General features: G+C 57.2%; 4 protein-coding genes and 1 long non-coding RNA gene across 57 annotated transcripts; 2 read left to right on the forward strand and 3 right to left on the reverse strand.

The window, feature by feature from the left end:
* Window positions 1-59: 59 nt before the first annotated feature.
* On the forward strand, window positions 60-16,987 carry TBCB (tubulin folding cofactor B). The gene is made up of 7 exons (XM_048932700.1): window positions 60-288; window positions 5,150-5,293; window positions 9,597-9,693; window positions 11,624-11,815; window positions 12,359-12,431; window positions 15,680-16,538; window positions 16,622-16,987. The coding sequence occupies exons 1-6, from the start codon at window positions 142-144 to the stop codon at window positions 15,792-15,794; spliced, it is 768 nt and encodes a 255-aa protein (XP_048788657.1). The 5' UTR covers window positions 60-141; the 3' UTR covers window positions 15,795-16,538; window positions 16,622-16,987.
* Window positions 16,988-26,537: 9,550 nt separating this feature from the next.
* Window positions 26,538-48,415, reverse strand: ARHGAP35 (Rho GTPase activating protein 35). The gene is given in 8 exon segments (XM_048932697.1): window positions 26,538-26,906; window positions 28,404-28,509; window positions 32,832-32,963; window positions 33,040-33,117; window positions 38,461-38,605; window positions 44,601-48,008; window positions 48,010-48,075; window positions 48,077-48,415. Coding segments are annotated over 8 exon segments (4,485 nt in total). The 5' UTR covers window positions 48,266-48,415; the 3' UTR covers window positions 26,538-26,545.
* LOC125687532 (uncharacterized) lies at window positions 29,004-32,803 on the forward strand. Of its 3 annotated transcripts, none has more exons than XR_007374128.1 (3): window positions 29,004-29,048; window positions 30,060-31,034; window positions 31,697-32,803. It is a non-coding gene; the product is annotated as an uncharacterized LOC125687532 (long non-coding RNA). The 3 variants fall into 3 exon arrangements; XR_007374127.1 differs by lacking the exon at window positions 29,004-29,048 and adding an exon at window positions 29,307-29,708; XR_007374129.1 differs by lacking the exon at window positions 29,004-29,048 and adding an exon at window positions 29,307-29,708 and having other exon boundaries at window positions 31,796-32,803.
* Window positions 48,315-55,163, reverse strand: LOC125687531 (uncharacterized transmembrane protein DDB_G0289901-like). 2 transcript variants are annotated; one of them, XM_048932698.1, is made up of 3 exons: window positions 54,930-55,163; window positions 53,441-54,793; window positions 48,315-48,422 (listed from the first exon to the last, which is right to left on the reverse strand). In XM_048932698.1, the coding sequence occupies exons 1-2, from the start codon at window positions 55,110-55,112 to the stop codon at window positions 53,663-53,665; spliced, it is 1,314 nt and encodes a 437-aa protein (XP_048788655.1). In that variant the 5' UTR covers window positions 55,113-55,163; the 3' UTR covers window positions 48,315-48,422; window positions 53,441-53,662. The 2 variants fall into 2 exon arrangements, with proteins under 2 accessions (XP_048788655.1, XP_048788656.1); XM_048932699.1 differs by having other exon boundaries at window positions 53,441-55,163.
* Window positions 55,164-56,073: 910 nt separating this feature from the next.
* LOC125687534 (proline-rich proteoglycan 2-like) lies at window positions 56,074-58,375 on the reverse strand. Of its 50 annotated transcripts, none has more exons than XM_048932702.1 (8): window positions 57,946-58,375; window positions 57,739-57,816; window positions 57,660-57,698; window positions 57,259-57,580; window positions 57,035-57,112; window positions 56,761-56,838; window positions 56,427-56,475; window positions 56,074-56,387 (listed from the first exon to the last, which is right to left on the reverse strand). In XM_048932702.1, the coding sequence occupies exons 1-8, from the start codon at window positions 58,177-58,179 to the stop codon at window positions 56,384-56,386; spliced, it is 882 nt and encodes a 293-aa protein (XP_048788659.1). In that variant the 5' UTR covers window positions 58,180-58,375; the 3' UTR covers window positions 56,074-56,383. The 50 variants fall into 50 exon arrangements, 6 of the variants coding, with proteins under 6 accessions (XP_048788659.1, XP_048788661.1, XP_048788660.1 ...); XM_048932704.1 differs by lacking the exon at window positions 56,427-56,475 and adding an exon at window positions 56,564-56,612 and having other exon boundaries at window positions 56,074-56,250; XM_048932703.1 differs by lacking the exon at window positions 56,427-56,475 and adding an exon at window positions 56,564-56,612 and having other exon boundaries at window positions 56,074-56,338.
* Between the last annotated feature and the right edge of the window lie 130 nt (window positions 58,376-58,505).

The raw sequence follows: 58,505 nt of genomic DNA on the forward strand, positions 1-58,505 counted from the left end.
GGGCGGACCAAAAGCACTAACTGCCGCACCCTATTGGCTTTCACGCCTTCGTTTGGGCTCGTCGCCGCCTCCCATTGGCTGCGGGCTCAGAGGGGCGGGCCGAAGCTTCCAGAAGAGCCGAGGCGGCGGAGGGGCCGCAAGATGAAGGCGATGGCGGAACTGGGGCCGGGCCTGGGCGGCACCGGGTCCGGACCTCCGGGCTCGGTATCGCTGGTGGTGAGCAGCAGCCTCAGCGCCTTCTCCTCGCTGAGGCGTTACGGCACCGAGCTGAGCATCGGCGAGCTGAAGGTGGGCCTTTAAAGGGGCGGGGGGGCCTTGAAGGGGGGCTGAGAGGTGATGGGCCTTCCTGGGGGGGGGGGGGGGCGATGGGGGGCGATGGGGCCTTGAGAGGCCTGGGGTCCTTAATGGGGCCTTGAGGGGTCTGGGGTCCTTTAATGGGGGATAACGGGTCCTTAAGGGGGTCTGGGGTCCTTTAAGAGGGAATAATGGGGCCTTAAAGGGGCCTGGGGTCCTTTAATGAGGGATAATCGGGTCTGGGGTCGTTTAATGGGATCTTAATGGGGTCTGGGGTCCTTTAATGGGGGGATAATGGGGATAATGGGGTCTGGGGTCGCTTAATGGGATCTTAATGGGGTCTGGGGTCGTTTAATGGACCTTAAAGGGGTCTGGGGTCCTTTAGTGGGGGGATAATGGGGGATAATGGGGTCTGGGGTCGTTTAATGGGATCTTAATGGGGTCTGGGGTCCTTTAGTGGGGAATAATGGGGGATAATGGGGTCTGGGGTCGCTTAATGGGATCTTAATGGGGTCTGGGGTCGTTTAATGGGACCTTAAAGGGGTCTGGGGTCCTTTAGTGGGGGGATAATGGGGGATAATGGGGTCTGGGGTCGTTTAATGGGGACTTAAAGGGGTCTGGGGTCCTTTAGTGGGGGGATAATGGGGGATAATGGGGTCTGGGGTCGTTTAATGGGGACTTAAAGGGGTCTGGGGTCCTTTAGTGGGGGGATAATGGAGGATAATGGGGTCTGGGGTCGTTTAATGGGGGGACATTGGAGGATAATGGGGTCTGGGGTCGTTTAATGGGATCTTAATGGGGTCTGGGGTCGTTTAATGGGGGGACATTGGAGGATAATGGGGTCTGGGGTCGTTTAATGGGATCTTAATGGGGTCTGGGGTCCTTTAATGGGGGGATAATGGGGGATAATGGGGTCTGGGGTCGTTTAATGGGATCTTAATGGGGTCTGGGGTCGTTTAATGGGATCTTAATGGGGTCTGGGGTCCTTTAATGGGGGGATAATGGGGGATAATGGGGTCTGGGGTCGTTTAATGGGATCTTAATGGGGTCTGGGGTCGTTTAATGGGGGGACAGTGGAGGATAATGGGGTCTGGGGTCGTTTAATGGGACCTTAAAGGGGTCTGGGGTCCTTTAGTGGGGGGATAATGGGGGATAATGGGGTCTGGGGTCGTTTAATGGGATCTTAATGGGGTCTGGGGTCCTTTAATGGGGGGACAGTGGAGGATAATGGGGTCTGGGGTCGTTTAATGGGATCTTAATGGGGTCTGGGGTCATTTAATGGGACCTTAAAGGGGTCTGGGGTCCTTTAGTGGGGGGATAATGGGGGATAATGGGGTCTGGGGTCGTTTAATGGGACCTTAAAGGGGTCTGGGGTCCTTTAATGGGGGGACAATGGAGGATAATGGGGTCTGGGGTCGTTTAATGGGATCTTAATGGGGTCTGGGGTCCTTTAGTGGGGGATAATGGGGGATAATGGGGTCTGGGGTCGTTTAATGGGATCTTAATGGGGTCTGGGGTCGTTTAATGGGACCTTAAAGGGGTCTGTTGTCCTTTAGTGGGGGGATAATGGGGGATAATGGGTTCTGGGGTCGCTGAATGGGGACTTAAAGGGGTCTGGGGTCCCTTAGTGGGGGGAAAATAGGGGATAATGGGGTCTGGGGTCCATTAATGAGACCTTAAAGGGGTCTGGGGTCCTTTAGTGGCAGATAAAGGGGCCTTAAAGGGGCCTGGGGTCGTTTAATGGGGGTTAAGGAATGGAGCTGGAGCTACTTTGTAGGATCCCATAACGCCTTATAGGACCCCATGGGGCTCTGTGGGACCCCATAGGCCCCATATCTGACCCCATAGGCCCCATATCTGACCCCATAGGCCCCATATCTGACCCCATAGGACCCATATCTGACCCCATAGGACCCCATTTGTCCCCACAGCGCAAGCTGGAGCTGGTGGTGGGGGTCGCAGCCCCCTGGATGGAGCTGGAGCTGCTCTGTAGGACCCTATAGGACCTCACAGGGCTCTGGGGGACCCCATAACACCTTATAGGACCTTGTAGGACCCCTCTGTGACCCCATAGGCCCCATATCTGACCCTATAGAACCCCGTGTGTCCCCACAGCGCAAGCTGGAGCTGGTGGTGGGGGTCGCAACCCCCTGGATGGAGCTGGAGCTGCTCGGTAGGACCCTATAGGACCCCATGGGGCTCTGGGGGATCTTATAGGCCCCATATCTGACCCCATAGGCCCCATATCTGACCCTATAGGACCCCATTTGTCCCCACAGCGCAAGCTGGAGCTGGTGGTGGGGGTCACAACCCCCTGGATGGAGCTGGAGCTGCTCTGTAGGATCCTATAGGACCTCACAGGGCTCTGGGGGACCCCATAACATCTTTTAGGACCCCATGGGGCTCTGGGGACCCCATAGGCCCCATATCTGACCCCATAGGACCCCGTGTGTCCCCACAGCGCAAGCTGGAGCTGGTGGTGGGGGTCGCAGCACCGTGGATGGAGCTGGAGCTGCTCTGTAGGACCCCATAACACCTTTTAGGACCCCATGGGGCTCTGTGGGACCCTATAGGACCCATATCTGACCCTATAGGACCCTGTGTGTCCCCACAGCGCAAGTTGGAGCTGGTGGTGGCGGTTGCAGCACCGTGGATGGAGCTGGAGCTGCTCTGTAGGACCCTATAGGACCCCATGGGGCTCTGGGGGACCTTATAGGCCCCATATCTGACCCCATAGGCCCCATATCTGACCCTATAGGACCCTGTGTGTCCCCACAGCGCAAGCTGGAGCTGGTGGTGGGGGTCGCAGCCTCATGGATTGAGCTGGAGCTGCTCTGTAGGAACCTATAGGACCCCATGGGGCTCTGTGGGACCCTATAGGACCCCCTCCGTGACCCCATAGGCCCCATATCTGACCCTATAGGACCCCGTGTGTCCCCACAGCGCAAGCTGGAGCTGGTGGTGGGGGTCCCAACCCCCTGGATGGAGCTGGAGCTGCTCTGTAGGACCCTATAGGACCCCATGGGGCTCTGGGGGACCCCCATAACACCTTTTAGGACCCTATGGGGCTCTGTGGGACCCCATAGGCCCCATATCTGACCCCATAGGCCCCATATCTGACCCTATAGGACCCCATTTGTCCCCACAGCGCAAGCTGGAGCTGGTGTTGGGGGTCGCAACCCCCTGGATGGAGCTGGAGCTGCTCTGTAGGACCCCATAACACTTTATAGGACCCCATGGGGCTCTGTGGGACCCCATAGGCCCCATATCTGACCCCATAGGCCCCATATCTGACCCCATAGGACCCATATCTGACCCTATAGAACCCTGTGTGTCCCCACAGCTCAAGCTGGAGCTGGTGGTGGGGGGTCGCAGCCCCCTGGATGGAGCTGGAGCTGCTCTGTAGGATCCTATAGGACCCCATGGGGCTCTGGGGGACCCCATAACACCTTTTAGGACCCTATGGGGCTCTGGGGACCCCATAGGCCCCATATCTGACCCCATAGGACCCATATCTGACCCCATAGGCCCCATATCTGACCCTATAGGACCCCCGTGTGTCCCCACAGCGCAAGCTGGAGCTGGTGGTGGGGGTCGCAGCCCCCTGGATGGAGCTGGAGCTGCTCTGTAGGATCCTATAGGACCCCATGGGGCTCTGGGGACCCCATAACACCTTTTAGGACCCTATGGGGCTCTGGGGACCCCATAGGCCCCCATATTTGACCCTATAGGACCCCCATTTGTCCCCACAGCGCAAGCTGGAGCTGGTGTTGGGGTCGCAGCCCCATGGATGGAGCTGGAGCTGCTCTGTAGGACCCCATAACACCTTATAGGACCCCATGGGGCTCTGTGGGACCCCATAGGCCCCATATCTGACCCCATAGGACCCATATCTGACCCCATAGGCCCCATATCTGACCCTATAGAACCCCGTGTGTCCCCACAGCGCAAGCTGGAGCTGGTGGTGGCGGTTGCAGCACCGTGGATGGAGCTGGAGCTGCTCTGTAGGATCCTATAGGACCCCATGGGGCTCTGGGGGACCCCATAACACCTTTTAGGACCCTATGGGGCTCTGGGGACCCCATAGGCCCCATATCTGACCCCATAGGACCCCATTTGTCCCCACAGCGCAAGCTGGAGCTGCTGGTGGGGGTCGCAGCACCGTGGATGGAGCTGGAGCTGCTCTGTAGGACCCCATAACACCTTATAGGACCCCATGGGGCTCTGTGGGACCCTATAGGACCCCTCCGTGACCCCATAGGCCCCATATCTGACCCTATAGAACCCCGTGTGTCCCCCACAGCGCAAGCTGGAGCTGGTGGTGGGGGTCGCAGCCCCCTGGATGGAGCTGGAGCTGCTCTGTAGGATCCTATAGGACCCCATGGGGCTCTGGGGGACCCCATAACACCTTTTAGGACTTGATGGGGCTCTGGGGACCCCATAGGCCCCATATCTGACCCCATAGGCCCCATATCTGACCCTATAGAACCCTGTGTGTCCCCACAGCGCAAGCTGGAGCTGGTGGTGGCGGTTGCAGCACCGTGGATGGAGCTGGAGCTGCTCTGTAGGACCCTATAGGACCCCATGGGGCTCTGTGGGACCCCATAGGCCCCATATCTGACCCCATAGGCCCCATATCTGACCCCATTTGACCCATATCTGACCCCATAGGCCCCATATCTGACCCTATAGGACCCCGTGTGTCCCCACAGCGCAAGCTGGAGCTGGTGGTGGGGGTCGCAACCCCCTGGATGGAGCTGGAGCTGCTCTGTAGGACCCTATAGGACCCCATGGGGCTCTGTGGGACCCTATAGGCCCCATATCTGACCCTATAGGACCCCATTTGTCCCCACAGCGCAAGCTGGAGCTGGTGGTGGGGGTCGCAGCCTCATGGATGGAGCTGGAGCTGCGCAGTGCCAGCGGGGAGCTGCTGGCCCGCCTGGAGCCGGACGATGCCCTGCTGGGCGCCTTCCCTGTCAGCGACGGCTGCGGGCTGCACGTGGGTCCCCAATTGTCCCCAATTGTCCCCAACTGTCCCCAGCTGTCCCCAACTGTCCCCATCGTGTCCCCCCATCCCATCCCTGCTGTCCCCTTACGGCTCCTCACCCCACACTGCGCCCCCTGTTGTCCCTCACCCCCGTTTCCCCACCCCCAGCACAGACCTGGTGTCCCCTATGTGTCCCTGGTGTCCCCGACGTCCCCTTGTTGTCCCCACACGTCCCCACTGGGGGTCCTCACACCCCATTTCCCTTCCCACGTCCCAAGCACAGCTCTGATGTCCCCAATGAGTCCCCAATGTCCCAACGTGTCCCCACTGTGTCCCCACACCCCATTGTGTCCCCAGCACAGCTCTGATGTCCCCAACATGTCCCCAAAGTCCCCAACGTCCCCTTGCTGTCCCCACTGGGGGTCCTCACACCCCATTTCCCTTCCTCGCGTCCCCAACACAGCTCTGATGTCCCCAATGTCCCCATTGTGTCCCCACACCCCATCCCCACGTCCCCAACACAGCTCTGATGTCCCCAACGTGTCCCCAGTGTCCCCTTGGTGTCCCCACGTGTCCCCACTGGGGGTCCTCACGCCCCATTTCCCTTCCCTGTGTCCCCAACACAGCTCTGATGTCCCCAATGTGTCCCCAAAGCCCCAACGTCCCCTTGGTGTCCCCACGTGTCCCCACTGGGGGTCCTCACACCCCATTTCCCTTCCTCATGTCCCCAACACAGCTCTGATGTCCCCAATGTGTCCCCAATGTCCCACAGTGTCCCCATTGTGTCCCCACACCCCATCCCCCACGTCCCCAACACAGCTCTGATGTCCCCAACGTGTCCCCAGTGTCCCCTTGGTGTCCCCACGTGTCCCCACACCCCATCCCCACGTCCCCAGCACAGCTCTGATGTCCCCAACGTGTCCCCAAAGTCCCCAACGTCCCCTTGCTGTCCCCACTGGGGGTCCTCACACCCCATTTCCCTTCCCCACGTCCCCAACACAGCTCTGATGTCCCCAATGTCCCCATTGTGTCCCCACACCCCATCCCCACGTCCCCAACACAGCTCTGATGTCCCCAACGTGTCCCCAGTGTCCCCTTGGTGTCCCCACGTGTCCCCACTGGGGGTCCTCACACCCCATTTCCCTTCCCCACGTCCCCAGCACAGCTCTGATGTCCCCAATGTGTCCCCAATGTCCCAAAGTGTCCCATTGTGTCCCCACACCCCATCCCCACATCCCCAGCACAGCCATGGTGACCCCAACGTGTCCCCAAAGTCCCCAACGTCCCCTTGCTGTCCCCACTGGGGGTCCTCACACCCCATTTCCCTTCCTCGCGTCCCCAACACAGCTCTGATGTCCCCAATGTCCCCATTGTGTCCCCACACCCCATCCCCGTGTCCCCAGCACGGCCTATGTCCCCAACGTGTCCCCAAAGCCCCCAACATCCCCTTGGTGTCCCCACGTGTCCCCACTGGGGGTCCTCACACCCCATTTCCCTTCCCTGCGTCCCCAGCACAGCTCTGATGTCCCCAATGTGTCCCCAATGTCCCAACGTGTCCCCATTGTGTCCCCACACCCCATCCCCACGTCCCCAGCACAGCCATGGTGACCCCAACGTGTCCCCAAAGTCCCCATTGTCCCCTTGCTGTCCCCACTGGGGGTCCTCACACCCCATTCCCCATCCCTCGCACAGCCCCAATGTCCCCATTGTGTCCCCACACCCCATCCCTGCGTCCCCAACACAGCTCTGATGTCCCCAATGTCCCACAGTGTCCCCATTGTGTCCCCTCACCCCATTCCCGTGTCCCCAGCACAGCTCTGATGTCCCCAATGTCCCACAGTGTCCCCATTGTGTCCCCACACCCCATCCCCACATCCCCAGCACGGCTCTGATGTCCCCAATGTGTCCCCAAAGCCCCCAACGTCCCCTTGGTTTCCCCACTGGGGATCCTCACACCCCATTTCCCTTCCCCACGTCCCAAGCACAGCTCTGATGTCCCCAATGTGTCCCCAATGTCCCAAAGTGTCCCCATTGTGTCCCCACACCCCATCCCCGTGTCCCCAGCACAGCCATGGTGACCCCAACGTGTCCCCAAAGTCCCCAATGTCCCCTTGGTGTCCCCACGTGTCCCCACTGGGGGTCCTCACACCCCATTTCCCTTCCTCGCGTCCCCAACACAGCTCTGATGTCCCCAATGTCCCCATTGTGTCCCCACACTCCATCCCTGCGTCCCCAGCACAGCTCTGATGTCCCCAACGTGTCCCCAATGTCCCCTTGGTGTCCCCACATGTCCCCACTGGGGGTCCTCACACCCCATTTCCCTTCCTCATGTCCCCAACACAGCTCTGATGTCCCCAATGTCCCAACGTGTCCCCATTGTGTCCCCACACCCCCATCCCCACGTCCCCAGCACAGCCATGGTGACCCCAACGTGTCCCCAAAGCCCCCAACGTCCCCTTGCTGTCCCCACTGGGGTCCTCACACCCCATTCCCCATCCCTCGCACAGCCCCGATGTCCCCAGCGTGTCCCCAAATGTCCCCAATAAGCCTTTGGTGTCCCCAAACGTCCCCACCCCCCATCTCCGTGTCCCCTGTGTGTCCCCATCGCACCCCCCCTCGGTGTCCCCAAAATCCCCAGTGTGTCCCAGCGTCCCCACGTGTCCCCAAACGTCCCCATCAGGTCCCCACGTGTCCCCAAGAACCTCCCTGTGTGTCCCCAACACCCCCACAAACCTCATCCCATGTCCCCAACCCCATTCTCATTGTCCCCAAGCTCTGTCACAGTGTCCCCACTCCATCCCCAAACCCCATCTTTGGTGTCCCAGTGTCCCCAGCCCCCCTTCCCAGTGTCCCCAACCCCATCTTTGTTGTCCCCAGTGTGTCCCAGCCCACTCCCAATGTCCCCAGCCCGTCCCTGCTGTCCCCAACCCCCATCTTCATTGTCCCCAACCCCCTTCCCAGTGTCCCCAACACACCCTGCTGTCCCCAACCCCCATCTTCAGTGTCCCCACCCCCCCTTCCCAGTGTCCCCAACCCCATCTTTGTTGTCCCCAGTGTGTCCCAGCCCACTTCCAATGTCCCCAACCCATCCTTTCTGTCCCCAAACCCCATCTGTGGTGTCCCCAACCCCCTTCCCAATGTCCCCAACCCCATCTTTGGTGTCCCCAACCCCCATCATCAGTGTCCCCAACCCCCTTCCCAATGTCCCCAACACACCCTGCTGTCCCCAAACCCCATCTTTGGTGTCCCCAGTGTCCCCAACCCCCTTCCCAGTGTCCCCAACCCATCCCTACTGTCCCCAAACCCCATCTGTGGTGTCCCCAACCCCCATCTTCGGTGTCCCCAGCCCCCCTTCCCAGTGTCCCCAACACACCCTGGTGTCCCCAACCCCCATCTTTGGTGTCCCCAGTGTCCCCAACCCCCCTTCCCAGTGTCCTCAACCCATCCCTACTGTCCCCAAACCCCATTTTTGGTGTCCCCAGTGTCCCCACCCCCCTTCCCAGTGTCCCCAACCCCATCTTTGTTGTCCCCAGTGTGTCCCAGCCCACTCCCAATGTCCCCAACCCATCCTTGCTGTCCCCAAACCCAATCTGTGGTGTCCCCAACCCCCTTCCCAGTGTCCCCAACCCATCCCTGCTGTCCCCAACCCCCATCTGTGGTGTCCCCACCCCCCTTCACAGTGTCCCCAACCCCCATCTTCAGTGTCCCCAACCCCCCTTCCCAATGTCCCCAACCCATCCCTGCTGTCCCCAACCCCCATCTTTGTTGTCCCCAGTGTCCCCACCCCCCTTCCCAGTGTCCCCAACCCCATTTTTGTTGTCCCCAGTGTGTCCCAGCCCACTCCCAATGTCCCCAACCCATCCTTGCTGTCCCCAACCCCATCTTTGGTGTCCCCAACCCCCATCATCAGTGTCCCCAACCCCCTTCCCAATGTCCCCAACCCGTCCCTGCTGTCCCCAACCCCCATCTTCAGTGTCCCCAACCTCCCTTCCCCAGTGTCCCCAACCCCCACCTTCGGTGTCCCCAACCCCCTTCCCAGTGTCCCCAACCTGTCCCTGTTGTCCCCAACCCCATCTTCAGTGTCCCCAACCCCCCTTCCCAATGTCCCCAACCCGTCCCCGCTGTCCCCAACCCCCATCTTCGGTGTCCCCAACCCCCTTCCCAGTGTCCCCAACCCGTCCCCACTGTCCCCAACCCCAGCTCCCTTCATTTCCCCCTTTGTCCCCCCAACTCCTTCCCCCCCCCATCCCCACTTGTCCCCACTTGTCCCCACTTGTCCCCAATTGTCCCCACTTGTCCCCAATTGTCCCCACAGGTGATTGACCGCAGCGGTGGCCGCATGGGGCAGTTTGAGGACGTGTCCCAGGTCCCCAAATACGAGATGGCCGACAGCGACTACGACAAACGCACAGGTGACAAACGTGTCCCCTCCCCCTCCCCTTGTCCCCCCCCCGCTGTCCCCAACCCCCCAGCAGCACAGAGCCTTTGTCCCCTATGTGCCACCGCCGCCCCGTCCCCGTTGTGTCCCCATTGTCCCCACTTGCTGTGACACTTGTCCTGTCCCCCCCTTCCCATCCCCCCCCCAGCACTGCCACCCCCTGTCCCCATTGTCCCCCCCCACCAGTGCCACCTCCTGTCCCCATTGTCCCCCCCCAGCACTGTCACCCCCCTGTCCCCATTGTGTCCCCCCCCAGCAGTGCCACCCCCTGTCCCCATTGTCCCCCCCCAGCACTGCCACCCCCTGTCCCCATTGTGTCCCCCCCCCCACCAGTGCCACCCCCCTGTCCCCATTGTGTCCCCCCCCACCAATGCCACCCCCCTGTCCCCATCGTGTCCCCCCCCCCCCCCACTGTCACTCTCTTTGTCCCCCCCCCAGCACTGCCACCCTCCTGTCCCCATTGTCCCCCCCCCCCACCAGTGCCACCCCCTGTCCCTTCATGTCACGCTGGTCCCACTCCTGTCCCTCAATGTCCCCCAGCACTGCCACCACTCCGTCCCCATTGTGTCACCAACCCCCCCCCCCCCACCCCCCCCAGCGGTGCCATTTTGTCCCCATCGTGTCCCCCTCTCCCAGCAGCCATGTCCCCCATTGTCCCCAGCTGTCCTAAGTGTCCCCAAAGCTTCTCAGCCCCACCACAGCCGTGTCCCCCATTGTCCCCCATTGTCCCAAGCTGTCCTTAGCATCCTAAGGGTCCCCATTGCCTCCCATTGTCCCCAGGGGTCCTAAATGTCCCCGAAGGTCCCCCAGGGGTCCCCCATTGTCCCCCATTGTCCCCAGCTGTCCCTAAACGTCCAAGGGTCCCCCATTGTCTCCCATTGTCCCCAGCTGTCCTAAGTGTCCCCAAAGCTTCTCAGCCCCACCACAGCCATGTCCCACTTTGTCCCCCATTGTCCCCAGCTGTCCTGAGTGTCCCAAGGGTCCCCCATTGTCTCCCATTGTCCCCAGGTGTCCTAAGTGTCCCCAAGGCTTCTCAGCCCCACCACAGCCGTGTCCCCAAGGGTCCCCCATTGTCTCCCATTGTCCCCCATTGTCCCCAGCTGTCCTTAGCATCCTAAGGGTCTCCCATTGTCCCCAGTTGTCCCCAGGGGTCCTAAACGTCCCCAAAGCTTCTCATCCCCTCCACAGCCATGTCCCCCATTGTCCCCCATTGTCCCCCATTGTCCCCCTTTGTCCCCAGGGGTCCTAAACGTCCCCAAGGCTTCTCAGCCCCACCACAGCCGTGTCCCCAGCTTTCCTTAGCATCCTAAGGGTCCCCCATTGTCCCCAGCTTTCCTTAGCATCCTAAGGGTTCCCCATTGTCCCCCATTGTCCCCAGGTGTCCTAAATGTCCCCAAAGGTCCCCCAGGGGTCCCCAATTGTCCCCAGCTGTCCTTAGCTGTTCCCAAGGCTTCTCAGGGTCCCCTCCAAGCGTCCCCAAGGCTTCTCAGCCCCACCACAGCCGTGTCCCCCATTGTCCCCCATTGTCCCCCATTGTCCCCCATTGTCCCCAGCTGTCCTTAGCATCCTAAGGGTCTCCCATTGTCCCCAATTGTCCCCAGGGGTCCTAAACGTCCCCAAGGCTTCTCATCCCCACCACAGCCATGTCCCCAAGGGTCCCCCATTGTCCCCCTTTGTCCCCAGCTGTCCTTAGCATCCCCAAGGCTTCTCAGCCCCACCACAGCCGTGTCCCCCATTGTCCCCCATTGTCCCCAGGGGTCCTAAACGTCCCCAAAGCTTCTCAGCCCCACCACAGCCACGTCCCCAAGGGTCCCCCATTGTCCCCAGGGGTCCTAAACGTCCCCAAAGCTTCTCATCCCCACCACAGCCGTGTCCCCCCGCCCCCCCCCCCGTTGTCCCCACAGAGTCGGTCCGTTCCTTCCTGCGCCGGCGCCAGTGGGGCCGTTTCGACGCAGTCGCGGAGCAGCAGCGCGTGGCGGAGGAGGAGCGGCGGAGGGCAGAGGAAGCGGAGCTGGCGGCCGCCATGAGCCCAGGCTGCCGCTGCCTCGTCAGCATCCCTGGGCAGCCGCAGCACCGAGGCACCATCGCCTACGTGGGTACGGCACCGGGGGGCGCCCAAAGCCGACCCCCCCTCTGTCCCCTGTCTGTCCTATGGGGGACACAGCGCTCGGCCGACCCCCCCTCTGTCCCCTTCTGTCCTATGGGGGGCACAGCGCTCGGCTGACTCCCCCTGTCCCCTTCTGTCCTATGGGGGACAACAGGGGGCACAGCGCTCGGCCGACCCCCCCCTCTGTCCCCTGTCTGTCCTATGGGGGGCACAGCGCTCGGCCCGACCCCCCCCTCTGTCCCCTGTCTGTCCTATGGGGGGCACAGCGCTCGGCTGACCCCCCCCTCTGTCCCCTGTCTGTCCTATGGGGGGCACAGCGCTCAGCCGACCCCCCCTCTGTCCCCTTCTGTCCTATGGGGGGCACAGCGCTCAGCCGACCCCCCCTCTGTCCCCTGTCTGTCCTATGGGGTCAACGGGGGGCACAGCGCTCAGCTGACCCCCCCTCTGTCCCCTGTCTGTCCTATGGGGGCCAACGAGGGGCACAGCGCTCAGCTGACCCCCCCCCTCTCCTTTTTCCTCCCCTTCCCTGCAGGGTTGACCGACTTCAAACCAGGACATTGGGTGGGGGTCCGCTACGATGAGCCCGTGGGGAAACACGACGGCAGGTAGGGGGCGCTGCGTGTCACCAGCTGTCCCCAAACGGCCCCCTGTGTCCTCATAGGGTCCCTGTTGGTCCCCAATGTGATGGTAGAGGTGTCCCCAGGGGTCTCCAAAGGTCCCCAAATGGCCCCTGAGGTCCCCAAATGGCCCCTGGGGCTCTCAGGGGCCCCCTGGGGTCCCCAAATGTCCCCCTGTGTCCTCATAGGGTCCTGCTGGCCCCCAAAGTGATGGCTGAGGTGTCCCCAGGGGTCCCCTGAGGTCCCCAAATGGCTCCCTGTGTCCTCGTAGGGTGTCCCCTAGGGTCCCCAAATGGCCCCTGGGGTTCTCAGGGGTCCTCTGGGGTCTCCAACTGGCCCCCTGTGTCCTCATAGGGTCCTGCTGGTCCCCAACGTGATGGTAGAGGTGTCCCCAGGGGTCTCCAAAGGTCCCCAAATGGCCCCTGGGGTCCCCAAATGTCCCCCTGTGTCCTCATAGGGTCCTGCTGGCCCCCAGTGGGATGGCATAGGTGTCCCCAGATGTCCCCAAAGGTCCCCTGAGGTCCCCAAATGGCCCCTGGGGCCCCCAAGGGTCCTCTGGGGTCTCCAAATGGCCCCCTGTGTCCTCATAGGGTCCTACTGGCCCCCAACGTGATGGCTGAGGTGTCCCCAGGGGTCTCCAAAGGTCCCCAAATGGCCCCTGGGGTCCCCAAATGGCCCCCTGTGTCCTCATAGGGTCCTGCTGGCCCCCAGTGGGATGGCAGAGGTGTCCCCAGATGTCCCCAAAGGTCCCCCAAATGGCCCCTGGGGCCCCCAAGGGTCCTCTGGGGTCTCCAAATGGCCCCCTGTGTCCTCATAGGGTCCTGCTGGTCCCCAACATGATGGTAGAGGTGTCCCCAGGGGTCTCCAAAGGTCCCCAAATGGCCCCTGGGGTCCCCAAATGGCCCCCTGTGTCCTCATAGGGTCCTGCTGGCCCCCAAAGTGATGGCTGAGGTGTCCCCAGGGGTCCCCTGAGGTCCCCAAATGGCTCCCTGTGTCCTCGTAGGGTGTCCCTTAGGGTCCCCATATGTCCCCTGGGGTTCTCAAATGGCCCCCTGTGTCCTCATAGGGTCCTGCTGGTCCCCAACGTGATGGCGGAGGTGTCCCCAGGGGTCTCCAAAGGTCCCCAAATGGCCCCTGGGGTCCCCAAATGTCCCCCTGTGTCCTCATAGGGTCCTGCTGGCCCCCAGTGGGATGGCAGAGGTGTCCCCCAGATGTCCCCAGACGTCCCCTGCGGTCCCCAAACGGCCCCTGGGGTTCTCAAGGGCCCCCTGAGGTCCCCAAATGGCCCCCTGTGTCCTCATAGGGTCCTGTTGGTCCCCAACGTGATGGCTGAGGTGTCCCCAGGGGTCTCCAAAGGTCCCCAAATGGCCCCTGGGGTCCCCAAATGGCCTCCTGTGTCCTCATAGGGTCTTACTGGCCCCCAGTGGGATGGCAGAGGTGTCCCCAGATGTCCCCAGGGGTCCCCAAATGGCCCCTGAGGTCCCCAAATGGCCCCCGGTGTCCTCATAGGGTCCTACTGGTCCCCAATGTGATGGCGGAGGTGTCCCCAGGGGTCCCCAAAGGTCCCCAAATGGCCCCCTGTGTCCTCATAGGGTCCTGCTGGCCCCCAATGTGATGGCAGTGGTGTCCCCAGATGTCCCCAAAGGTCCCCTGAGATCCCCAAATGGCCCCTGGCGCCCCCAAGGGTCCCCTGAGGTCCCCAAACGGCCCCCTGTGTCCTCATAGGGTCCTGCTGGTCCCCAACATGATGGTAGAGGTGTCCCCAGGGGTCTCCAAAGGTCCCCCAATGGCCCCTGGGGTCCCCAAATGGCCCCCTAGGCTCCTCATAGGGTCCTGCTGGCCCCCAGTGGGATGGCAGAGGTGTCCCCAAAGGTCCCCTGCTGTCCCCAAGTGCCCATAGGTGCCCCCATAGGTGACCACAAACGGCCACAGGCGTCCCCAAAATGCCCACACGTGTCCCCAAGTGCCCGTAGGGGTCCCCAAACTGCCAACAGATGACCCCAATGTGCCACAGGTGTCCCTGATGGTCCCCAAATGTCCCCAAATGTCCCCAGATGCCCCCAGATGTCCCCAAATGTCCCCAGATGTCCCCACATGTCCCCACATGTCCCCAAATGTCCCCAAATGCCCCCACATGTCCCCAGATGCCCCCAGATGTCCCCACATGCCCCCAAATGTCCCCAAATGCCCCCACATGTCCCCAAATGTCCCCACATGTCCCCAAATGTCCCCAGATGTCCCCAGATGTCCCCAAATGTCCCCAGATGTCCCCCAGATGTCCCCAGATGTCCCCAAATGTCCCCAGTGTCCCCAGATGTCCCCAAATGTCCCCAAATGTCCCCACATGTCCCCAGATGTCCCCAAATGTCCCCAGTGTCCCCAAATGTCCCCAAATGCCCCCAGATGTCCCCAAATGTCCCCACATGCCCCCAAATGTCCCCAGATGTCCCCAAATGCCCCCAAATGTCCCCACATGCCCCCAAATGTCCCCAGATGTCCCTGCATGTCCCCAAATGTCCCCAGTGTCCCCAAATGTCCCCACATGTCCCCACATGTCCCCAAATGTCCCCACATGTCCCCAGATGTCCTCAAATGCCCCAAATGTCCCCAAATGCCCCCAAATGTCCCCACATGTCCCCAAATGCCCCCAGATGCCCCCAGTGTCCCCAGATGTCCCAAATGTCCCCAAATGCCCCCAAATGTCCCCAGTGTCCCCAGATGTCCCTAAATGCCCCCAGATGTCCCCAGATGTCCCCACATGTCCCCAGATGTCCCCACATGTCCCCAAATGTCCCCACATGTCCCCAAATGTCCCCAGTGTCCCCAAATGTCCCCACATGTCCCCAAATGCCCCAGATGTCCCCAAATGTCCCCAGATGTCCCCAAATGCCCCCACATGTCCCCAGATGTCCCCAAATGTCCCCAGTGTCCCCAAATGTCCCCAAATGCCCCCAATGTCCCCAGATGTCCCCAGATGTCCCCAAATGTCCCCACATGTCCCCAAATGTCCCCACATGTCCCCAGATGTCCCCAAATGCCCCCAGATGTCCCCATATGTCCCCACATGTCCCCCAGATGTCCCCAGATGTCCCCAGATGTCCCCAAATGTCCCTAAATGTCCCCAGATGTCCCCAGATGTCCCCAGATGTCCCCAAATGTCCCCAAATGTCCCCACATGTCCCCAAATGCCCCAAATGTCCCCACATGTCCCCAAATGTCCCCAAATGTCCCCGCAGCGTCGGTGGCCGCCGTTACTTCGAGTGCCCTGAGCCCTATGGAACCTTTGTGCGGCCGCAGCGCGTCACCGTGGGGGATTTCCCTCCAGAGGACGACGGCTTGGATGAGCTGTGAGGGGCAACGTTTGGGGGGGGGGGCAAAACACCGGGATTTTGGATCAGCTTCCGCCTCCGCTCCCTTCTTGTCCTGGCGAGCGGCGATTTTGAGTTCCGTGGTTGTTTTCCATCCCCCCAATGCCCCCAAATCAGCCCTTGGCTGGGGCTGATGCTCGCTCCCCCAAAAACCCGGCCCCAAAACCTTCATTTCTCACCCCAAAATGGAGCCGTTTGCAGCCCCAAAATCCCCATTTCTGGACCCAAATTGGAGTCTGGGGGTCCAACCCCCCCCCTTCTCCCCCCCCCAACAAAAACCCATCGCGGCCGCAGCCCCACATCACCACTTTTTGCCCCATTTTCTGCAGCCCCAAATCCCCATTGCCTTCATTTCCTCCCATTTCCCCATTTTTCCCCTTTTTCTCCCCATTTCTCCCCATTTCCCCCCTTTTCCCCCCTTTCTCTCCGTTCCCTTTGCCTCCTTTCCTTCTTTTTCCCTCTTTCCCCCCCCCCCCCTTTTTTTTTAACCCGTTTTTAATCATTTTCTCCCAGTTTTATTTAATATTTTCCCCTTTTTTCCGCGCTGTTTCGCGCCGTTTACCCGCCGGTTCCCCCTCGCTGGCCCCGCCCCTCTCAGGGGCGGAGCCTCGAAGTTAGCCACGCCCCCTCTCCCTCACCCAATCAGCGGCGGCATTTTCGGCTAACTGGCGCGTAGGCCGGCGGAAGCGGAAGTGACGCAGCGCAGCAGCGGCGCCGCAGCGCAGCGGTGAGTGCGGCCCCTCCTCCCCCCCTCCCCCGCACGCCAATTACGCTTTAATCAATGTAATTAACGCCGCTCCCTGCCCGCAGCGCGCCGCCCCAATGGCCGCGGCCGATCTCCGCCGGGAGGCCTTGGCTCTGTACCGCGCTCTGCTTCGCGCCGCCGCCTCCCGCCCGGGTTTCGCTGCGCGGATCCGCTCCGAATTCCGCCGCTGCGCTGCAGTTCCGCCCCGCGATCGGCTCCGCTCGGAGCTCCTCCTGCGCCGCGGCCGCCGCCAGCTGCAGATGCTGCGGTTGCCGAGCACCGTCCGCATGGGCGCCTTCGGGCCCGGATCTGCCTCCGAGACCGCTTCCGGTTCCGCGTGTGAAGGCACTTCCGGGTGTGGCTCGCATTCCGAGCCCGGGCACACTTCCGGTTCCGGGTCATCACACTAATAAAGCTCAGTTTCCGCCACAGCCTTTCAGCAGGAGGCGCCTTGTGGGCGTGGCTTACCGAGGGGGCGGGGCTTACGGGAGAGGCTGGGTTAATTCAACAGGCGGGGCCTATCGGATGGGGCGGGGCTTGTTAAAGGGGGCGTGGCTTATTAAAGGGGGCGTGGCGTATGGGAGCAGCCCGTTTTGGCCCGATTTTCCTTTAACTGACCCTAAAACCGACCCCAAATTCCCCAATTCTCTCAATCTTCCCAACTCCCCCAATCCTCCAAAATCTTCAAATTGCCCCAAATTCCTGAAATTCACCAATTCCCCCCCCAAATCTCCCCCAATTTCTCCCAGATTCCCCCCCAATTCCGCCATTTCTCCCAATATCCCCAAACTCCCCCAGCCAGATTCCAACAAATCTCCCCCCCAAAATCCCCCCCGCTGCCCCAAATCCTCCAAACTCCCAAAATCCCTCAATTTTTCCCCAAATTTCCCCGAATTCCCCCAAATTTGCCGACAATTCGTTTTCTCCTTCCATTCCTAAACTGCCGGATCCAAATCCTCCCCAATTTCCCTTCAAATTCCCCAAACTCCCCTCATCCAAATCCCCCCATTTTCCCCCAAAATTCCCCCATTATCCCTCAATTTCCCCCTCCATCCCTGACCGCCATCATCCAAATCCCCCCATTTCCCCCCATTTCCCCCCATTTTCCCCCAAATCCCCCCACAATCCCCCAATGTCTCCCATCCCCAACCTCCCCTCATCCAAATTCCCCATCATTCCTCCCCATTTACCCCATTATCCCTCCATTTCCCTCTCTATTCCTGACCTCCATCATCCAAATCCCCCCATTTCCCCCCATTTTCCCCCCAAATCCCCCCCAAATTTCCCCCAGTCCCCCATCCTCTCCCATCCCCAAACTTCCCTCATCCGGATCCCCACATTTTCCCCCATATTCCCCCACTTCCCCCCTCAAAATGCCCCAAATCCCCCCCCAGTCCCTCAACCTCCCCCCATCCCCAACCTCCCCTCATCCAAATTCCCCATCATTCCCCCCCCATTTCCCCAAATTCCCCCATTATCCCCCAATTTCCCCCTCCATCCCTGACCTCCATCATCCAAATCCCCCCATTTTCCCCCATTTCCCCCCATTTCCCCCCAAAATCCCCCAAATCCCCTTACAATCCCTCAATCTCTCCCATCCCAAACCTTCCCTTATCCAAATTCCCCCATTTCCCCCCCATTTTCCCCCCAAATCCCCCCACAATCCCCCATCCTCCCCCCATCCCCAACCTTCCCTCATCCAAATTCCCCATCATTCCCCCCCATTTCCCCACATTCCCCCATTATCCCCCAATTTCCCCCTCCATCCCTGACCTCCATCATCCAAATTGCCCCATATCCCCCCATTTCCCCCCAAATCCCCCCACAATCCCCCAACCTCCCCCATCCCCAACCTCCCCTCATCCAAATTCCCCATCATTCCCCCCCAAATTCCCCCATTATCCCTCCATTTCCCTCTCTATCCCTGACCTCCATCATCCAAATCCCATTTTCCCCCATTTCCCCCCCATTTCCCCCCAAAATCCCCCAAATCCCCCCACAATCCCTCAATCTCTCCCATCCCAAACCTTCCCTTATCCAAATTCCCCCATTTCCCCCCAAATTCTCCCATTATCCCCCAATTTCCCCCCTCTATCCCTGACCTCCATCATCCAAATTCCTCCATATCCCCCATTTCCCCCCAAATCCCCCCAACCTCCCCCATCCCCAACCTCCCCTCATCCAAATTCCCCATCATTTTCCCCCATTTCCCCCCCATTCCCCCCAAATCCCCTCATTGCCCCACATCCCCCGACCCCCCAAAGCCCCCAATCGCCCCCCCCAGCCCCCGTTGCCCCCTTTGCTCCCCGTCGCATCACAGCACAGCCGACATGGGCCTCGTTTTTCTTCCTTTTCTCTTCTTTTTCTCTTGAAATTCAGCAGTCAAAAGGCCGGGGCCCCTGCGGCCCCAAAGCGTTCACACATCTCATGCACTACGGGCCCCCGCAAATCCCACCGCGTGGTAAAAAAACGTCCTGAAAAGAAGCCAAAAAAAAAAGAAAAAAAAAAAAAAAGGCAAAATTCTACGGAGGGACCGACGCCATTTTGACACCAAACGCCGCCATTTTGCCAAAAAACGCCGCCATTTGGCCACAAGACGCCGCCATTTTGCCACCAAACGCCGCCATTTTGCCACAAAATGGCGCCATTCTGCCAAAAAAACGCCGCCATTTTGCCACCGAATGACGCCATTTTGCCACCAAACGCCGCCATTTTGCCACAAGAGGCCGCCATTCTGCCACTAAATGCCGCCGTTTTGCCACAAAATGCCGCCATTCTGCCACCAAACGGCGCCATTTTGCCACCAAACGGCGCCATTTTGACACCAAACGGCGCCATTCTGCCACCAAACGCCGCCATTTTGCCACAAAATGCCGCCATTCTGCCACAAAATGGCGCCATTCTGCCACCAAACGCAGCCAATTTTGCCACCAAACGCCGCCATTCTGCCACAAAATGCCGCCATTTGGCCACAAGACGCCGCCATTCTGCCACAAAATGGCGCCATTCTGCCAAAAAAACGCCGCCATTTTGCCACCCGAATGACGCCATTTTGCCACCAAACGCCGCCATTTTGCCACAAGAGGGCCGCCATTCTGCCACAAAATGCCGCCGTTTTGCCACAAAATGGCGCCATTCTGCCACCAAACGCCGCCATTTTGGCACCAAATGCCGCCATTTTGGCACCAAACGCCACCATTCTGCCACAAAATGCCGCCATTCTGCCACAAAATGGCGCCATTCTGCCACCAAATGCCACCATTTTGGCACCAAACGCCACCATTTTGGGGGGCGAAAGCCCTCAAAAACAAAATAAAAAGGGGGCAAAATGGGGGCGGCCCCAAATGGGGGGCAATGGATCCCGCTGGGATTCGGGGGGAATTTTGGGGCCGTTTCTCTGGATTTCTTTTCATTATTTTGAATTTGTAGTGTGTCTTGAAGGGGAAACGGAACGGATGGGCAAGAATGGATTCCTGCCCCGACCAATGAGCAAAACAAGGGGGGATTTCCAACCTGAAATGAGGAGAACATGGCGTGGGGGGGGGGGGGGGGGGGGGGGGGGAGGGGGCAATGAAGCTTCAAAATCCCCAAAAATGGGCGTCCTGCCCCAAAAAACGGGTGAGAGGAAAGGGAGAAATGGGTGAAAGCGTCGGGGAGACGGGAAGCGCCGCCTTCTGCCCTGTTTTGGGGGCTGGGGGTTGGAGCAGCAGCAACAGGGGAGGCTGCGGGGCCTGGCTCTTTTTGAGGCCTGGCTTCCTTTTGAGGCCTGGCTCTTTTTGAGGCCTGGCTTCCTTTTGAGGCCCGGCTCTTCTTGAGGCCTGGCTCCTTTTGAGGCCCGGCTCTTTTTGGGGCCCGGCTTTTTTTGGGGCCCGGCTCTTTTTGGGGCCTGGCTCCTTTTGGGGCCCGGCTCTTTCTGAGGCCCGGCTCCTTTTGGGGCCCGGCTCCTTTTGGGGCCCAGCTCTTTTTGGGGCCTGGCTCCTTTTGGGGCGCGGCTCTTTTTGAGGCCCGGCTGTTTTTGGGGCCTGGCTCCTTTTGGGGCCCGGCTCTTTTTGAGGCCCGGCTCTTTTTGGGGCCCGGCTCTTTTTGGGGCCCGGCTCCTTTTGGGGCCTGGCTCCTTTTGGGGCCCGGCTCTTTTTGAGGCCTGGCTTCCTTTTGAGGCCCGGCTCCTTTTGAGGCCTGGCTCCTTTTGGGGCCCGGCTCCTTTTGGGGCCCGGCTCCTTTTGGGGCCCGGCTCTTTTTGAGGCCCGGCTCTTTTTGGGGCCTGGCTGTTTTTGGGGCCTGGCTCCTTTTGGGGCCCGGCTCCTTTTGGGGCCATTCCATGGGGGTTTTTTTTGGCCTATTTTTGCTTCTTGTCTCAATTTTTCCTTTCCGGCGCTGCAAAGTGACTCAAAAAAGGCAAATCTGCCCCCCACCCCCCCAAAAAATGGAGCAAAAAGGCACCAAAATGCAGCTTTTAGAACAGCGGGATGCAGCTCAGCGCCGCGGGGTCAAATTTGGGGCTGCTGGGGCAGTTTTACCAAAATCCAATGGGAAACGGGAAAAATGAGCTCAAAGAGCCCCAAAATGAGCCCAAAATGGCCCCAAAATGAGCCCAAAATGAGCCCAAATGGCCCCAAAATGGCCTCAAAATGAGCTTAAATGGCCCCAAAATGAGCTCAAAATGGCCCCAAAATGGCCCCAAAATGAGCCCAAATGACCCCAAAATGAGTCAAAATAGCCCCAAAATGGCCCCAAAATGAGCCCAAAATGGCCCCAAAATGGCCCCAAAATGAGCCCAAATGGACTCAAAATGGCCCCAAAATGAGCCCAAATGGCCCCAAAATGAGCTCAAATGGCCCCAAAATGAGCCCAAAATGAGCCCAAAATGGCCCCAAAATGAACTCAAATGGCCCCAAAATGAGCCCAAAATGGCCCCAAAATGAGCCCAAATGGCCCCAAAATGAGCCCAAATGGCCCCCAAACGGCCCCAAAATGGCCTCAAAATGAGCTTAAATGGCCCCAAAATGAGCTCAAAATGGCCTCAAAATGAGCCCAAAATGAGCCCAAAATGAGCCCAAATGGTCCCAAAATGGCCCCAAAATGAGCCCCAATGGCCCCAAAATGACCCAAAGCTGCGGCCGTTTTAATGCCTGTCTTTCGGTGCGGACAAACGGAGGCAAAAAAAAAACCAAACAACAAAAACGACGAAACCCAAAGCCCCCTCCAAACCCCCCCCCCCAGAAAAAAAAGCCCCCCAAAAGCCCCTCTGAAGGTTTCCTGGCTCCCCTCCTCCCCCGGTGGTTTGGGGTTTTTTTTTGGGGGGGGGGGGGGGGGAGATTTTGGCTGTTTTCCTCCAAAGCTTCGGGGAAACGGCGCCGTAAAGTGCGAAGGGAGGCAGGAGCCCCCAGTGGTACCATGAATCCAGTTGGAAGCCAGCCCCGAATCCTGGGTTCTTTACCCCAAAACGAATCCCGTCCGTCGTTGCTTTTTGTTCCCCCCCCCCCATTCCCCCCATATCAGTGTTTTCCGGAAAAAAAAAATAAAATAAAATTAAAAACAAAAAAAAAAAATTGAAAAGAAAACGGAAAATCATCATCATCATCATCATCATCATCAACCAGCAAATCCAGCGCAACATGGAGAACGTTGGGCTGCTCCCCGCTGGGTAAGTGCTCAGCGCCGGGGTTCCTCCGACGGGGAGAACGTGGGGGGGGGGGGGGGGGGGCGACGGCCCCCATTTGGGGTCAGGGGGCGGCAGGGGGTCCAGGGGGGCGCAGGGTTGGAGCTGTGAGGTGCGGTGATGGGGGGGCGGAGGGCTGGGGCGCAGCAAAGGGCTCTGGGCCGCATTGGATGGATGGTGGGATGCGTTGGATGGATGCTGGGACGCGTTGGATGGCTCCTCCATCGCATCAGATCACATTGGACCACGTGAGATGAGCACTGGGACGCGTTGGATCCCTTCAGAAGCTTCAGATCACATCAGAACTCACTTTGGACCACATCAAAGCCCATCAGAAGGGCTTTGGGCTGCATTGGATGGATGCTGGGACGCCTTGGATGGCTCCTCCATTGCATCAGATCACATTGGACCACATGAGATGAGCACTGGGACGCATTGGATCCCTTCAGATGACTCTCAGATCACACCAGAACTCAATTTGGACCATTGTACCACATCAAACCCCATCCAAAGGGCTCTGGGCCACACTGGATGGATCTTGGGACACGTTGGATGGCTCCTCCATCACATCAGATCACATTGGACCACATGAGATGAGCACTGGGACGCGTTGGATCCCTTCAGATGACTCTCAGATCACACCAGAACTCACTTTGGACCATTGTACCACATCAAAACCCCATCAGAAGGGCTTTGGGCTGCGTTGGATGGACGTTGGGACGCGTTGGATGGCTCCTCCATCGCATCAGATCACATTGGACCCATGAGATGAGCACTGGACCGTGCTGGATCCCTTCAGATGACTCTCAGATCACACCAGAACTCAATTTGGACCATTGTACCACATCGAACCCCCATCCAAAGGGCTCTGGGCTGCGTTGGATGGATGTTGGGACGCGTTGGATGAGTCCTGCATCGCATCAGATCACATTGGACCACGTGAGATGAGCACTGGGACGTGTTGGATCCCTTCAGATGACTCTCAGATCACACCAGAACTCAATTTGGACCATTGTACCACATCGAACCCCATCAGAAGGGCTTTGGGCTGCGTTGGATGGACGTTGGGACGCGTTGGGTGGCTCCTCCATCACATCAGATCACATTGGACCACGTGAGATGAGCACTGGGACGTGTTGGATCCCTTCAGAAGCTTCAGATCACATCAGAACTCAATTTGGACCACATCAAACCCCATCCAAAGGGCTCTGGGCTGCATTGGATGGACGTTGGGACGCGTTGGATGAGTCCTGCATCGCATCAGATCACATTGGACCACATGAGATGAGCACTGGGACGCGTTGGATCCCTTCAGATGACTCTCAGATCACATCAGAACTCAATTTGGACCATTGTACCACATCAAACCCCATCAGAAGGGCTTTGGGCTGCGTTGGATGGATGTTGGGACGCGTTGGATGGCTCCTCCATCACATCAGATCACGTTGGACCCATGAGATGAGCACCGGGACGCGTTGGATCCCTTCAGATGACTCTCAGATCACATCAGAACTCACTTTGGACCACATCAAACAGCATGAGAAGGGCTCTGGGCCTCGTTGGATGGATGTTGGGATGCATTGGATGGCTCCTCCATCACATCAGATCACATTGGACCCATGAGATGAGCACTGGGACGCGTTGGATCCCTTCAGATGACTCTCAGATCACACCAGAACTCAATTTGGACCATTGTACCACATCGAACCCCATCAGAAGGGCTCTGGGCCTCGTAGGATGAATGTTGGGCCGCGTTGGATGGATGCTGGGCCGCGTTGGATGGATGTTGGGACGCGTTGGATGGCTCCTCCATCACATCAGATCACACTGGACCCATGAGATGAGCACTGGGACGCGTTGGATCCCTTCAGATGACTCTCAGATCACACCAGAACTCAATTTGGACCATTGTACCACATCGAACCCCATCCAAAGGGCTCTGGGCTGCGTTGGATGGACGTTGGGACGCGTTGGATGGCTCCTCCATCACATCAGATCACATTGGACCCATGAGATGAGCACTGGGACGCGTTGGATCCCTTCAGATGACTGTCAGATCACATCAGAACTCAATTTGGACCATTGTACCACATCAAACCCCATCAGAAGGGCTCTGGGCCTCGTTGGATGGATGTTGGGCCGCGTTGCATGGCTCCTCCATCGCATCAGATCACATTGGACCCATGAGATGAGCACTGGACCATGTTGGATCCCTTCAGATGACTGTCAGATCACATCAGAACTCAATTTGGACCACATCAAACCCCATCAGAAGGGCTCTGGGCCGCGTTGGATGGATGCTGGGACACGTTGGATGGCTCCTCCATCACATCAGATCACGTTGGACCACATGAGATGAGCACTGGGACGTGTTGGATCCCTTCAGATGACTCTCAGATCACACCAGAACTCAATTTGGACCATTGTACCACATCAAACCCCATCAGAAGGGCTTTGGGCTGCATTGGATGGATGCTGGGATGTGTTGGATGGCTCCTCCATCGCATCAGATCACGTTGGACCCATGAGATGAGCACTGGGATGCATTGGATCCCTTCAGAAGCTTCAGATCACATCAGAACTCACTTTGGACCACACTGAACCCCATCAGAAGGGCTTTGGGCCACACTGGATGGATCTTGGGACGCATTGGACGAGCCCTGCATCGCATCAGATCACATTGGACATAAGATGAGCACTGGGACGCGTTGGATCCCTTCAGAGGCGTCAGATCACATCAGAACTCAATTTGGACACACTGAACCCCATCAGAAGGGCACTGGGCTGCGTTGGATGGACGTTGGGACGCGTTGGGTGGCTCCTGCATCGCATCAGATCACGTTGGACCCATGAGATGAGCACTGGGACGCGTTGGATCCCTTCTGAAGCTTCAGATCACACCAGGTCCCAACAGAAGATCCCTGTGCTGTGCTGGACCACATTGCATCACATCAGATCTCATCAGATCCCAGCAGAAGATCTCTGTGCTGTGCTGGACCACGTTGCATCACATCAGATCACATCAGATCCCAGCAAATCTCTGTGCTGTGCTGGATCACACCAGATCACACCAGAACCCAACAGAAGATCTCTGGATTGTGCTGGACCACATTGGATCACATCAGAAGATCCCTGGGCTGTGCTGGACCATGTTGCATCACATCAGATCCCAACAGAAGATCCCTGTGCTGTGCTGGACCACGTTGCATCACATCAGATCACATCAGATCCCAATAGAAGATCTCTGGATTGTGCTGGACCACACTGGATCACATCAGAAGATCCCTGTGCTGTGCTGGACCACGCTGCATCACATCAGATCCCAACAGAAGATCCCTGGGCTGTGCTGGACCACGTTGCATCACATCAGATCCCATCAGATCCCAACAGAAGATCCCTGGGCTGTGCTGGACCACATTGCATCACATCAGATCCCATCAGATCCCAACAGAAGATCCCTGGGCCACGTTGGAGCACACAGGAAGAGCCCTGGGCCGCGCCAGCACACATGAGAACAATGAGAACTCACGGTGGGTCGCAGCGGATGAGGCCTGGATCCCTCGGGTCGCATTGGATCCCACTGGGAGCAGCGCCGGGCCGCAGCACGCCGACCACCGGCCCAGGCTGAGCCACCCTGGATGAGTCGAACAGCAGAGCAGCGGGACGACGTTCAATGAGCGCTGGAGCTCGCGGGACCCCATGGGGAGAAGCGCCGGGCCGCATGGGATGATGGCGTCGGACAACAGGGACGAGCAGCAGGCCGCCCGGCAGCAGCGCCGGCTCAAAGTCAAACGAGCGTCGGACCTCAACGGAGGCTGCAAAAAAGCCCCGCGCCGCCCCACAGCGCAGCAGGACGCGAGGCGTTGCTGGGTGACACCGGGCGAATGCCGGCCTTCAGCCCCGACTCAGGAGCCCCACGCGGCCGCAGGCCCCCAACAGAGCCCTGGGCAGCAGCTGAAGGCATCGCATGGCAGACGGCAGAGGCTCGGCTGCCCCCCACCCCGCCGGGCTTCGCTCAGCTGCACCGAGTCCAAGCCTGAAGCCCAGCACTGAGCTGCTCACCCCCCAAAACGGGGATCCCCCCCCTTCCCAGCTCCCAAAGTCCATCCTGGGGAGGGGAGAGGGGGGCGAGGGACACCTGAGCGCAGGCTGAGCTCCAGGCGCGCGGTCGTTTCTTTTTTTTTCATCATCTCCTTTTTTTTTTCCTTTTTTCTTTCTTTTTTTTTCCTTCCCCCCCCCCTTCATTTCTTCCCCCCCCCCCCCCCCCTCGCCCCCCTCTTCCCTTCCCTCCCCTTCCCCCCCCCCCCCCCTTCCCCCCCCCCGGCCCGGCTCACAGCGAATGCTGCTCCGCGTGGAGCGGGGCCGCGACGAGCGCTTGGACGGGCGACTGCGGCGACGGCGGAGGGGTCCTGGGGGGCGAAGGCTGCGCCGCGATGGGGGCGAAGGGGACGACGCCTGGGGGGGGGACGGCGGCCGACGGGGAGGCCGGGGCGGCGCTGGGGGGGTCGAGGATGGGGCGGTGGTAGAAAAAGAAGGGGCACTGCTGGATGAAGAGTTCGATGATTGTCTGGTAGGTGCGGGTGGCCGTCAGCGCGTCCATCGTGCTGAAATCGGGGCGCATCAGCGTGGGCCAGAAGCAGATGGAGAGGTTCTCGCTCGTCATCAGGTTCACGCGGTGGTGGTGGCTCACCCTGAGGGAGGGGAGGAGGAGGGGATGGGCCCAGCGCTGCCCCCATGGTGTGGGGACGCGAGAGAGGGAGCCCCAAGACCCACGGTTGGGCTTCGGGATGAGCCTCAGCCCCACTGTTGGCTTTTGGGGCAATTCTGAGCCCCATTATTGGGTTTTGGGGTAACCCTGAGCCCCATTAATGGGTTTTGGGGCAATTCTGAGCCCCACTGATGGGTTTTGGGACGACCCCCAGCCCACCGTTGGGTTTTAGGGTAACCCTGAGCCACGCTGTTGGATTTTGGGGTAACCCTGAGCCCCACTAATGGGTTTTGGGTTGACCGTCACCCCACTGTTGGGTTTTAGGGTAACCCTGAGCCCCATTATTGGGTTTTGGGGTAACCCTGAGCCCCACTGCTGGGTTTCAGGACGACCCTCAGCCCCACTGTTGGATTTTGGGGTAACCCTGAGCCCCATTATTGGGTTTTAGGGTAACCCTGAGCCCCGCTGATGGGTTTTGGGGTAACCCTGAGCCCCATTACTGGGTTTTGGGGCAATTCTGAGCCCCATTATTGGGTTTTAGGGTAACCCTGAGCCCCACTGCTGGGTTTCAGGACGACCCTCAGCCCCACTGTTGGCTTCTGGGGTAACCCTGAGCCCCGCTGATGGGTTCTGGGGTAACCCTGAGCCCCATTACTGGGTTTTGGGGCAATTCTTAGCCCCACTTCTGGTATTCGGGATGACCCTCAGCCCCACTGTAGGGCTTTAGGGTAACCCTGAGCCCCATTATTGGGTTTTGGGGTAACCCTGAGCCCCACTGCTGGGTTTCAGGATGACCCTCAGCCCCATTACTGGGTTTTGGGGCAATTCTGAGCCCCACTGATGGGTTTCGGGACGACCCTCAGCCCCACTGTAGGGCTTTAGGGTAACCCTGAGCCCCACTGCTGGGTTTTGGGGTAACCCTCAGCCTCATTGTTGGGTTTTAGGGGTAACCCTGAGCCTCATTATTGGGTTTTGGGGCAATTCTGAGCCCCACTGATGGGTTTTGGGTTGACCCTCACCCCACTGTTGGGTTTTCGGGTAACCCTGAACCCCACTGTTGAGTTCTGAGGTGACTCCAATCCCCACTGCTGGCTTTTAGGGTAAACCTTGGCCCCACTGTTGGACTCTGGGGGGACACGATGCCCCATTGTTGAGTTGTGGGGCAACACCAGACCCCACTGTTGTGCTTTGAGTCAACCCTGAGCCCCACTGCTGGGCTGTGGGGGGAACCCGAGGGCTGTGTGATCTTTAAGATCCCCCCCACCCCATCAGGATGCTGGGATCCCTGAGTTCCCCCCAACCCCTGTGGGATTCTGCTGTTCGACCACCTTTTAGGACTCTTCCAACCCAACGGTTGTTGGGTTTCGAGGCAATCCCACGCCGGTGGGTTTTACGTCAACCTTCAGCCCCGCTTTCAGGTTTTGGGGCGACTCCAAGCCCCACTGCTGGCTTTTGGGGAGGGGGAAACCCCCAAACCTACTTGTTCAAGTGCCCGATGACGTATTTGAAGACCTCGTAGTTCTCCTTGGGGAACTTGCGCAGCACCTCCTTCAGCGCGTGGAGCTTCTGCTCCCGGTCGTTGATTTCTGTCCGGAGACGAGAGGGGAGATTTGGGGGAATTGCAGTGGGGCGCTCAGCTCCCGGCCTGTGGGGTTTGGGGTGCTCAGGTCCCCCTCATCCCAACCATGGGGGATCCCGTGGTTCCCTGATCCTAAAGGTCCCCTGTGGTTCCCTGATCCACAAGATCCCCCATGGTTGGGTTGGGGGGACCTTTAGGATCGGGGAACCACGGGATCCCCCATGATTGGATTGGGATCCTAAAGGTCCCTTCCAACCCAACCATTGTAGGATCCCAAGGTTCTGTGATCCTAAAGATCCCTTCCAGCCCAACCATTGGAGGATCCCGTGGTTCCCCAATCATAAAGATCCCTTGCAATCCAATCATGGGGGATCCTGTGGTTCCCTGATCCTAAAGATCCCTTCCAACCCAACCATGGAGGATCCCGTGGTTCCCCGATCCTGAATGTCCCCCCAACCCAACCATTGGAGGATCCCATGGTTCCCCGATCCTAAAGGTCCCTTCCAACCCAACCATGGAGGATCCCATGGTTCCCTGATCCTAAAGGTCCCTTCCAACCCAACCACTGTAGGATCCCATGGTTCCCTGATCCTAAAGGTCCCTTCCAACCCAAGCATTGTAGGATCCCACGGTTCCCTGATCCTGAAGGTCCCCCTCATCCCAACCATGGGGGATCCCGTGGTTCCCTGATCCTAAAGGTCCCCTGTGGTTCCCTGATCCACAAGATCCCCCATGGTTGGGTTGGGGGGACCTTTAGGATCAGGGAACCACGGGATCCCCCATGATTGGATTGGGATCCTAAAGGTCCCTTCCAACCCAACCATTGTAGGATCCCAAGGTTCTGTGATCCTAAAGATCCCTTCCAGCCCAACCATTGGAGGATCCCGTGGTTCCCCAATCATAAAGATCCCTTGCAATCCAATCATGGGGGATCCTGTGGTTCCCTGATCCTAAAGATCCCTTCCAACCCAACCATGGAGGATCCCGTGGTTCCCCGATCCTGAATGTCCCCCCAACCCAACCATTGGAGGATCCCACGGTTCCCTGATCCTAAAGGTCCCTTCCAACCCAATCATGGGGGACCCTGTGATTTCCTGATCCTAAAGGTCCCCCCAACCCAACCATTGGAGGATCCCATGGTTCCCCGATCCTAAAGGTCCCTTCCAACCCAACCATGGAGGATCCCATGGTTCCCTGATCCTAAAGGTCCCTTCCAACCCAACCACTGTAGGATCCCATGGTTCCCTGATCCTAAAGGTCCCTTCCAACCCAAGCATTGTAGGATCCCACGGTTCCCTGATCCTGAAGGTCCCCCCAACCCAATCATGGGGGATCCTGTGGTTCCCTGATCCTAAAGGTCCCCTGTGGTTCCCTGATCCACAGGATCCCCCATGGTTGGGTTGGGGGGACCTTTAGGATCAGGGAACCACGGGATCCCCCATGATTGGGTTGGGATCCTAAAGATCCCTTCCAACCCAACTATTGTAGGATTGAAGGGACCTTTAGGATCCCTTCCAACCCAACCATGGAGGATCCCATGGTTCTGTGATCCTAAAGGTCCATTCCAACCCAATCATGGGGGATCCCATGGTTCCCTGATCCTAAAGGTCCCTTCCAACCCAACCACTGAGGATCCTGTGATTCCCCGATCCTAAAGGTCCCCCCAACCCAACCATTGTAGGATCCCATGCTTCCCTGATCCTAAAGGTCTCTTCCAACCCAATCATGGGGGATCCCGGGGTTCCCCGATCCTAAAGATCCCTTCCAACCCAACCATGGAGGATCCCATGGTTCCCTGATCCTAAAGGTCCCCTGTGGTTCCCTGATCCACAAGATCCCCCATGGTTGGGTTGGGGGGACCTTTAGGATCGGGGAACCACGGGATCCTACAATGGTTGGGTTGGAAGGGACCTTTAGGATCACAGAACCATGGGATCCTACAATGGTTGGGTTGGGATCCTAAAGGTCCCTTCCAACCCAATCATGGAGGATCCCATGGTTCCCTGATCCTAAAGATCCCTTCCAACCCAATCATGGAGGATCCCATGGTTCCCTGATCCTAAAGGTCCCCTGTGATTCCCTGATCCACAAGATCCCCCATGGTTGGGTTGGGGGGACCTTTAGGATCGGGGAACCACGGGATCCCCCATGATTGGGTTGGAAGGGATCCTAAAGGTCCCTTCAATCCTGCAATGGTTGGGTTGGAAGGCATCCTAAAGGTCCCTTCCAACCCAACCACTGTAGGATCCCATGGTTCCCTGATCCTAAAGGTCCCCTGTGATTCCCTGATCCACAAGATCCCCCATGGTTGGGTTGGAAGGGACCTTTAGGATGCCTTCCAACCCAACCATTGTAGGATCCCATGGTTCCCTGATCCTAAAGATCCCTTCCAACCCAACCATGGAGGATCCCGTGGTTCCCCGATCCTGAAGGTCCCCCCAACCCAACCATTGGAGGATCCCATGCTTCCCTGATCCTAAAGGTCTCTTCCAACCCAATCATGGGGGATCCCGGGGTTCCCCGATCCTAAAAGTCCCTTCCAACCCAATCATGGGGGATCCTGTGGTTCCCTGATCCTAAAGGTACCCTGTGGTTCCCTGATCCACAAGATCCCCCATGGTTGGGTTGGAAGGGACCTTTAGGATCAGGGAACCACAGGATCCCCCATGATTGGATTGGGATCCTAAAGATCCCTTCCAACCCAACCATTGTAGGATCCCAAGGTTCTGTGATCCTAAAGATCCCTTCCAGCCCAACCATTGTAGGATCCCATGGTTCCCTGATCCTAAAGGTCCCTTCCAACCCAACCATTGTAGGATCCCATGGTTCCCTGATCCTAAAGGTCCCTTCCAACCCAACCATTGTAGGATCCCGTGGTTCCCTGATCCTAAAGATCCCTTCCAACCCAATCATGGGGGATCCCATGGTTCCCCGATCCTAAAAGTCTCTTCCAACCCAACCATGCAGGATCCCATGGTTCCCTGATCCTAAAGGTCCCTTCCAACCCAACCATTGGAGGATCCCGTGGTTCCCCAATCCTAAAGATCCCTTGCAATCCAATCATGGGGGATCCTGTGGTTCCCTGATCCTAAAGATCCCTTCCAACCCAACCATGGAGGATCCCGTGGTTCCCCAATCCTAAAGATCCCTTGCAATCCAATCATGGGGGATCCTGTGGTTCCCTGATCCTAAAGATCCCTTCCAACCCAACCATGGAGGATCCCATGGTTCCCTGATCCTAAAGATCCCTTCCAACCCAATCATGGGGGACCCTGTGATTCCCAATCCTAAAGATCCCTTCCAACCCAACCATGGAGGATCCCATGGTTCCCTGATCCTAAAGGTCCCTTCCAACCCAACCATGGAGGATCCCATGGTTCCCTGATCCTAAAGGTCCCCCCAACCCAACCACTGTAGGATCCCATGGTTCCCCGATCCTAAAAGTCCCTTCCAACCCAACCATGGAGGATCCCATGGTTCCCTGATCCTGAAGGTCCCTTCCAACCCAACTATGGAGGATCCCATGGTTCCCCGATCCTAAAGGTCCCTTCCAACCCAACCATGGAGGATCCCGTGGTTCCCCGATCCTGAAGGTCCCCCCAACCCAACCATTGGAGGATCCCATGCTTCCCTGATCCTAAAGGTCTCTTCCAACCCAACCATGGAGGATCCCACGGTTCCCCGATCCTAAAAGTCCCTTCCAACCCAACCATTATAGGATCCCATGGTTCCCTGATCCTAAAGATCCCTTCCAACCCAATCATGCAGGATCCTGTGGTTCCCTGATCCTAAAGGTCCCCCCAACCCAACCATTGTAGGATCCCATGGTTCTGTGATCCTAAAGATCTCCCCAACCCAATCATGGAGGATCCCATGGTTCTGTGATCCTAAAGATCTCCCCAACCCAATCATGGAGGATCCCATGGTTCCCCGATCCTGAAGGTCCCCCCAACCCAACCTCTGCAGGATCCCAAGGTTTCGTGACCTTCAAGGCCTCTCCCACCTCGATCCCTGTAGGATCCCACAGCTCTGTGACCTTCGATGTCCCGTCTCACCCAACCACTGCAGGATCCCATGGTTCCCTGATCCTAAAGATCTCTTCCAACCCAACCACTGGAGGATCCCACGGCTCCACGATCCCCAAGGTCCCCCAGCCACCCACCCTGGGATCCCGTGGCCCTTTAAGATCCCCTCCAAACCCAACCATTCCCCAATGCCGTGACAACGGAGACGCGAGGCCACGACCCACCGCAACCTGGGGGCACAGAACCCCCCCCCAGGGCAGGGATTTGGGGTCCCACCCCCCTTCCCTTCGCCACCCCTACTCACTGTGGGCTTCCACCAGCTCCACCTGCATGCTGTAGGGCACCAAGGGCTCAGGCAGCTCGGAGAAGAAGCTCTTCATGGCCCCGGCCACCGTGTTGACGGTGAAATCCTTCTCGGCCAGGTCCAGGCTGTGGTCTGTGGGGAGATGGGGGGCCCACGGTCACAGCACGGCTCCCCACAAATGGGGTGGGAGGAGAGGGGAGCCGCTTACCCTGGTCAAACTGCCGCTGCAGGCTCTCCATCTCAGACTTGTTGCCGCTCACGCGGTAGATGCCCTCGGTGCTGAGCCCTGGGGAAGGAAAGGTGGTGAATGTGGGGCAAAAAGAGCTGCAGTGGGGGCAAAAAGGGGAGAACGTGGGGCAGAATGGGCTGAATTTGGGGGAAAGGAGGAGAAATTGGGGGAAAAGGAGGAGAATTTGGGGGAAAATGTGCTGAATTTGGGGGAAAAGAGAATTTGGGGCAAAATGTGTTGAATTTGGAGGAAAAGGAGGAGAATAAGAGGCAAAACGTGTTGAATTTGGGGGAAAAGGAGGAGAATGTGGGGGAAAAGATGTTGAATTTGGGGGAAAAGGAGGAGAACAAGGGGCAAAACGTGTTGAATGTGGGAGAAAAGAGGAGAATTTGGGGCAAAATGTGTTGAATTTGGAGGAAAAGGAGGAGAATAAGGGGCAAAACGTGTTGAATGTGGGAGAAAAGAGGAGAATTTGGGGGAAAAGATATTGAATTAGGGGGAAAATGTGCTGAATTTGGGGAGAAGAAGAGAATTTGCAGGAAAAGATGTTGAATGTGGGGGAAAAGAGGAGAATTTGGGGCAAAACGTGCTGAATTTGGGGCAAAAGATGTTGAATTTGGAGGTAGAGGAGGAGAATAAGGGGAAAAAGGTGCTGAATTTGGGGGAAAAGAGGAGAATTTGGGGGAAAAGAGGTTGAATTTGGGACAAAATGTGTTGAATTTGGAGGCAGAGGAGAATTTGGGGCAAAATGTGTTGAATTTGGAGGAAAAGGAGGAGAATAAGGGGCAAAACATGTTGAATTTGGGGGGAAATGTGCTGAATTTGGGGGAAAAGACATTGAATTAGGGGGGAAAATGTGCTGAATTTGGGGAGAAGAAGAGAATTTGCAGGAAAAGATGTTGAATGTGGGGGAAAAGAGGAGAATTTGGGGCAAAAGATGTTGAATTTGGAGGAAAAGGAGGAGAATAAGGGGCAAAATGTGCTGAATTTGGGGGAAAGAGGAGATTTGGGGGAAAAGATGTTGAATTTGGGGGAAAAGGAGGAGAATAAGGGGTAAAACGTGTTGAATTAGGGGGAAAATGTGCTGAATGTGGGGGAAAAGATGTTGAATTAGGGGGAAAATGTGCTGAATGTGGGGAGAAGAAGAGAATTTGCAGGAAAAGATGTTGAATGTGGGGGAAAAGAGAATTTGGGGCAAAATGTGCTGAATTTGGGGCAAAATGTGTTGAATTTGGAGGCAGAGGAGAATTTGGGGCAAAAGGTGCTGAATTTGGGGGAAAGGAGGAGAATAAGGGGCAAAACATGTTGAATTTGGGGGAAAAGAGGAGAATTTGGGGGAAAAGAAGGAGAATGTGGGGGAAAATGTGCTGAATTTGGGGGAAAGAGGAGAATTTGGGGGAAAATGTGCTGAATTTGGGGCAAAATGTGTTGAATTTGGGGGAAAAGACGTTGAATTTGGGGCAAAATGTGCTGAATTTGGGGGAAAGAGGAGATTTGGGGGAAAAGATGTTGAATGTGGGGGAAAAGGAGGAGAATAAGGGGTAAAACGTGTTGAATTAGGGGGAAAATGTGCTGAATTTGGGGAGAAGAGGAGAATTTGCAGGAAAAGATGTTGAATGTGGGGGAAAAGAGGAGAATTTGGGGGAAAATGTGTTGAATTTGGGGCAAAAGATGTTGAATTTGGAGGTAGAGGAGGAGAATAAGGGGCAAAACGTGCTGAATTTGGGGCAAAATGTGTTGAATTTGGGGGAAAAGAGGAGAATTTGGGGGAAAAGATGTTGAATGTGGGGGAAAAGAGGAGAATTTTGGGCAAAACGTGCTGAATTTGGGGCAAAATGTGTTGAATTTGGGGCAAAATGTGCTGAATTTGGGGGAAAAGGAGAAGAATAAGGGGCAAAATGTGCTGAATTTGGGGGAAAAGGAGGAGAATGTGGGGGAAAAGATGTTGAATTTGGGGGAAAAGGAGGAGAATAAGGGGCAAAATGTGCTGAATTTGGGGGAAAGAGGAGAATTTGGGGCAAAATGTGTTGAATTTGGGGGAAAAGACGTTGAATTTGGGGGAAAATGTGCTGAATTTGGGGGAAAGAGGAGATTTGGGGGAAAAGATGTTGAATTTGGGGGAAAAGCGGAGAATAAGGGGTAAAACGTGTTGAATTAGGGGGAAAATGTGCTGAATTTGGGGAGAAGAAGAGAATTTGCAGGAAAAGATGTTGAATGTAGGGGAAAAGAGGAGAATTTGGGGCAAAACGTGCTGAATTTGGGGCAAAAGATGTTGAATTTGGGGGTAGAGGAGGAGAATAAGGGGCAAAATGTGCTGAATTTGGGGCAAAAGATGTTGAATTTGGGGGAAAAGAGGAGAATTTGGGGCAAAAGATGTTGAATTTGGGGGAAAAGAGGAGAATTTGGGGCAAAAGGTGCTGAATTTGGGGGAAAAGGAGGAGAATTCGGGGCCAAAGATGTTGAATGGAAAAAGAGCCACCAGAACGAGTGCAAAGCAGAGGAAAATGGCAAACAGAGGAGGAAAAAAGGGGAACAGAGGAGGGAAGTGAAGGGGAAGGGCAGGAAAAAGGTGAAAAGAAGCGAGGAATGCCAGGAAATGGGGGGCGAGAGCGGCATCAAAGGCGGCGGAGTTGAAATCTGCTGCGTGGAGCTGAGCAGGTGGGGATCTGTGGGGTCTGTGGGGTCTCCAGGGTCTGTGGGGTCTCTGGAATCTCTGGGGTCTCTGGGGTCTTTGAGGTCTGTGGGGTCTCCAAGATCTCCAGGGTTTCTGGGGTCTGTGGGGTTTCTGGAGTCTCCAGGATCTCTGGGATCTCCGGGATCTTTGGGGTCTCTGGGGTCTGTGGGGTCTCCGGGATCTTTGGGGTCTTTGGGGTCTCTGGGGTCTGTGGAGTTTCTGGGGCCTCCAGGATCTCTGGGGTCTGTGGGGTCTCCAGGGTCTCTGGGGTTTCTGGGGTTTCTGGAGTTTCTGGGGCCTCCAGGATCTCTGGGGTCTGTGGGGTCTTTGGGGTCTGTGGGGTCTCCAAGATCTCCAGGGTTTCTGGGGTCTCTGGGGCCTCTGGGGTCTCTGGGATCTGTGGGGTCTCCAGGGTCTCTGGGGTCTCTGGGGTCTCCGGGATCTCTGGGGTCTGTGGGGTTTCCAGGGTCTCCAGGGTTTCTGGGGTCTCCAGGGCCTCTGGGGTCTCTGGGGTTTCTGGGGTCTGTGGGGTTTCTGGGGTCTCCAAGATCTCTGGGGTCTCTGGGATCTCCGGGGTTTCTGGGGTCTGTGGGGTCTCCAGGGTCTGTGGGGTTTCTGGGGTCTCCAGGGCCTCTGGGATCTCCAGGGTTTCTGGGGTCTCTGTGGTCTCCAGGATCTCTGGGGTCTCCAGGGTCTGTGGGGTCTTTGGGGTCTGTGGGGTCGCCAAGATCTCCAGGGTTTCTGGGGTCTCCGGGATCTCTGGGGTCTGTGGGGTCTCCGGCGCCATTGGGGTCTGTAGGGTTTCTGGGGTTTCTGGGGTCTCCGGGATCTCTGGGGTCTCTGGGATCTCCGGGGTTTCTGGGATCTCTGGGATCTCCGGGGTCATTGGGGTCTGTGGGGTCTCTGGGGCCTCCAGGATCTCTGGGGTCTGTGGGGTCTCCGGGATCTTTGGGGACTTTGGGGTCTCCAGGATCTCTGGAGTCTCTGGGATCTGTGGTGTCTCCAGGGTCTGTGGGGTTTCTGGGGTCTTTGGGGTCTGTGGGGTCTCCAAGATCTCCAGGGTTTCTGGGGTCTGTGGGGTTTCTGGAGTCTCTAGGATCTTTGGGGTCTCTGGGGTCTCCAGGATCTCTGGGGTCTCCAGGGTTTCTGGGGTCTTTGGGATCTGTAGGGTCTCCAGGGTCTCTGGAGTTTCTGGGGTCTCCAGGATCTCTGGGGTTTCTGGGGTCTGTGGGGTCTCCAAGATCTCCAGGGTTTCTGGGGTCTCCGGGATCTCTGGGGTCTGTGGGGTCTCCGGGGCCATTGGGGTCTGTGGGGTTTCTGGGGTCTTTGGGGTCTGTGGGGTCTCCAGGATCTTTGGGGTCTTTGGGGTCTCCAGGGTCTCCAGGGTTTCTGGGGTGTCTGGGGTCTCTGGGATCTGTGGGGTCTCCAGGGTCTCTGGGGTCTCTGGAGTTTCTGGGGCCTCCAGGATCTCTGGGGTCTGTGGGGTTTCCAGGGTCTCCAGGGCCTCTGGGGTCTGTGGGGTCTTTGGGGTCTGTGGGGTCTCCAAGATCTCCAGGGTTTCTGGGGTCTCTGGGGCCTCTGGGGTCTCCAGGGTCTGTGGGGTTTCTGGGGTTTCTGGGGTCTCCGGGATCTCTGGGGTCTGTGGGGTCTTTGGGATCTTTGGGGTCTCCAGGGCCTCTGGGGTCTCCAGGGTTTCTGGGGTCTCTGGGGTTTCTGGGGCCTCCAGGATCTCTGGGGTCTCCAGGATCTCTGTGGTTTCTGGGGTCTGTGGGGTTTCTGGGGTCTCCAGGGTTTCTGGGGTCTCTGGGGTTTCTGGGGTCTCCAGGATCTTTGGGGTCTCTGGGATCTCCGGGGTTTCTGGGGTCTCTGGAGTCTCCAGGGTCTGTGGGGTTTCTGGGGTCTCCGGGATCTTTGGGGTCTCCAGGATCTCCAGGGTCTCCAGGATCTCTGGGGCCTCCAGGGCCTCTGGGGTCTCCAGGATCTCTGGGGTCTCTGGGGTTTCTGGGCTCTTTGGGGTCTGTGGGGTCTCCAAGATCTCAGAGGTCTCTGGGATCTCTGGGGTCTGTGGGGTCTCTGGAGTTTCTGGGGATTCCAGGATCTCTGGGGTCTGTGGGGTGTCCGGGATCTTTGGGGTCTTTGGGGTCTCCAGGGTTTCTGGGGTGTCTGGGGTCTCTGGGATCTGTGGGGTCTCCAGGGTCTCCGGGATCTTTGGGGACTTTGGGGTCTCCAGGGTCTGTGGGGTTTCTGGGGTCTCTGGGGCCTCCAGGATCTCTGGGGTCTCTGGGATCTCCGGGGTTTCTGGGGTTTCTGGGGCCTCCAGGATCTTTGGGGTCTTTGGGGTCTCCAGGGTTTCTGGGGTGTCTGGGGTCTGTGGGGTTTCCAGGGTCTCCAGGGTTTCTGGGGCCTCCAGGATCTCTGGGGTGTCTGGGGTCTCTGGGATCTGTGGGGTCTTTGGGGTCTGTGGGGTCTCCAGGGTCTCTGGGGTCTCTGGAGTTTCTGGGGCCTCCAGGATCTCTGGGGTCTTTGGGGTCTCCAGGATCTCCAGGGTCTCCAGGGTCTCTGGGGTCTCTGGGGTTTCTGGGGCCTCCAGGATCTCTGGGGTCTCTGGAGTCTCTGTAGTTTCTGGGGTCTCTGGGATCTCTGGGGTCTCTGTGGTCTCCAGGATCTCTGTGCTCTCTGCCCCCAGCCCCAAACCCCCCAACCATCCGGGCCTTGCGGCCGCTCACCCGTGGCCTCGATGAACTCGATGCAGCGCTCGATGAAGACGGGGATGGGCTTCTCGGCGCTGACGACGCTGCTGAGCGGCACCCCGAAGTAGCTGCTCTCCCACATGGGTTTGGTGAGCGACGGCCGAGGTTTGGGCTTTGGTTTCTGGGGGGGAAGGAGGGGGAGAGAGCGGCGTTATGGGATGTCCTGATTTGATGGGGTTGGTTTGGGTTCCAGCGTCCCACATCCTGCGGTGAATGGAGGGAAGTCCAGCTGGTGATGGGATCCCAATGGGAATGAATGTGGGATCCCAATGGGGAGTGAATGTGGGATCCCAATGGGAAAAGTGATGGGATCCAGTTGGGAATGAATGTGGGATCCCAATGGGAACAGTGATGGGATCCAGTTGGGAATGAATGTGGGATCCTACTGGGAATGAATGTGGGAACCCAATGGGAACAGTGATGGGATCCCAATGGGAATGGTGATGGGATCCAGTTGGGAATGAATGTGGGATCCCAATGGCAATGAATGTGGGATCCCACTGGGAATGGTGATGGGATTCCAATGGGAATGGTGATGGGATCCAGTTGGGAATGAATGTGGGATCCCAATGGGGAGTGAATGTGGGATCCTATTGGGAATGAATGTGGGAACCCAATGGGAACAGTGATGGGATCCCAATGGGAATGGTGATGGGATCCAGTTGGGAATGAATGTGGGATCCCACTGGGAATGGTGATGGGATCCAATTGGGAATGAATGTGGGATCTCAATGGGGAGTGAATGTGGGAACCCAATGGGAATGAATGTGGGATCCTATTGGGAATGAATGTGGGATCCCAACGGGAATGAATGTGGGATCTCAATGGGAACAGTGATGGGATCCAGTTGGGAATGAATGTGGGATCCCAATGGCAATGGTGATGGGATCCCAACAGGAACGGGGATGGGATCCAGTTGGGAATGAATGTGGGATCCTACTGGGAATGAATGTGGGATCCAGTTGGGAATGAATGTGGGATCCCAATGGGAATGAATGTGGGATCCTATTGGGAATGACTGTGGGATCCAGTTGGGATGAATGTGGGATCCCAATGGGAACGAATGTGGGATCCCAATGGGGAATGAATGTGGGATCCTATTGGGAATGAATGTGGGATCCCACTGGGAATGGTGATGGGATCCAATTGGGAACAAATGTGGGATCCTATTGGGAATGACTGTGGGATCCCAATGGGAACGGTGATGGGATCCCAATGGGAATGGTGATGGGATCCAGTTGGGAATGAATGTGAGAACCCAATGGGAATGAATGTGGGATCCAATTGGGAATGAATGTGGGATCCCAACAGGAACGGTGATGGGATCCAGTCGGGAATGAATGTGGGAACCCAATGGGAACAGTGATGGGATCCCAATGGGAACAGTGATGGGATCTCAATGGGAATGGTAATGGGATCCAGTTGGGAATGAATGTGGGATCCCAATGGGAACAGTGATGGGATCCTATTGAGAACGGTGATGGGATCCAGTTGGGAATGAATGTGGGATCCCAACAGGAACGGTGATGGGATCCAGTTGGGAATGAATGTGGGATCCAAATGGGGAGTGAATGTGGGAACCCAATGGGAACAGTGATGGGATCCAGTTGGGAATGAATGTGGGATCTCAATGGGAACAGTGATGGGATCCAGTTGGGAATGGTGATGGGATCCAGTTGGGAACGAATGTGGGATCCCAATGGGAATGAATGTGGGATCCCACTGGGAATGGTGATGGGATCCAGTTGGGAATGAATGTGGGATCCCAATGGGAACAGTGATGGGATCCAGTTGGGAATGAATGTGGGATCCCAATGGGAACAGTGATGGGATCCAGTTGGGAATGAATGTGGGATCCCAATGGGAACGGCAATGGGATCCCAATGGGAATGAATGTGAATGAGACATGTTGGGACCCACAGAGACACACTGGGACCCATAGAGACACAATGGGACCCATAGAGACACATTGGGACCCATAGAGATACATTGGGACCCATAGAGACACATTGGGACCCATAGACACACGTTGGGACCCATAGAGACACAATGGGACCCATAGAGACACAATGGGACCCATAGAGACATGTTGGGACCCATAGAGACATGTTGGGACCCATAGAGATACATTGGGACCCATAGAGACACGTTGGGACCCATAGAGACACAATGGGACCCATAGAGACACAATGGGACCCATAGAGACATGTTGGGACCCATAGAGACATGTTGGGACCCATAGAGATACATTGGGACCCATAGAGACACGTTGGGACCCACAGAGACACATTGGGACCCATAGAGACACATTGGGACCCATAGACACACGTTGGGACCCATAGAGACACAATGGGACCCATAGAGACACAATGGGACCCATAGAGACATGTTGGGACCCATAGAGACATGTTGGGACCCATAGAGATACATTGGGACCCATAGAGACACGTTGGGACCCATAGAGACACAATGGGACCCATAGAGACACAATGGGACCCATAGAGACATGTTGGGACCCATAGAGACATGTTGGGACCCATAGAGATACATTGGGACCCATAGAGACACGTTGGGACCCACAGAGACACATTGGGACCCATAGAGACACATTGGGACCCATAGACACACGTTGGGACCCATAGAGACACAATGGGACCCATAGAGACACAATGGGACCCATAGAGACATGTTGGGACCCATAGAGACATGTTGGGACCCATAGAGATACATTGGGACCCATAGAGACACGTTGGGACCCATAGAGACACATTGGGACCCATAGAGACACGTTGGGACCCATAGAGACATGTTGGGACCCATAGAGACACGTTGGGACCCATAGATGCACCTTGAGACCCATAGGGACATGTTGGGACCCATAGAGACACATTGGGACCCATAGAGACATGTTGGGACCCATAGGGACACGTTGGGACCCATAGAGACACACTGGGACCCATAGGGACACAATGGGACCCATAGGGACACGTTGGGACCCATAGAGACACGTTGGGACCCATAGAGACACGTTGGGACCCATAGAGACACACTGGGACTCATAGGGACATGTTGGGACCCATAGAGACACACTGGGACCCATAGAGACATGTTGGGACCCATAGGGACACGTTGGGACCCATAGAGACACACTGGGACCCATAGAGACACATTGGGACCCATAGACACACGTTGGGACCCATAGAGACACAATGGGACCCATAGAGACACAATGGGACCCATAGAGACATGTTGGGACCCATAGAGACATGTTGGGACCCATAGAGACACGTTGGGACCCATAGAGACACGTTGGGACCCATAGAGACACATTGGGACCCATAGAGACACGTTGGGACCCATAGAGACATGTTGGGACCCATAGAGACACGTTGGGACCCATAGACGCACCTTGAGACCCATAGGGACATGTTGGGACCCATAGAGACACATTGGGACCCATAGAGACATGTTGGGACCCATAGGGACACGTTGGGACCCATAGAGACACACTGGGACCCATAGGGACACAATGGGACCCATAGGGACACGTTGGGACCCATAGAGACACGTTGGGACCCATAGAGACACGTTGGGACCCATAGAGACACACTGGGACTCATAGGGACATGTTGGGACCCATAGAGACACACTGGGACCCATAGAGACACATTGGGACCCAAAGAGACACAATGGGACCCATAGAGACACGTTGGGACCCATAGAGATACGTTGGGACCCATAGAGATACATTGGGACCCATAGACTCCCCCCCCTCCCTGGGCAGCCTGTTCCAGTGAACAGTGGGACCCATAGAGACATGTTGGGACCCATAGAGACACATTGGAACCCATTGGGACCCATAGAGACACATTGGGACCCATAGAGACACGTTGGGACCCATAGAGACACACTGGGACCCATAGAGACACGTTGGGACCCATAGAGACACATTGGAACCCATTGGGACCCATAGAGACACAATGGGACCCATAGAGATACACTGGGACCCATAGAGACCCACTGGGACCCATAGGGACACGTTGGGACCCATAGAGACCCATTGGGACCCATAGAATCACAGAACCGCAGGGGTTGGAAGGGAGCTGCAGAGCTCATGGAGTCCAACCCCCTGCCAAAGCCGTTCCTACAGCAGTCGCACAGGTCGGCATGCAGTGGATACCATCGTGTCCTGTGCGAAACAGGATGCAGATGGGCATCGCTGCTCCCTCTTATCTGCTGGCAAGGCCCGGAAGATGGGAACAAAGGAGTTTCTGCTGCGATCCCAGAGCCAGAAGCTGCCATTGCAAGGAGAGCTGACTGAACCACTTTGAAAGCATTGAAAAGGGGCCGTCATCACCATGGTCGTTTGTCACTGTTGTCAACAGGACAACTCTGTTTGACGACCCACCGCTACTGAATCAAAGACTGAACTACGGACCACGCTGGATCCATGGTGCTGACTGCGTCCCTCTTGCTTCCTATAAAGACTCCTTGCCTCTTCTTTCCTATCCTTTCTATCGCCCTCCTTCCCTTCCCCATTACCCTCATTCATAACAGCGTCCGTCTTCCCCATTTCCCTAGTTAAGATTTGTAATCAACTGCTCGGACCAACATTTGAACCATTGCTTCTTCATCTCACGCTGGGTATGGAGATAATAAAAGAACCTCCTCTCCCTCCTATAAATTGGAGCGAGACACAGCCCCATTTCACTCAGCCTTTCCCCATAGCAGAGATGCTCCAGGCCCTTCACCATCTTGGTGCCCCTCCGCTGTTCTCTTCCCAACAGATCCCTGTCTGTTTTGTGCTGGGCAGCCCAGAACTGGACGCAGTGCTCAGATCTGGACAGGCTGCAGAGCTGGGCTGGAGCCCATGGGATGAGGTTCAACAAGGCCAAATGCCGGGTCCTGCGCTTCGGCCACAACAACCCCAGGCGATGCTGCAGGCCTGGTGTGGCTGGAGGACAGCATAGAGGAAATGGAGCTGGGGGTATGGATGGATGCTGGGCTGAACAGGAGCCCACAGTGTGCCCAGGTGGCCAAGAAGGCCAATGGCAGCCTGGCCTGCATCAGAAATGGCCAGCAGGAGCAGAGAGGTGATGGTTCCCCTGTGCTCAGCACTGGTGAGGCCGCACCTTGAGTGCTGTGTCCAGTTTTGGGCCCCTCACTGCATTGAGGCCTTGGAACGTGTTCAAAGGAGGGCAATGAAATGGTGAGGGGTCTGGAGCACAAAGATGAGGAGAGGCTGAAGGAGCTGGGGATGTTCAGCATGGAGAAGAGGAGCTCAGGGGGGACCTCATTGCTCTCTATGGCTGCTGAAGGGAGGCTGCAGGGAGCTGGGGGTCGGCCTCTGCTCTCGTGTCATCAGCGATAGGAGCAGAGGGAACGGCTTCAAGCTGCGGCAGGGGAGATTCAGGCTGGACATGAGGAAGTATTACTGTTCAGAAAGGGTGGTCAGGCACTGGAATGGATGCCCAGGGAGGTGGGGGAGGCACCGAGCCTGGGGGTGTTGAAGGAAAGGCTGGATGTTGTGTTGAGGGACGGGGTTCAGTGGGAGCTGTTGGGAATGGGGGAACGGTTGGACTGGGGGAGCTTGGAGGTCTTTTCCAACCTTGGTGATTCTATGATTCCATGATTCTATGACTCTACTCCAGATGAGGCCTCACAGGGCAGAGCAGAGGGGGAGGATCGCCTCCTTTGACCTGCTGGCCACGCTCTTTTAATGCACCCCAGGATGCCATGTTGGCCACAAGGGCACACTGCTGGCTCATGGCAACCTGTCGTCCACCAGGACACCCAGGTCCCTCTGTGCAGAGCTCCCCTCCAGCAGCTCATCCCCCATCCTGTACTGCATGCAATTATTCCCCCCCAGATGCAAGACTCTACACTTGCTTTTGTTAAACTTCATCTGGTTTCTTACTGCCCAGCTCTCAGCCTGTCCAGCTCTCGCTGAATGGCAGCACGGCCTTCAGCCAATCCTCCCAACTTCATATCATCACAAACTTGCTGAGGATGGCCATTATCCCCTCATCAAGGTCATTGATGAAGACCTTTTGGAGCGAAGGAGCCCAAATCCCCCAACCATCCCCGCACAACGGCCCCGAAAAGCACCGCCTCACCTTGGTGGTCCTCCGGAGGCTGCGCAGGATGTTCCTCCTGCGCGGATCCTCGCCGTCGGCCGCCTCGTAGGGGATGACGGCGTTGTCCCCCTTGTAGCCCTGCGAGCTCTGATCCTCCTCCTTCTTCCTGATGGGCCCCAGCTCGTCGTCGCTGCCCACCCCGAAGCTGCTGCGGTAGGTGGCGAAGCGGCCGAGGCGGGCGCAGCGCGTCCGATAGAGCGCGGGTTTGGCGAGGAGCGACGGCTTGCGGCCGCCGCGCTCCAGGGAGCTGCTGTCCGCCTCGCTGTCGGAGCCGTTGTTGGCGCCGCCGTTGGGCTGGCTCTTGTTGATGTTGCGGATGGTGATGATTTTGCCCTGCGTGCTGTCGTGGGGCACCGAGTAGATGTTCTCCTCCTCGCTCTTGGGCTTCAGCACGGCGTCCAGCGGCTCGGCGTAATCCGAAGGGTCGAAGGCGTCGGCGGGCGGCCAGCTGCCGCACGACGCCGATTTCCTCTGGCCCTGCTCCAGGTAGGGGAGATCCCCCTTGCCCAGCTCGAAGGGCACCGGCGGCTTCGGCTTCACCGGCGGAGGCACTTTGCTGTTGAGCTTGCTCTCGAAGGCGCTGACCACCGAGATGAAGGCCAGCCCGTCGTTCCCCTCCAGCTCCACCGAGAGCTTCGAGTGCTCCCTTGGCGGCGCCGCCTCGTCCCGGCAGAAGCCGTAGGGCGACGGCTCCGCGTCCTCCTCCGAGTCGGGCGGGTGGGAGTTGCACTGCGGCGAGGCGGCGCGCGGCGATCCTGCCGCCTCCTCCGCCCCGCACGCCTCGGCCGCGTGGTCGTACATGTGCACGGCCTCCACCAGCGTCTTCTTGTCCAGCGCCTCCTTGAAGAAGGCCTGGAAGCTGTCCAGTTTGGGCTGCGCCTGCCCGCACGCCACGGCGGCGAACTTGCCGTCGATCTCCTGAGCGATCTCCTCGCCCTCGGCCACCTGCTCGCGGCTCACGTCGCTCTCCACGACGTCCGCCGAGCCGTCGACGAAGGCCACCAGCTGGACGGGGACGACGTCCTGCACCTCGCACAGGAAGGCGCGCAGCATGGCCAGCGAGGCGCGCCGCTTGGCCGCGTAGAAGACGACGTAGCCGTGCACCAGGCGGCTCTTGCGCACGCCGAAGGCCGCGTGGTAGGAGAGCAGCAGGAGCTCCACGCGCCGCCGCTGCTGCCCCAGGCTCAGCTCCAGCAGCACGGAGCCGCCGCACGGCGCCGGGCGGCACAGCGGGGACTGCAGGATGGGCGCCAGCAGCTCGTCGGCGCCCGCCGCGTCGCCGCACATGAAGCACATGGCCACGCGCAGCTCGGCGTCCGCCAGCTCCTTGAGGCCCGGGGGCGCCGAGACGAGGCTGAGGTTCCGCTTGGAGTCCAGCAGCCCCTTGAGCACCTGGCTGATCTGCTTCTCGTTGACGCTGCGCCCGTAGGCGATGCCGGCGGCGGCGGGGTCGAGGAAGACGCACTGCAGCTTGCCGGCGATCTGCTGGCCCTGCTGCACCAGGCTGTGCAGCGTCTCGCCGCCCGCGTCGCCGCGCTTGTTGACCAGCATCAGGGTGAGCGGGAGGTGGGCCGGGTGGTTCTCCCTCCGCCCCGCCGCGCTCTTCTCGATGCTCTCCACCACGTAGGAGAGCGACTCCTTGGAGTTGTAGAGGCAGAGGCAGCCGTGGGGCTGGAAGGTGGGCGTCTGGAAGGCGTTGACGGGCAGCCGCACGTTGCCCTCGATGGGCCGCAGCGACAGCTCGTACATCTTGCCCTCGATGACGTACTTGTCGTCGTTGGTGCACAGCGCCCGGATCTCGTTGGCCAACTCGCGGGCCAGGCCGTCCTTGCCCAGGATCACCAGGTTGATGCGGTCGACGTTGGGATCCGAGAGGAAGTTCTTCTGGTTGCGCTCGGCCGGGCGGGCGCTGCGGGCGCCCAGGAGCTGCTCGACGCGCGAGTCGACGCACAGCGGGCAGCTGGGGCACGTCTCCTTGGTCGGGTGGTAGACGAAGTGGATGTGCTTCAGGATGAGCGCGTCGCGCTCCGCCTGCAGCTTCCGCAGCGCCTTGAAGCGCTGCTCCTCGCCCAGCACCTCCTGGATGACGCCCATCTTCTCCTTGCTGGGCTTGGCGTCCAGCTCCAGCTCGTAGAAGAGCTCCGAGTATTCCAGCAGCAGCTCCTGGAACTCCTCCTTGGCCCTCTCGATGATGCGCTTCTGGTGCCTGCCGTAGATGTCCATGTAGACCGGCTCCTCCAGCCACATGTAGAAGTCCTCGTTCATGATGAAGCTGCGCGCCTCCTCCCAGGGCTTGCCGGGCGTCACGAAGGGCGACGCCTCCAGGTTCTCCTGGAAAGCCCTGCGCATCTCGGCGCGCTTCCGCTCCTTCCTCAGCCGCTCCAGGTGCGCCTCGTAGAGCTGCTCGGCCTCCGGCGTCTCCAGCACGTCGAAGGGGACGCGCTCGGTGTCGGCGCTGTCGATGTGGCCGGTGGCGTCCCACGGGGTCTCGTCCAGCACCACGAACCACTTGGAGAAATCCCCCTTCCCCTCCAGGAGCCGCCGCGCCTTGGCGCAGCTCAGGTGGTCGATCTCGTCCAGGTTGGGGACCAGCGCGTCCAAGGCCTGCGGGAGCAGCGCGAGGTACGCCCGCCTCCTGCGCTCGATGTGCTCCTGCTTCAGGCGCTGCACGTGCTGCAGGAAGAGCTTCTTGGCCTTGGCCGTGCCCTCCAGGTACACGTAGTCCTGGTACTCCGGCGCCGGCTGCATCTTGTGGCTGACGGCGGCCCACGTCTCGTTGTGGCTCTTGACGACGCGGCTCACCAGCCACTCGTATTTGTCCTTGGCGGCCGCGATCTGCTGGCTCTGCTGCTTCAGCGCCTCGAAGTAGGGGATGATTTTGGTCTTCCCGCGGCTCTTGTCCACCAGCTGCACCAGCGTGCTGAACGCCAGGTCCACGTTGACGTTGGAGCGAGCCGACGTCTCCACCACCTGCAGGTTCTTCTTGCTGAGGGCGAAGGCGTGCGCGTCGCGGATGTAGCGCTCCACGCCTTCGTCGCACTTGGTCAGCACCACCACGATGGGCTTCTTGGTCTTGGCCAGCTGGTTGTAGAGGTTGGAGACGAACTTGAGCTGCTCGTCGAAATTGCGGTTCATCCCCCTGCTGACGTCGATGCAGAGCAGGAAGCCGTCCACCAACAGCTTCCCGTCCGGCATCTGCTTCTGCTCAAAGTCCTGCTCCAAGCCCAGCTGGTCGGTGCAGAAATACATCAGCTTCTCGGCCGACGCCAGCTTGGTGGCCGCGGCGCGTTTGATGTAGGGCTGCAGCGCGGTGCTGCGGTGCGGCTGGAAGGTCTGGTCGTCGATGAACTCCGTCTGCTCCACCACGTGGGCCCGGCATTCCGCGCACATCCTCCAGCGACCGCAGCACCTCCCCCCAGTAGAGGAAGTGGTCGTTGTTGACCACCCGCCCCCCCGAAGTCGCTGGTGCTGAGGACGGACGTGTGGTCCAGGTGGAACTCGTCGGCGCTGGGCCGCACGAAGCGGTTGCAGAGACACGACTTGCCCACGCCGCACTGCCCCTTCTCCTTCTCCGTCCCGGATAAACCCACCACGCTAATGTTGTAGGTGGGGATGCGGGCATCTTGCTTCCTCGCCATCATCATCGTCGTCCGCGCATCCTGTCCCAAGCCCTGCCCAGAGGATCGGTGGCAGCGGGGATGGGCGCTCGGCAGAGGGGCTCACCACGACGCCAGCGTCCCCATGGCCGTGGGGCAGCTCAGGGCCGGCGGGGGGCTGAGGTCGGGCGGCCGACGGGGGCCCCTGGGGGACAGAAAGGAGAGTCAGAATGGTGGGGCAGGAGGGATTGTGTGGCAAATCTGGCACAACTGGGCTGAAAATGGGGACAATTCTGCCATAAATGCACTGAAAGTGGGGGCAAATCTGCAATAATTCTGCCATAAATGCACTGAAAATGGGGACAAATCTGCAATAATTCTGCCATAAATGTACAGAAAATGGGGACAATTATGCAGCAATATTTTAGTGTGGGGCTGAGGGATGGGAAATGGGCTGAAAATGGGGACAATTCTGCCATAAATGCACTGAAAATGGGGACAATTCTGCAGTAATATTTGAGTGTGGGGCTGAGGAAGGGAAATGGGCTGAAAATGGGGACAATTCCGCCATAAATGCATTGAAAATGGGGACAAATCTGCCATAATTCTGCCATAGATGCACTGAAAATGGGGACAATTCTGCGTTAATATTTGAGTGTGGGGCTGCAGGACGGGAACTGGGCTGAAAATGGGGACAATTCTGCCATAATTCTGCCATAAAGGCACTGAAAATGGGGACAAATCTGCAGTAATATTTGAGTGTGGGGCGGCAGGAGGGGAAATGGGCTGAAAATGGGGACAAATCTGCCATAAATGCACTGAAAATGGGGACAATTCTGCGTTAATATCTGAGTGTGGGGCTGAGGGATGAAAACTGGGCTGAAAATGGGGACAATTCTGCCATAAATGCACTGAAAATGGGGACAATTCTGCAGTAATATTTGAGTGTGGGGCTGAGGGATGGGAACTGGGCTGAAAATGAGGACAATTCTGCCATAAATGCACTGAAAATGGGGACAATTCTGCAGTAATATTTGAGTGTGGGGCTGAGGGATGGGAACTGGGCTGAAAATGAGGACAATTCTGCCATAAATGCACTGAAAATGGGGACAACTCTGCAGTAATATTTGAGTGTGGGGCTGCAGGACGGGAAATGGGCTGAAAATGGGGACAATTCTGCCATAATTCTGCCATAGATGCACTGAAAATGGGGACAAATCTGCAGTAATATTTGAGTGTGGGGCAGCAGGATGGGAAATGGGCTGAAAATGGGGACAAATCTGCCATAATTCTGCCATAAATGCACTGAAAATGGGGACAATTCTGCGTTAATATTTGAGTGTGGGGCTGCAGGATGGGAAATGGGCTGAAAATGGGGACAATTCTGCAGTAATATTTGAGTGTGGGGCTGCAGGATGGTAAATGGGCTGAAAATGAGGACAAATCTGCCATAAATGCACTGAAAATGGGGACAACTCTGCAGTAATATTTGAGTGTGGGGCTGCAGGACGGGAACTGGGCTGAAAATGGGGACAATTCTGCCACAATTCTGCCATAAATGCACTGAAAATGGGGACAATTCTGCGTTAATAATTGAGTGTGGGGCTGAGGGGTGGGAAATGGGCTGAAAATGGGGACAATTCTGCCATAAATGCACTGAAAATGGGGACAACTCTGCAGTAATATTTGAGTGTAGGGCGGCAGGATGGGAAATGGGCTGAAAATGGGGACAATTCTGCCATAATTCTGCCATAAATGCACTGAAAATGGGGACAATTTGAGTGTGGGGCTGTGGGAGGGAACTGGGCTGAAAATGGGGACAATTCTGCCATAAATGCACTGAAAATGGGGACAAATCTGCAGTAATATTTGAGTGTGGGGCGGCAGGATGGGAAATGGGCTGAAAATGGGGACAATTCCGCCATAAATGCATTGAAAATGGGGACAAATCTGCCATAATTCTGCCATTGATGCACTGAAAATGGGGACAACTCTGCGTTAATATTTGAGTGTGGGGCTGCAGGACGGGAAATGGGCTGAAAATGGGGACAATTCCGCCATAAATGCATTGAAAATGGGGACAAATCTGCCATAATTCTGCCATAAAGGCACTGAAAATGGGCACAATTCTGCGTTAATATTTGAGTGTGGGGCTGAGGGGTGGGAACTGGGCTGAAAATGGGGACAATTCTGCCATAAATGCACTGAAAATGGGGACAACTCTGCGTTAATATTTGAGTGTGGGGCTGCAGGGAGGGAACTGGGCTGAAAATGGGGACAATTCTGCCATAAAAGGCACTGAAAAATGGGGACAAATCTGCAGTAATATTTGAGTGTGGGGTGGCAGGATGGGAAATGGGCTGAAAATGGGGACAATTCCGCCATAAATGCATTGAAAACGGGGACAAATCTGCCATAATTCTGCCATTGATGCACTGAAAATGGGGGACAACTCTGCGTTAATATTTGAGTGTGGGGGCTGAGGGATGGGAAATGGGCTGAAAATGGGGACAATTCCGCCATAAATGCACTGAAAATGGGGACAATTCTGCAGTAATATTTGAGTGTGGGGCTGCAGGACGGGAAATGGGCTGAAAATGGGGACAATTCTGCCACAATTCTGCCATAAATGCATTGAAAATGGGACAATTCTGCAGTAAATATTTGAGTGTGGGGCTGAGGGAGGGAACTGGGCTGAAAATGGGGACAAATCTGCCATAAATGCACTGAAAATGGGGACAATTCTGCGTTAATATTTGAGTGTGGGGCGGCAGGATGGGAAATGGGCTGAAAATGGGGACAATTCTGCCATAATTCTGCCATAAATGCACTGAAAATGGGGACAATTTGAGTGTGGGGCTGTGGGAGGGAACTGGGCTGAAAATGGGGACAATTCTGCCATAAAGGCACTGAAAATGGGGACAAATCTGCAGTAATATTTGAGTGTGGGGTGGCAGGATGGGAAATGGGCTGAAAATGGGGACAATTCCGCCATAAATGCATTGAAAATGGGGACAAATCTGCATAGATGCACTGAAAATGGGGACAACTCTGCAGTAATATTTGAGTGTGGGGCTGAGGGATGGGAAATGGGCTGAAAATGGGGACAATTCTGCCATAAATGTACTGAAAATGGGGACAATTCTGCAGAAATACTTGAGTGTGGGGCTGCAGGATGGGAAATGGGCTGAAAATGGGGACAATTCTGCCATAAATGCACTGAAAATGGGACAATTCTGCCATAATTCTGCCATAAATGCACTGAAAATGGACACAAACTCTGCAGTGATGTTTCAGCTCCTTTTCCCCCTGATGCCCCCCCCTTTTAGGACCATCCTCCTCCCCCCCAAACCCAACTTGTAGGCCAAAATCCAACTCCTGGAGCCATTTTCCCCCCCAAACCCAACCTTTAGGGCCATTTCCTCTCAAACCTCCCCTTTTTGGGGTCAAATCCCCCTTTTTGGGGGGTCAAACTTCCCTTTTAGGGGGTGAAAACCCCCTTTTTGGGGTCAAACCACCTTTTTTGGGGGCAAAATCCCCTTTTAGGGGCCAACCCCCCCCCCTTTTAGGAGTCAAACCCCCCTTTTTTGGGGTCAAAACCCCCCTTTTTTGAGGTAAAAATCCCCTTTTTTCGGGTCAAACCCCCCTTTTAGGAGTCAAACCCCCTTTTTTGGGGTCAAATCCTCTTTTAGGGGTCCAACCCCCTTTTGGGTTAAACCCCCCCCTTTTTTGACGTCAAACCCCCCTTTTAGGGGCCAACCCCCCCCCCCTTTTTGGGGTCAAACCCCCCTTTTAGTGGTCAACCCCCCTTTTTGGGGTCAAACCCCCCTTTTAGGGGTCAAACCTCCTTTTTGGGATCAAAACCCCCTTTTTGGGGTAAAAACCCCCTTTTAGGGGTCAACCCCCCTTTTTTGATGTCAACCCCCCCCCCTTTTTGGGGTCAACCCCCCTTTTTTGGGGTCAACCCCCCTTTTTTTGTGGGTCAACCCCCCCTTTTAGGGGTCAACCCCCCCCTTTTTGGGGTTAAAAATCCCCTTTTTTTGGGGGGTCAACCCCCCCTTTTTTGGGGGGTCAAAACCCCCCTTTTTGGGGTCATCCCTCTTTTTGGGGTCAAACACCCCATTTTTGGGGGGTAAAACCTCCTTTTTTGGGGTCAATCCCCCCCTTTTTTGGGGGTCAACCCCCCCTTTTAGTGGTCAACCCCCCTTTTTTGATGTCAACCCCCCCCTTTTTGGGGTCAACCCCCCTTTTTTTGGGGGTCAACCCCCCCTTTTAGGGGGTCAACCCCCCCCCCTTTTTGGGGGGTAAAAAAACCCCCTTTTAGGGGCCAACCACCCCCCTTTTAGGGGTCAACCCCCCCCCTTTTTTGGGGTCAAACCCTCTTTTTGGGGTCAAACCCCCTTTTAGGGGCCAACCCCCCCCCTTTTGGGGTCAAACCCCCCTTTTAGGGGCCAACCCCCCCCCCTTCTAGTGGTCAAACCCCCTTTTTGGGGTCAACTACTCCCCTTTTTTGGGGGTCAAACTTCCCTTTTTGGGATCAAAACCCCCCCTTTTTGGGGGTAAAAACCCCCTTTTAGGGGCCAAACCCCCCTTTTTTGGGGGTCAAATCCCCTCTCTTTTAGGGGCCAACCCCCCCCTTTTAGTGGTCAACCCCCCTTTTTGGGGCCAAACCCACCCCTTTTTTGGGTTAAATCCCCCCTTTTTGGGGTCCAAACCCCCCCCTTTTTGATGTCAACCCCCCCCTTTTTTGGGGTCAAACCCCCCCTTTTAGTGGTCATCCCCCCATTTGCTCAGCTCAGGACCCCCTGCCCCTATAACCCCCCCGCCCCTCTCGCCTGCTTTCCGTCCCGTTTGGGCTTTGTTTGCACAACAGCAGCCATCGTCCCCACGCCCCACGCAGGCGAACCGCCTCCGAAACCTCATCAAACAACCTGGGGACGGGGGGGGGGGGGGGGGGGGGGTGGAAAAACCAAACCCAAACCCAAACCAAAACCGACATCAAAACCGAACCCAACAAACGCAGCAGGTCGAAAAGCCGCCCGGCCTCCGAACCGGGGCGAAAAACCACCCAAAAAAGCCACGTTTGCTCCACGTTTGAAGGCCGCCATTCATTGCAGGCGGTCGCAGCTCTGCGATGGGGGGAAGAGGAAAACGACCCCCCCCCCCCCCCAATTATCGCCCCCCTCCCCAAATGCACCCCAACCCTGGCAGCCCTGCACTCACAGCTTCCTGCAGCGCCGCCGCTTTCGCTTTCGGCCCCAAAGCCCTGAGTCAGGAGTTACTCATTGACCGCCGGCTGCGAAGGAGGAGCGCAGGCCGATCCCGGCCCTCCAGGCTGGGAAACCACCTGGTTTTACCCCCAAAAAACCCCTTTGCCCCCATTCCTTGCGCCCCAAAGTCCTCCTCATCCACTTCCGTCCCCCAGCGCCCTTTTTACGCCGCTTTTCACCCCAAAATGGGGACCCACATCCCATTTCTCGTCCCGTTTCTCGTCCCGTTTCTCGCCCTGTGACGACGCTTCTCGCCCTTTTTCAGCCCCAAACCAGCTCCTCCTGCCCCATTTCCACTCCAACTTGGGGTCTTCCACCACATTTCCACCCCAAATTGGAGTTTTCTGCCCCGTTTCCACCCCTGTTTCCACTCCAAATTGGGGTCTTCTGCCCCATTTCCGCCCCATTTCCACCCCAAATTGGGGTTTTCCACCCATTTCCACCCCAAATTGGGGTTTTCCACCCCATTTCCACCCCATATTGGTGTTTTCCACCCCCTTTCCACCCCATTTCCACCCCAAATTGGGGTTTTCCCGCCCCCATTTCCACCCCAAATTGGGGATTTCCACCCCCTTTCCACCCCATTTCCACCCCAAATTGGGGTTTTCCACCCCGTTTCCCACCCCAAATTGGGATCTTCCACCCCATTTCCACCCCAAATTGGGGTTTTCCCGCCCCATTTTCCACCCCATTTCCACCCCAAATTGGGGTTTTTCGCCCCATTTCCACTCCGTTTCCCACCCCAAATTGGGGTTTTCTGCCCCATTTCCACCCTGTTTCCACCCCAAATTGGGTCTTCCACCCCATTTCCACCCCAAATTGGGGTTTTTCTGCCCCGTTTCCTCCCCATTTCCACCCCAAATTGAGGTCTTCCACCCCATTTCCACCCCAAATTGGGGTCTTCCACCCCATTTCCCACCCCAAATTGGGGTTTTTCCGCCCCATTTTCACCCCATTTCCACCCCAAATTGGGGTTTTCACCCCGTTTCCACCCCAAATTGGGGTCTTCCACCCCGTTTCCACCCCAAATTGGGGTTTTCCGCCCCATTTCCGCCCCATTTCCACCCCAAACCAGCTCCTCCTGCCCCATTTCCACCCCAAATTGGGGTTTTCCACCCCTTTTCCACCCCATTTCCACCCCAAATTGGGGTCTTCCACCCCATTTCCCACCCCGTTTCCACTCCAAATCGGGGTTTTTCCGCCCTGTTTCCACCCCAAATTGGGGTCTTCCACCCCATTTCCACTCCAAATTGGGGTCTTCCGCCCCATTTCCACCCCGTTTCCACCCCAAATTGGGGTTTTCCGCCTCATTTCCACCCCAAACCAGCTTCTCCTGGCCCATTTCCACCCCCAAATTGGGGATTTCCACCCCCTTTCCACCCCATTTCCACCCCAAATTGGGGTTTTCAGCCCCGTTTCCCACCCAAATTGGGGTTTTCCACCCGATTTCTACCCCAATTTCGGGTTTTCCGCCCCATTTCTGCCCCATTTCCACCCCAAAATGGGATCTTCCACCCTGTTTCCCACCCCAAATTGGGGTTTTCTGCCCCATTTCCACCCCGTTTCCACTCCAAATTGGGGTTTTCCGCCCCATTTCCACCCCAAATTGGGGTTTTCTGCCCCATTTCCACCCGTTTCCACCCCAAATTGGGGTTTTCTGCCCCATTTTCCACCCCAAATTGGGTTTTCCACCCCATTTCCACCCCAAATTGGGGTTTTCCACCCATTTCCACCCCAAATTGGGGGTTTTCTGCCCCATTTTCACCCCCACGCTGCCCCCCATCCCACTGTCATCCTAAACCCAAGACCCCAACTCCTCCATCACCCCATAAATCCCATTTCCCACCCCATTCTCTGCCCCACCGGCGCCTCCTGCCCCCAAAACCCAACACAACATTGGGGTTCCCACAACACAACGGAGGCTTTCGCTTCCTCTGCGCCCCATCCTGGGATTCTTCACCTCGCCTCCCCTCCAAAATAGGATTTCTCCACCCATCCTCATCCCCACGACTTCCGCATCCATTTTTCACCCCCAAAAATGGGGCTTTTCTGCCCCATTCCACCAATTTCACCCATTTTCACCCCAAATCTGCATTCTTCACATCATTATCACCCAAAACGAAATCTTCCCATCGATTTCCATGCATAACCGGCACCTCGCACCCCATTTCCACCACAACCAGAGGGTTTTGGGGTCCTCCTGCCCCCCAAAACGGGGCCTTTCGCCTCATTTCCACCCCATAACGGAGCTTCCTGCCCCACTCTTATCCAAACACGGGACGTTTTGACCCCATTTCCCAGCAAACAAAAATCACATTTCCGGCCCCATCTTCCCCCCATCTCCACCTCCATCATGGGGAATCCCACCACCGCTCAGCTGCTTCTTTCCTCTCCTTCTCCCCCTCTTCCTCCCCCTCTTCCTCCCCCCCCTTCCTCCTCTCTTCCCTCCCCCCCTTCCTCCCCCCTTCCTCCCCCCTTCCTCCCCATTTCCTCCCCCTTTTCCTCCCCCTCTTCCTCCCCCTTTTCCTCCCCCTCCTTCCTCCCCCTCTTCCTCCCCCTTTTTCCTCCCCTCTTCCTCCCCCTCTTCCTCCCCCTTTTCCATAGGACCCCATAGGACACAAAGGATTTGGGGTCACCTGCTGGGTTCCCATAGGACCCCATAGGACACAAAGGATTTGGGGTCACCTGCTGGGTTCCCATAGGACACAAAGGATTTGGGGTCACCTGTTGGGTTCCCATAGGACACAAAGGATTTGGGGTCACCTGTTGGGTTCCCATAGGACCCCATAGGACACAAAGGATTTGGGGTCACCTCTTGGGTTCCCATAGGACACAAAGGATTTGGGGTCACCTGCTGGGTTCCCATAGGACCCCATAGGACACAAAGGATTTGGGGTCACCTCTTGGGTTCCCATAGGACACAAAGGATTTGGGGTCACCTGCTGGGTTCCCATAGGACCCCATAGGACACAAAGGATTTGGGGTCACCTGCTGGGTTCCCATAGGACACAAAGGATTTGGGGTCACCTGTAGGCTTCCCATAGGACCCCATAGGACACAAAGGATTTGGGGTCACCTGTAGGGTTCCCATAGGACCCCATAGGACACAAAGGATTTGGGGTCACCTGTAGGGTTCCCATAGGACCCCATAGGACACAAAGGATTTGGGGTCACCTGCTGGGTTCCCATAGGACCCCATAGGACACAAAGGATTTGGGGTCACCTGCTGGGTTCCCATAGGACCCCCATAGGACACAAAGGATTTGGGGTCACCTGCTGGGTTCCCATAGGACACAAAGGATTTGGGGTCACCTCTTGGGTTCCCATAGGACACAAAGGATTTGGGGTCACCTGTAGGGTTCCCATAGGACCCCATAGGACACAAAGGATTTGGGGTCACCTGCTGGGTTCCCATAGGACCCCATAGGACACAAAGGATTTGGGGTCACCTGCTGGGTTCCCATAGGACCCCATAGGACACAAAGGATTTGGGGTCACCTGCTGGGTTCCCATAGGACCCCATAGGACACAAAGGATTTGGGGTCACCTGCTGGGTTCCCATAGGACACAAAGGATTTGGGGTCACCTCTTGGGTTCCCATAGGACACAAAGGATTTGGGGTCACCTGTAGGGTTCCCATAGGACCCCATAGGACACAAAGGATTTGGGGTCACCTGCTGGGTTCCCATAGGACCCCATAGGACACAAAGGATTTGGGGTCACCTGCTGGTTCCCATAGGACCCCATAGGACACAAAGGATTTGGGGTCACCTGCTGGGTTCCCATAGGACACAAAGGATTTGGGGTCACCTCTTGGGTTCCCATAGGGCACAAAGGATTTGGGGTCACCTGCTGGGTTCCCATAGGACACAAAGGATTTGGGGTCACCTGTTGGGTTCCCATAGGACGCAAAGGATTTGGGGTCACCTCTTGGGTTCCCATAGGACACAAAGGATTTGGGGGCACCTGTTGGGTTCCCATAGGACCCCATAGGACACAAAGGATTTGGGGTCACCTGCTGGGTTCCCATAGGACACAAAGGATTTGGGGTCACCTCTTGGGTTCCCATAGGGCACAAAGGATTTGGGGTCACCTGTTGGGTTCCCATAGGACACAAAGGATTTGGGGTCACCCTGCTGGGTTCCCATAGGACACAAAGGATTTGGGGTCACCTCTTGGGTTCCCATAGGACACAAAGGATTTGGGGTCACCTGTTGGGTTCCCATAGGACACAAAGGATTTCGGGGTCACCTCTTGGGTTCCCATAGGACACAAAGGATTTGGGGTCACCTGTTGGGTTCCCATAGGACACAAAGGATTTGGGGTCACCTGCTGGGTTCCCATAGGACACAAAGTATTTGGGGTCACCTGCTGGGTTTCCCATAGGACCCCATAGGACACAAAGGATTTGGGGTCACCTGTTGGGTTCCCATAGGGACACAAAGGATTTGGGGTCACCTCTTGGGTTCCCATAGGACACAAAGGATTTGGGGTCACCTGTTGGGTTCCCATAGGACACAAAGGATTTGGGGTCACCTGCTGGGTTCCCATATGACACAAAGGATTTGGGGTCACCTGTTGGATTCCAATAGGACCCCATAGGACACAAAGGATTTGGGGTCCCCACTCGGGTTCAGCTCCGACCCCACAGCCCCGTTTCCCACAGCCCTGCCCGCTCTCCCGATGCCCCATGGGGCCAAACTGCGACCCTTCACCCCTCAGCCCCCAAACCCCAAACGACAGAAAGGTTGAAAAAACCCCCAAAGGTTGATTTTGCTCTGTGCAGAGGTTGGGAAGTCGATGGGAAATGGGTCGATGTGGGGCGAAGTCCAGCGCTGTGGGGCGGCGCGATGGAATCGACCCCAATCCCCTCCTTCCTCTGCCTCAGGGGGGGGGGCAAATGGGGGGGGGGGGCTAAAAAGACCCCAAAAGGTTTTTTTTGGCACCAAAGTGCCGCCATCCCTTCAACAGCCCCAAATTCCCCGTTGTTATGGGGGGAACCTCAGAATGAAGCTGTA

This window comes from Lagopus muta, assembly GCF_023343835.1.
Source record: "Lagopus muta isolate bLagMut1 chromosome 37 unlocalized genomic scaffold, bLagMut1 primary SUPER_37_unloc_2, whole genome shotgun sequence".
In the NCBI taxonomy this organism is placed as follows: domain Eukaryota; kingdom Metazoa; phylum Chordata; class Aves; order Galliformes; family Phasianidae; genus Lagopus; species Lagopus muta.

Bases quoted from the DNA above. Each gene is read 5' to 3' on its own strand.
- TBCB (XM_048932700.1), top strand. From the start codon at position 142: ATGAAGGCGATGGCGGAACTGGGGCCGGGCCTGGGCGGCACCGGGTCC. The intron at 289-5,149 runs GTGGGCCTTTAA...TTGTCCCCACAG, and splicing joins TGAGCATCGGCGAGCTGAAG to CGCAAGCTGGAGCTGGTGGT. The intron at 12,432-15,679 runs GTAGGGGGCGCT...ATGTCCCCGCAG, and splicing joins GTGGGGAAACACGACGGCAG to CGTCGGTGGCCGCCGTTACT.
- LOC125687531 (XM_048932698.1), bottom strand. From the start codon at position 55,112: ATGGGGCAGAAAACCCCAATTTGGGGTGGAAATGGGGCGGAAAACCCC. The intron at 54,794-54,929 runs GTGGAAAACCCC...GGTGGAAATGAG, and splicing joins GAAATTGGGGTAGAAATCGG to GCGGAAAACCCCAATTTGGG.
- LOC125687534 (XM_048932702.1), bottom strand. From the start codon at position 58,179: ATGGGGCATCGGGAGAGCGGGCAGGGCTGTGGGAAACGGGGCTGTGGG. The intron at 57,817-57,945 runs GTGACCCCAAAT...GGAACCCAGCAG, and splicing joins GTCCTATGGGAACCCAAGAG to GTGACCCCAAATCCTTTGTG. The intron at 57,113-57,258 runs GTGACCCCAAAT...GGAACCCTACAG, and splicing joins GTCCTATGGGAACCCAGCAG to GTGACCCCAAATCCTTTGTG.